Raw genomic sequence first — 67,057 nt, forward strand, 5'->3', positions numbered from 1 at the left:
TCCTGGTGTACAGGTGGGGAAACCGGCCCAGGCCCAAAGGCCTGAGTGAGAAGTGTTGCTGGGGCTGGAGCCAGCTCTAGGGAGCTCCGCAGTTCCCACACCCAGTCTGGGCCTCAGCAGACAGTGGCGCTGTGACCTTCAGGGTGCGGGTGGGCTGACCTGTCTTACTAGCTGTGGTGGCTGAGTAATGCTGCCCAGAAACGGCCACATCCTGTCTCCAGAATCCGTGAATATGGGACCCTATGCAGTCCTACGAGGCATTTTACAGACATGATTACGTTAAGGCTTTCGGGGTGGGGACAAAGTCCTGGGTTACGCGGTTGAGCCCGATGCCCTGAGGAGGAGGAAGCAGGGGGTCAGGGTCTGGGGAGCCGGAGAGACTGAACCAGAGGCCCCAGTGATGCGGGGCTCCCAACAAAGGGATGCAGGACCCCCCAAGAACCTGAAAAGGGCAAGGACGTACACCTGGCCAGAAACCCCGGAAGGAATACAGCCCCACCGAGGCCGGGAACCACAAGGGAATGGGCGCGCTGGGGCGAGCCGCTGTTCGGTTATGTTACCGCCCTCACGGGGAACACCCAGACTTGGGTGCCCTCCGGCTGCTGAAAACGTGCTGCCTCGGGGGGTCCAAGACCCCGAGGAGGTGGCAGAGGTGATCTGACGTAGGGTGCTCAGCCCCGGCTGCAGTGTGGGGGGTGGGAGCTGGGGACCGGAGGGGCGGCCCCTGGCTCCTCCTGCCGGCCACTGGGCAAACTGGGCACAAGATGCAGGGCACCAGCCGAGGGTCAGGCCTCCGGGTGGGGGGTGCAGGGGAGGTACCTGTTCAGGTTGAAAAGGCCTCACCTGCTGAGGGAGACTGGTCAGAGGGGAGCATGGTGCCCTTCAGGTGGGGATTCAGGGGACACAGCACGAGTGTCCGAGGGGCCGTGGAGGGGGTGGGCACAGTGTAGTCAGGAGAAGAGCCCATGTGGCCCTCCTGGCTCCTCTCGGGACACCTCAGTCCGTCCCTGACCTCGGCCCTACCGAACAGGGGTGGGAGGCGGCTTCTCTGCCATCAAGCTAAGCCTCCCCCGTCCCAGCCCCCAGAAGCACCCTGCTTGTCTGGGGTTCTCAGACCCAGACCACTGGGATGAGTCCGGGAGCCCACCTTCCCAGGCTGGAGCAGGCCCTCAGCCTGGGGGAGACAGAAGCAGTTAGAGGCCGGGGGTCAGCAGACCCGAAGCCCACTACCTCCTCACCGTGTAGGGCTAAAGGGGAGGGCAAGGGGTCGCCGATGGGGTCCTACAGGGCCCCCCGCTCCGCTGTGATTCTTGGGCCGGCAGGGCTGGGGCAGGGACAATGCAGAGCTATTTTTGCTCCTGGTGCAGCGCCTGCTGCACAGAGACATCAATCATTGATGCTCTGGGTGTCCCTGCTGCCTGGAGAGGCCCAGGGAGCGGCCTGCCAGGCAGGGGGAGCCCTGCTGAGGAGACACAGCCTGTGGAGGGGGCGGCCACGGCTCCTCATCCTGGGCCCCAGTTCCCAGGCACGTGGCCTTGGGAAGCTGCTGGTGAGCCTGAGACCCCCGCCCGTCAGTGAGGGCCAGGCTGACGTGTGGCCTAGCATGGTGGTCCCGGGGAGGAGACTGAGCCTGTGTGTGCCCACGGGACAGGGTGTGGGGCACTGCAGAACTGCCACATGCTGCCCAGCGCTCCAAGAGTGCGAGCCTTGTAGGGGCCGGGGCGGCTGTGAGTCGGGTTTGTGGGGTAACAGCGACTTCTGAGCCATGTCCAGTGGCTGTCATCTTTCCCGGCAGGGCGTCTGTCCCTGGAGGGGCCACTGGGGCAGGGTTGTAGTGGGGTGTGACGAAGGCAGCTCCTGGCAGCTCAGGGCCCTGCGGCAGGCTCACGGCCAGGATTCGGCTGGGGTGGGAGGTGGTGCGTTGTGGTGAGGATGGGTGGGGAGTGCGGGGGTGGGGACGGGCGGGGAGTGGCAAGGGGGACAAGGATGGGCTTTACAGCTTTCCTGCTGGGGCCGACCCTGTAACCTGGGGCCATCCTGGGGCTTCGAGACCCCTTGCAGGAGGGGGAGGGATTGAGCACAAGGAGGCAGCGCCGAGTCTGGCTGGCCCTGGTGGGGGTGGGGGTTGAGGGCCGACGTAGGGGCCATCACTCCCGCCCCATACACGACAGCATACACTGCTGAGGCGCCAGGCCCTCCGAGAGATGAAATGGGTCCCCCAGGGACCCCCGAGGCTGTAGGGGTGAGCATAACAGGTGACGCCAGCCTTTTGCCTGAGAGCAGGCAGGAGAGGGGATGGGGCAGTCTCTGGGACAGGAGTGTCCTGATCTGGGCCATGAGCCAATGCCGAGACAACTGCCTTGCTGCAGAGGGAGCAAGGCCCCAGCAGGGCAGTGTAAGCCCACCCAGCCTTCAGCAAGGCCAAGTGCAGGAGTGGCCCCAGAGAGGGTCCCTGGCCAACCAGGGGTCCCAGGGACCACCCAGCCGCACAGGGGCTGGCTAAGGGCTGTTCCTGCAGTAACTGTGTAAGACCTCTGCTCAGGAGGGGCAGCTCCCTGGCCTTCCCCCTAGGGCCCCATCATCCCCCTCCCCGCAGAGCTGGGAGGAGCCAGCCTAGCCCCAGGGGCATCATGGTGGACAAACAGAATATGTCGCATGGACTGAGGCCATTTCACTTGGACAGGGAGACAGGGTCCACACAACTTGGCCAAGGTCACTCACCTAGTGGCGCAGAGGGACACAGAACTGGGTCTGTGTCCTAAGGTCCCTGATTATACAAGTGGCGCTTGTTCCCAGGCCCCCGTTCCCAGGCCCCCGCTGCCAGACTCACATACACAGACGGGCAGGCCGAGATCCCAACGGATCTGGACAGATGTGGGACACACCCGGGGACACAAAGAGTGCCCCCTGCCTGCACCCATGAGCGACGGACTCCCAGATGGACAGAGCGGGGCTCAGAATCTCCATCTCCAGGGCAATGCTACCCAGCTAGCAGAAAAACCCCAAGGCAAGAGGGACAGGACTGTTCCCTGTTGTGCCACAGGCGCGGTGGGGGACAGGCTGCCAGAGGATCTTCCGAGCACTGATGTGCGTGTCTGTCTGACCTGCTGCTGGCGCGCTGCCCGGCTGCAGCCCAGCTAACGGGAACTGGCACGCATGAGTCATCCTGCCGGGCAGGCTCACCTGGGCCCGGCTGGCCATGCGCGTCCCTGCGGAAGCCTGGGAGCAGAGGGTGCTGGTGTGTGCGCCTGGGCGTGTCTGTGTCCTCTTGTGCATCTCTGGGCACACGGACACACCTGCGTAGTACGTGTGGGCCTGTGTGTGCACGGAGACATATCCCAGTCGATCTGTGTCTGTGTGCGGCGTGAGTGTGTGCGTCGTCTTGTGTCACGTGTGCATCCGATGCGCTTCCCTGTGTCTAGTCTGTGTGTCTCTGTGGCTCCCTGTTGCAGCCTGTCTCTTTCTGCCCCAGGAACAGGAGCGTGTGGTGTGTGTGTCTGTCTGTCTGTCCCGGCAGCACTGGCACCAGTCCTAGAAAGCCCCCATGAATGGTTCCCCCCAGTAGCTGGGCTTTTCTGGGTCTGTTCTGGCCCAGGCCCCCCCACCCCCAGCCCCAGCAGGACCCACAGCTCCAAGGTCCCCTTCCTCAAATTTGCATCAGGCTGGACTTCAGCTAACTCCCTGCTTCGGTGGAAACAGAGTTCTCCTGGGCCTTGCCACTGCTTGCCCATTCCCTAAGGAGGCCATCTTCTGCATGCTCCCCAGGCCGGAGCCCAGGGGCCCCCCAGCATCCCACTACAGCCCTTACCAAGGCCCTCTGGCAGCTTCTGGAACATCCTGGGTCCTTGGCTCCCTCCTCATACTGCTGCCCTGCCCAGCCCCACACACCCTCTTGCAGGCTGCTGACTTCCAGCAGCAACCCCCAGGCCACGTGCCTGGACCCGGCCCCGACCACCGGGGTGGTCGTTCCTCTGTTCCCACTGCCCATGCTCGCTGCCCTGGCCTCACTGCCCCTAATCCTCAGCCTGGGCTGTCTTACCCTGTGCTGGACACACACGCCACTCTGGCCTCTGCACCCAGCACTTCTCCCGCACCCCTGAAGTCCCAGCTCGCCCTGTCCCTTGGGAGCCTGCCAGGACCCCCGCCCCACGGCAGAGCGCGCCTCTAGCCTGGGAGCCCCCGGGGCAGGGCAGAGCCGGCGGGGTCGGATCACTTGCCCCGCGCCCCCACGGGCTCCCGCTGCCTTGTGACCCCCAGAGGGCCTCGCACCCCATCTTGTCACTAAAATGTCCGTCTCTGGGCTGGGGGGTAAGACCGCGGAGCGCGGGTCCGGCCGGGTGCCCGACCCCTCCCCGGCGGCCGCCCGGAGTCACTCGCGGGAACCCAGAAAGGCCGGCGGAGGGCGCGGGGCGGGCCTGCAGCGGGGGTCGGGCCGGGGTCGGGCCCGGGGGCGGTCCCGGGGGCGTGGCCGGGAGGGCGGCAGCCAATGGGCTGAATGAGGCCGGGCGGGGCGGGGCGGGGCGGGGTCCGGGCGGCGGCGGGGTCCCGGGCGCGCCGGCGGGGTCCGCAGTCCGAGGCGGGCGGCCCGCGGCAGCACGAGCCGGCGGAGGCTCCCCGGCCGCCCGCGCGCCGGAGCCGAGACCCGCGACTGGACGCGACGGGCCGCCGCCGGCCCGCACCGCCCGGCCGCCGCGATGTGCGACTGTTTCCACATGGTGCTGCCCACCTGGCCCGGAGCCCCCGGCAGCGGTGCGCCTCCTCCCGCCTGCAGCCCGCGCCCCTCGGGAGGGTGGGCTCTGCGCGGGGGCGCGCGCCGGGCGGGTGGCGGTGCGCAGTGCGGGCAGGGGTGGGGCGCCTGGGGACCGGCCCGGGGCGTCGCGCGCGGGGTGCGCCTCGGGGCTGCGCGGGGCTGCCTCCCTCCTGCCGCGTCCGGACCTGGCTCTGCTGTCTCGGTGTCTGCCGCTCACTCCGTCGCTCTGGGTCGCTGACTCATCTCTACCGCTCACTCTCGCTCCCCACCTCTGTCCCTCACGCTCCTTGCCTGTCTCTCCCCCTGTCACTGTCCCCCTGCTCTAGCCCTCTGGGACGTTGTCTTGTCCCTAGAGGCGGCCGCGTGGGGAGGGCTGCACGTGCGAGTGGGGCGTGAGGGCTGTGGGTCACCTGGCGTGGGGACCTGCTACCAGGCTCGCCCTCTGCCCTGCCTTGGGGGAGAGCAGCCTGGCCAGAATAGGACTTAGGGCTGTTGGCCTTGGTGCAGAGTCCGAGGAGGGGATGGGTGCACAGTGTGGCCACTGTGTGGCTGGGTCACTGGCTAGGTGGTGGCTACGGCAGGCCTAGACCTGAGGTCTGGGGCTTGGTGAGGGGCCCGAATGGGGTCAGAGCTCAGGCCACAGAGTACCCAGTGCTGGGCGAGGGAGGGGAAGGTGGGGGTTGCCCTCTCTCCATGCCTCTGGCAGCAGAATGGGAGCCAGGTGCTCTGTTATCCGTGTGTCCCTGCACGAGGGCTGGTTCCAGAGCCTGGGTGTCTCTGCATCCCGGGGGGCAGGGTGGCGTGAGGCAGGGGCCACTCTCCCAGCGCTGGGTCAGTGATGCGGCAGCCACACCCAGGGCATCGGGCCAGTTGCCAGCAAGGGGGGCTGGGCCTTGCTGCAGTGGCGCAGACTGGACCCCACTCCTTGGGGAACTGAGAGGGAAGATGGTGGTGCCGAGGGGGAGGGGCGCCCTGTGGCCTGGGCCCGCCCCTGCAGCTGCAGCAGGAGCCCCCATGGTCCCTTCTGCTGCCCATTTGTCTGGTGAACACTGAGGCCTAGCTGGCCTCCTGTTTGGGCCTCCCTTGTCCCGGGAATTTTCCCTGGACAAGCATGTGAGAATGGTGGTTGCAGTGGGCCTCCAGCCCCCTCCCCCTGGCTGTGGCTGGCCCTGGCCCACATCCCTGGGGATCTGCTGCGTCACAGGGAAAGGAGAGGGGGCAGAAGGACACGGGGCTCCCTCCAGCATCCCACACGGGCCCATATGTTTACTCCCAGGTTACCCAGAGACTCCCAAGGTGCAGGGTCCAAGGCTATCTCGTCCACCTTCCTGCCTCGAAGAGGCCTGGTCTGGACACTCCTCCCCAGCTGAGACCCTTATTTTCTGCTTGGACCTGGGACTGGCTTCTGGGGCCAGCCCTCCTCATGCTGTGCCTACGAAATCATCAGCTCTTAGGGAATGTCAGTGGCTGTCACGGGCACTGACAGGAGACCTGCCGGATCAGAGCCGCTGGGGCATGGGTCCACCGAGCAGATTCCCAGGCCCTCCCCCGCCCTGCACCAAGGCTGGGGAAGGTGCGTTTCAGATAAGGCGCTGGGTGGGGCCGCGGGGTTGGGGTTGGTCTGGGTCCTCCCAGCCTGGTTCCCTCCTTCCAGGCCAGGGACAAGTAGGCCTTGCCCCATCCTCATCGTCCTGCCCAGTCCAAACCTGCCCTCCTGGGCCAGCCACACTAGGTCCTTCGAAGACTCCTCCCGGACCCCCCTCAGCCCCCGGGGGGAGAAAGCGGGTGCGGTCCAGCCTGCGCTCGGAGGCTGCCCCCTGGTGGCTTCCCTGGGAGCACACCCGCGGGTGATCCGGCCAGCCTCAGGGCACCTTGGCCATCCCATCCCAGTGGCTTGGCCCCCAGCGCCTTCCAGGCCCCTGCTGGCGTGGGAATGGAGCTCCACCTGGGGGCCCTGCTCCCACTCCACTCTGTGATGGGTAACAGCCATCACACGCCTTCCTTCCCCAGAGGCAGCCAGTTTCTGCGCTAGCAGCACTGGGTCCTGGGCAGCTGGGCTGACGGGGAGCCCCCTACTCCTGCCCTGGGCCTGTGCCCTGCCCCTGAAGCCCCTGGCTTGGCCTCAGCCCCCCTCCCATCCCCACTCTCAGAAGACCCCACTGGGTCCAGGAAGGCCCCACCAGGAGGGAAGGTCTGGGTGGTCTCCCCTTGTGGGGAGCCATGGTAGCTTTGGGGTCCTTCCCAGGAGCGCCGCAGTGTGGGGCATCCCTATGCTGGCCTCCCTCTTTCCAACAGGGCTTGTGGCCTTGTGTGGCCCTGGCCTTGGGGCTGCAAGGGGCTTCGGGCTAGAAGTTGTGTCTGGGAACAGAAGTGGCTGTGGCTGCCCACAGCAGAGGCGGGGCAGAGAGCCGGAGCTGTGTGGTCACGGAGGCCACAGGCCGTGCGGTGGCAGGTGTCTCCGCACCGCCCGCACCGGCAGCTCTCCCCGGGTTGTCCACGTTGGCAGAGGGATGGGTCCATTTTGGAGACAGGGACACTGAATTTTGGAGCCGTGAGTCAGAGCCCTGCACCAGCGTGGGGCCTCTCTGGCCTCCACGGGTGCTGAGTGGCCACACCACACACTTAGGGCCCAGTGGCCAGCAGGTGCTGGCGCAGCCCCCCCCCGCCCCCCACCCCCGGCCCAGGTAGAGCTCTGGGGTGCCCCCTGCAGCCCGAAGTGTCCATGGCAGGAGCGGGCTGCGTGGAGGGGGCAGCAGAGGGCATCCCGCGGGGCGGTGGAAGGACCCAGGCGGACTCTCCAAGCCCCGCTGCTGAGGCTGAAGTCCGTCAGCACCCTCCTTCTTCTCCCTGGGGGGGACTAAAGCCGACTGCCTGCTGCTGCCCCAGTGCCCCCCGCCTCCCCTGCGCACCACAGTGCGTGTGTCCCCACGGCTGGGGCTCCAGCCTGGGTTTGTGCAGGCACGCCCTCATGGCCTTCTCTCCCTCCGTCCTTGACTTGGAGAGGAGCCCCCTCCTCCAGGAAGCCCTGTGGATTGCTGACCCCAGCCCTCTCTGTACCCTTTCTCCCATGGCCGCCCTTGGCTGAAAGCTGTTGTCCTTCAGGCTGAGCCTGGGGCTGGCCTGCCCAGGCTGGGGAGTGGAGGTGTCAGGGGAAGGACCCAAGCATTAGCCATCGGGAGGCCCGGACTCTCACTCCAGTGAAAGCCCGGATGTCCCCAGTGGTGGGGGGCTTGGGTCCTTCACTCATGGCCTTGTCAGGGGCCCTGACCCTTGGGAGGTCACACAGGAGGGAACAGCATACCACTGTTTGTTCCGGTAAGGTGAGGCAGGCACGGCTTCTGCCATTCGTCCAACCGCGGGCATGCAGAGGAGTCAGGGAGGGCTTCCTGGAGGAAGGTGCATGTGGTAGGGATAACAGAGGAGTGCAGGAGGGCTGGGGAGAGCTTTGTCTGGAGAACAAGTAGATTAACAGAATGGCTCTGGGGACACACGTAGGGGTGAAGGGTAGAGAGGCAGGGTCAGCTGTCAGGAGTGAGGTTTGTTCGGGGCAGTCTGCATGGGAAGAGTTGAGGCCAGGCAGAGGAGGAGGAAATGGAGGGGCAGAGGGCTGAGCAGGGAAGTGGGGAGAGCTGGGGTGGGAGCTCTTAACTGGGTGCTGTGTTACCTTGACCTCCCTGGCGTGCCCCCCACACCCCCCTTGAAGGGCGGGGGGCACTTTCTTCTGGGAGTCTGAACCTCCCAGTGAACCCAGCTCTGTTTCTACCTCCAGGCCTCCCTCTGTTTGTCTTTTTTGGGAAGCCGCAGGTGGCCGGGAGCCAAGGGTCCGCCTTGCTGGGATAAATATTTACTAGTTTGAGGCACTTTCTCAAATGGAAAGGCCTGAGGGTCTGGGATAGGGGGCGGCATGTGGTGGCGCGGGGTCTTGTGTTCCCACCCTGCTTCCTGCCCTGCGCTGACCCCAGTGTGTGTATGAGGGGGAGCGGGTGGCATGGACCACCTGTCCACAGAGCTTTTGGGAAGGACCCGGGTGCCTGAGGGAGAGCAGGCAGAGAGCAGAGGCCTGCTGGCAGCCTCCTGGACCCCACTGGGGGCTGCGGCAGGAATCCTGAGAGGGACCCACAAGCGGCAAGCAGCACTCCTGCCTGGACACGGCCCCGGGTGCGGGTGTCCACTGCCAAGAGGACACTTGAGGTTCTGTGGGGAGCAGCCGGGGACAGGACCGCCTGGGGTCCTTGTCTGGGCCTCACCTGCTGGGTACTGGCATCTCGTGGGGTGGAGGGAGTGGCGGTGACTCAGCCCACCTCTGGCCAGGTCATGTCTCCGTTGTTCGGGGCTCAAGCCCCTGGCGGGCGGCTGCCCTAAGTGGGCGTTAGACCACAGGCGGCCTGTACCAAGCTCTGTCCCGCCCCCCAGCCCTGCGCCTCTGTCTCTGGTTGAGGGTCATGTTTCCCAAGAGCTGCCAGCCTTGCTGGACCCCTCCTGGGGTGGGGATGAGGAGGGCCTCCCGCAGGCACTTGGCCACGGGACCGCTGGCTCCAGGGGCAGCTCCCTCTCTGGCAGGCCTTACCCTCAGTGGCTCCGGCCCCCAGGGCTCCTCCGTGACACATCTCCCAGGAATGCCGCGCGGCCTGGCGGCCTCCCCCGCTGATTCACTATCAGCCGGCCCTGGGCCTGCCCACGCTGACTCCGAGCTGGAGCCTGGGGTGCCCGCGGCTTTGAGCTACAACAGCCTGGGTAGTGGGTATCAGCTGGCACTTGCGGACGGCCTGGGTCTCAGCATCCGTGGTGGGGCGGGTCAGCACACACCCGGCAGCCAGCCTGGCACCCGCCTGCCCTCCCCACCAGGCTGTGTGGGGCCCTTGGGGGCTGACCCAAGTGAGCAGAGCCTTGCCCCGGGGCCCCTGCGCGCTGGAGAGCCAGGTCTGACCCCCGTGGAAGGGCAAGGGGTGACAGGCGGCCCCTGACTCTTGCCCCTACAAGCTCCCAGACTGGACCCAGAGCCCTGAGCCCCCGGACTGACTCTGTGCCTTCCCAGGGCTCCCGGCTGGCTTGCCCCTCTGCAGATGCTGCCAGACCCCATCGCCCATTGCCGGGGCGGCCTCGAGCACAGGGCACTTCCCATGGCGGGAGCTGGGGTCTGGGCTGGGAGCGCGCCCCCACTCAGAGTCCAAAAGGGGTCTGTGCAAGCCAGGAGCAGAGCCCCGTCTGGGGGGAGGGTGGGGCCGGGGGACAGGCCCCAGCCTGCAGGCCGTGGAGCAGAGAGTGGGGTGGATCGGCCGCGCCTCCCTCTGGCGGGGCGCGGTGGGGCCCGACCCAGGTCACCTCAGCGCTCCAAGGCCAAAAGGCTGGTGGCAAGGGAGATGGGGGTGGGGTGGGGTCCGCAGAGATGGGGATGACGGGGCTCTGTGGGTTTGGCGCCCCCAGGCTTGGGAGGGAGGTGGGGGGTGGCCCTGCTCTGGACCATCAGAAACCTCCTTCCAGTGGGGCTCAGCCCTGCCCTGGGGGAGGGGACGGGCCGTTGGGTGTCAGGCAGTAAACAGTTCCCAGGCGAGCACCATCTGGGGCTGTGGGAGGGGGTGAGGTCACGGGCCAGCAGGCTTGGCCAGCTTTCCCGTCTCACTGTAAATAGAGTCACTTGTGACCGTTAAATTTTTAGAGAGGGAGAGGCTGGGAGAGGCCTGGGTACCGTCCCTCCTTCCTGGACGGTGAACCCGCGCTGAGCCAAGAGGGTCCGCTGACCCAGGCTGGCCAGAGCCTTCTCCTCACCTGAGAGGCCAGGTGCCCTGCCTCACTGTCCCCCACCTCCAGCTGCTCCCGGCTGCTTGTGTCCCGGTGCGGGGCCTGCTGCCCTCAGCGGTCCCCAAGCTGCCTCGCTGATCCTGGCCGGGGTGCAGCTGTCCACCACCACCTCCCCGGGGCTGGGCCTGACCCCTCACTACCCTGGAGCCCCAGGCTGGGCTCCTTCACCGTGTGGGCCAGCTCCAGCCTGCTTGTGGAGCGCAGGGCGGGGCAGCTCCGGGACCCAGGGAGAGATCTGCTGATGGCACAGCCTGTAGAGTCCTGCCCGGGCCTGCCAGGGCTCCTGGGGCGGGGAGGGGCCTAGGAGCAGGAATCCGCCTCCTCCCACCGGCCACCTTGGCCGCTCGTGTCGGGGCTGAGTCTTGGGGGTCAACAGGGTGGGGGACAAGAGGGAACAGGCCAGGTGGGCAGTGCTCCAAGGAGCGGATGGCTCCTCGGCCCCATGATGGGGGAGGGTTAGAAATGCAGGTTCCAGGGCCTGCCCCACCGGGCTCAGCAGAGGCCCTGGTGCTTTGGGAAGTGGTAGCTGCTGAGTCTGGGCTGGGGGGCTGGAAGGAGGCCCTCGAGGGACATGGGCGGGGTCAGGCTGCCCCCGAGGGACATGGGCGGATAAGCAGGGCTTCCCTGGGGGCACCCAGCAGCCCAGGCCATGAGTGGGCTTGGGCCGGCCCTGCTCTGGCCTTGCGGGTCTGTGCAGCGGAAAGGGATGGCTGTGCCCCGGGCAGGGGACTCCCCAGAGCCCAAGGGGCTGTGTCCCCCTCGCGCCGCAGATGAAGTCATGATCTGTCGCAGGACTGTCTTGGGAGGGCCTATCTACCCCACGGGCCGTGCCTCCCCTTCCCTGCACCCCTCGCCTGGCCAGCCCCAAGCCTCTGTTCCCGCACATACCGGGAAACTGAGGCACAGGGCCCATGAACAGCCCAGCCGGGGCGGGGGGATCCTATCTGACATCTGGGCCTGCCTACCTGTCTACACAGCAGGACTGGACTAGACTGTGCTGGAGGGTGGTAGTGACTCAGACATCCCAAGGCAGGCGGGTGTTTCCTTTCCCAGTCAGCTGCTTGGGCTTGGGGGGGGCGCAATCTAGGGGTGGGGCGGGCTCCCCAGCTCCTTGAAGCTGCTGGGGGCGGGGCCTGGCCCAGATCTGGGCCTGTGAGGGGGCTGCCCATCCCTCTGCTGGCGCGAGGATGGGGGCTTGGCGGGGCTCCAGGCCTGCCTGAGGAGGAGGCCAGGGCGGGCCGTGGAGCGAGGGCTGTGGAGGGGAGGGACCCGGAGGGCGGCGGACAGAGCTCAGCTGGGACCTTCACTTCTGGGCGAGTAGGGAGGACGTCGACCTGGGTAAGCCACTGCAGCTGTCCTCTGTCCCTGCTCCTGCCCGAGGCCCCCTGCCCGCAGGCCCCTGCCCCCTGCCCACAGCCTCCAGACCCCTGCCCTCAGCTCCCAGCCCACAGCCTGCAGCCCCCTGCCCCCTGTACCCAGCTGCCAGCCCCCAGGTGCCAGTCCCCTTCCCGGGTCCAGCCCTTGTGTGCCTGCCCACCTCACCACCCAGGAGGCCTGTGGGGTCCGGGTGGGGGGCTCAAGCTGGGGCTAAACCAGGCTGTCGTCTCCCCGACCCTCCTCCCTGCCTCAGCCCGAGCCCATGCTGGAGGGACAGGCCTTTAGTTCCTGGGGGCCAAGGGCTCCAGCACAGCCCCTGAAGTCCCAGGGTAGGCAGATCCCCGAGGTGGGACCATGTGGCTGGGCAGGGTCCCTCTGGGGATGCCCAATGTCCTTGTTTGGTGCACTGAGGGCCCTAAAGGTCTGGGGAGCCCAGGTTCACGGCAGGTGGCCCGTGACAGGTAGGCAGGACGTCGGGTATGGGTTCTTCAGCTCAGAGAAACAGGCCCAGGCCCAGTGGTGCATCTGGGATGGGCAGGAGGGTGAGGCCTTTCCTTTTGGCTGCTGGGCCCTCTGGCGTGGGTAGGCGGGCAAGTCTGCCTTAGTTTCTCCAGGTGCAGAAGGAGACGCGTAAGCCCACTGCTGCCCTCCTGGTTCCACCGCTCGGTCGCACCCTCGGGCTGGGTAGGGCTTGCTCCTTTCCTGGAGATCTGCCCTGCTCCTTCCCTTCCTTTCCCCGTCTGCTCTCTATACCAGCATTTGTTATGCACCTACTGTGTGCGGGGCTCTGAGTGCTTGGGATCAGAGGGAAAGTGATGGCAAGGTGGCCACGCCGGGTCTGTGAGTTGGCAGGGGAAGCCACAGGTGAGAAGTGCCAGGGCTGGGGGTTGGGGGAAGCCTGGGCCCAGGCAGCTGTGGGTGGGCTGGGCATCCGGGAGCGATGCCGGCTGATGTGGACGTGTCCTGGGTGCAGCCCCGGCAGCCGTGGGAGTGGGTGTGGGGGGAGGCAACCCTCCCCGGCAGGCCTAGGCAGCCAGGCTAGGGCCTTGGGGACAGAGCGGGAGCTGGGCTGGCCTCCCCAAACCACGGAGTTACCTTGAGAAAGCTGGGAAGGGGGGCGGAGAGGGAGGCAGGCCCGCGCTGCTCTGGGAAGTCTGAAGTCTCATGACCCAGCACTTCCCTCGTGAGGTTCCAGGACAGGGTGAGGTCTGGGCGTGCTGTGCGCCTGTGTGGGCACTGGGCCCTAAGCCGAAGGCTAGCGTCCCTGAGCGGGGAGCCTGCCTCGCGGGCTCCCGCCCCCACGGCTCCCTGGGCAGCCTGGGAGAGCAGGGGGGCCCATCTGGGACTGTGCGCAGGAGCTCCAGGGAGGGGCCCGGGCCCACGGGTCCACGCACACGCCCTCATGGACGCGCACACACACGCACACACACGCACACACACACGCACACACGCACACACACGCGCACACACGCGCACACGCACCTCTCAGCCCCCATCTGGGCCCCGTCCGCAGTTGCCCTCCCTGCCCTCTCACAGTGCCCCAGGCCCACCATTGCCCTGCTGACATGCAGACGTGCCCACCCTACGGCCCCCTGGAGGGCAGCCAGGGTCCATGCAAACTCGGGTTTTGTTTGAGGAAGATGGCCCCACCACAGGCGGCCTCCTCTGGCCAGGGGCTGGCAGGAGAGTCCCCGGGCAGGCCTGGAGCCCCCCGGGGGGGGTGAGTGTGGGGAGGGCATCCTGACCAGCGCCCCCCTTTCTGCCTCCTCCTCCACCTGGCCAGTCCGCATACCTCCCCACCTTGGCTCTGCCGTCTCTCCAGACGCACTTCCTTGAGACCCTGCCCCAGAGCGATCCCCTGGTCTGAGGAGTGGAGCTGTGGGGAGCGCAGACCCTCGTCCCTCACTGGGAGGGCTCTGGCGCTCCCCCCCAGGGTGCGTAAGGCCTGAGCCCTCATGCTAGCCCTGGCGGGCGCTGGACACGACAGTAGTGCCTGAGGCCCTGAGGGTCAGGGTGGGGGCCTGCGCCGAGCAGCGGGACGGGGCGTGTGGGAAGCCCCGTCCTCCTCTGCCAGGTGGGGCTTGGGTTTGCCATTAGTCATTATTCGACGTGACCACCCCGGGCTGCCTGCGGAGCCTGTCTGTGGGGCCACAGCGGGCAGGGGGCCGGGTCAGGCTGGCGGGTCACCGGTCACCAGCCCTGCGCTCACGGCGGCGGTGGGGGCAGGGGGGAGGGCCTTGGCTGATGGGGACAGATAGGACGATGCAGTGGGGGATCCTAGGCTGCCTCTTCCCCCTTCCCCGGGGAGAAGGTCTGAGGCTGGCAGGCTCTGGGCAGCTTGGCCCCACAGCAGGCGGGCAGGATTTCCTCCTTCCTGTTTGTGTCCCGGGCCAGGTGCTGGCCAGTGGCCCTCCTGCCTGAGGGGGGCACAGAGGGACCCAGCGCTTGAACCACAGCCTGCGTCCTCCCAGTGCTGTGGCCTCTGGGAACCGAGTGCGGAGCAGGTCCCGCTGCCTCCTGGAGCCTGCTGTTCGCCCTGCGGTGGGCGAGGGACAGGGGCGGGGGTGGTGGCGGTGCGGGGCCACAGCGGGGCTGGTGGCTGGAGCAGCGCTAGCGGGGACCCCCGGCTCAGGTTCCTGGCCCCGGGGAGTAGATCTGGGGGTGCAGGTTCTTGGGGTCAAGGATCCCTGCCCCACCCCGGACGCTTCCACTGTGGTGTGGGGTCTCCCACTTCCCAGTTCCCCGGCACCGGGCGCCTAGCTGGAGGCCCCGCCTGGGGTCCCCTTCCCAGGCCAGCGGGGGCGGGACTGGGTCAGGGGAACACGCCTGCCTGCCTGCCAGCCCGGAGAAGGAGAGGGCGGTCACCCGTCCTTGTTTTGTTGTCTGACTCACAGAAGCTTCGGCTGCTGGCTGCGGAGGATGGTGGAGAGCGGGCGGCCCGGTCTCTGGGCAGGCGGGGGAGCTTGGCAGCCCTCTGAAGCCCCTCTGCTGGTGGGCTGCCTGAGCCCCCACACCTGCCGGCCCAGGCCCCACCCCAGACCAGACCCTCCTCCGTGCAGCCCCCACTGCTGCGGGCGGGGCGCCCCACCTCTTTCCGACTCAGCCCTCCCCTGCACCCCGCCCCCTGGGGGCGAGCCACCTTGGGAAAGAGGCTTCCCCCCCTCCAGGCCTGCTCTCCCCGCTCGCTGCTTACACACAGCACACCCGCCATGGGCAGAATTGGAGGGAAACGGAGGCCTTTAGCCGCCAAGCAGGGGAGCTGGGACAAGAGGCAGGGTCTGGACTCAGAGGGAGGGACTTGCTCCCGACTCTCTGTTCCCCATCTGGGCAGTCTCCCTGGGGCTTCTGGGTGGGCAGAGCAGCCCTCAGATGTCCCTAGGGAAATCAAGGCCTGGAGAGGGACCGGCTTGTTCGGGGTCACACAGCAGCTTGGCCAGAGAGTAGGCACCCAAGTCACACTCCTGTGGGGGCTGGGCCTCCCCTATCTGCTCCGCAGGGACAGGGACCTGCCCCGTCCCCCAGGCTGGGTTCCCACCCCATGGGGCAGGGACTCACTCGTCCCACGTGGCGCCCTGCTGGCTGCGGGGGCTGGGAGCTTGGTCCCCTCATCACCCGCCCTCAGCAGAGAGGGCGTCCCCAAGCCCAGGCCCACGTGCCAGAGCTGGTGTCCCTCCCTGCTGTGTCTTCGTGGAACATGTGGCCCAGTTCCGGGGGTCGGGCTGCAGTTGTGTTTGTGGAAAGGCGGGAGCAGGCGGTGGCTGTCGGTCGGGAGGGAAGCATGCAGGCGGCCGACTTCTCCCCGCGCCCGCCCGCGCTTCTCGACAGTGGGTCTAGTTCGTCGGGCTGTTCGGACCACTGGCATGAAGCTGACCATTTCCTCATTTCAGTGTCATGGAGAATTTCAAAAATTGTTTCTTGAAAAGAGTACAAGTCGTACAAATTTGAATGGGAGGGAGAGCAAGAGCGAGAGCACGTGTGCACACAAGCAGGGGGAGGGGCCGGGGAGGGGCCGGGGAGGGGCCGGGGAGGAGCCGGGGAGGACCGGGGAGGGGCCGGGGAGGGGCCGGGGGAGGGGCCGGGGAGGGGCCGGGGAGGGACTGGGGGAGGGGCCGGGGAGGGGCCGGGGAGGGGCCGGGGAGGAGCCGGGGCGGACCGGGGAGGGGCCGGGGAGGGGCCGGGGAGGGGCCGGGGCGGGGCCGGCTCCCCGTGGAGCGGAACCCTCGGATCACTACCTTCGCGGAAGGCGGCCGCCTCACTGACGGAGCCCCCGGAGCCCACAGGTGGGCACTTCTGTACCCGCCTTTGGGGAATGCATTTTGTCGGTCGTGCCCGCGGGTGCAGAGCTGCTTGGCCACAGCGTGGACCACTCAGCTCCCAGGAGACGGGCCAGGCTCTTTCCCAAAGTGGTCGTGCCAGGTCACCCCACACGCGCCTCCATGGGTGTTCCATGGCCCGCCCCCAGGCTAGACAGCAGCCTGCGGCAGGTCAGCCTCCGTCCTTTCCTCCATTCTTGTGGGAGCGGCGGAGTGGGGGCGGCGGGGGAGGCACCCGGTCTGCGGCGGGGCCTAGGCCGGAGGGCGGAGGCGTCTCTGCCCCGGGGTTCTCCTGGCCTTGTCCCCGCGACCCAACGCGCTGCGCTCCGGTGCTAATTGACCACTAGATGTCTTCTTTGGTGAGTTGCCTTTCCAAGGTTTTCTTGCCCGTTTTCCTATTGCGTTGTTGGTGTTTTCCTTTCGGTTGGCAAATCTTCGTACTTTGCAGGCAGGAGGCTTCGGTTTGGTTAGGCATGTTGCGTGTCCCTGCCCAGCGCATGGCCCGACGGCCGACTACCGTGGCGCTGCCTTTTGATGAGCTGAAGCTCTTTAAGTTACCGGAGGCCAGTTCTCCACGGAACCGTGTGGGCCTGGCCACTTGCACGCGATGCAGAGGGATTGCTGTCCCACCCCCCCAAGGTCGTTTCTGTTTATCTTCTGGAAGCTTTATGGTTAAACCTTCTGCTTTGGTCCTACAATCTGCATGAAATCAGTACTTTCTGTGGCTGGCATAGGGTTGAGATATTTTTCACATGGATAGCCAACAGACCCACACGAGTAACTGAAAAGACCATCCATTTCCCACGGCTTTGCATCTGTGAGTTTGGTTCTGGGATCTTTGATCTGGTCTGTTGGGTTTTGTTTGCATTTCCTGATGGCTGAGGAAGTTGTCCATCTTTTCTAGTGCACATCAGTATATTTTCTTTTGTCAAGTGTGTGGTGTCTGTTCAAATCTTTTGCCCATGTTTAATTGAGGTGGGCTTTTTTTTGGTTTTTATCTATTGATCTGTCAGAGTTTATCTGGAATGCAAGTCCTTTGTCAGATCTATGCACTGCTTTTTCATTTTCTTTTTTTTTTAAGATTTTATTTATTTATTTGACAGACAGATCACTAGTAGGCAGAGAGGCAGGTGGGCGGGGGGGGGAAGCAGGCTCCCTGCTGAGCAGAGAGCCCGATGCGGGGCTCGATCCCAGGACCCTGGGATCATGAGCCGAAGGCAGAGGCTTTAACCCACTGAGCCACCCAGGTGCCCCGCTTTTTCATTTTCTTAAGAATGCCTTTCAAGACCGGAAGTATTTAATTGTGATGACATGTAATTTATCACATATTCTTTTGTGGGTCACACCCTTGGTCTCAGAAAACATCGCCTCCCCAGGGTGGTAAAGAATGTCCCCTGTGTTTTCTTCCAGAGGCTTATAGTTTTACATTTTACATTTATCTCTCTGATTCATTTTGAATTCATTTTTATGTGTGATGTGAGGTGAGAGTCAATGATTTTTTTTGTTTTTTATTTTTCAAACACATACCCCGTTGTCCCAGCACCTTTGTTGAAAAGACGATCATTTTTCTATTGAAATAACTTGGTTACTTAGTCAAAAATCAATCGACTGCACAAAGTGTGGGGTTGCTCTGGACTTTCTGTTCTGTTTCATCAATCTTTTATATTTATATCATGCTGTCTTGATTCCACGGGGGATCAGAGAAAATACCTAGCATGATTTCAACTGTCTTAAACTTACAGAAACATTTTATTTATTTTATTCTTTAAAAAGACCAATTTATTTCTGAGAGAAAGAGAGACAGTGAATGAGAGGGCCAGAGGGAGAGAGAGTTCTTAAGCAGACTCCTTGCTGAGCGTGGAGCTGAGATCATGACCTGAGTTGAAACTAAAAGTTGGATGCTCAACCAACTGTGCCCCAAGGGAACCCCCTTTTTTTCTAAACTTACCGAGACAAATAGTCTATTTTGGTGAATGTCTTGTGCATGTGGGAGGAATGTGTATGCTGCTCTCAGCAGGTGGACAGGTCTCCAGCTGCCAGTTTGGGCTCACTGATTCACAGGTGGCTCACCTTTCTTACCTGTCCTATTGTGTACCCAAGGGAGTGTTGGGCTCTCCTGTTATCACGTGGATTTAGGTGTCCTATCAGTGTGGCCATCTTTTCTGTTTGTAACCTCTGTTATTAGGTGTATACAGACATAAATATATTGTGTTTTTTAATTAATTATTCCCTTTTAAAAAAGGGTTATTTATTTGAGAGAGAGTGCACAGTGGGGAGGGGCACAGGCAGAGGGACAGAGTCTCAGACTCTGTGAACAGTGTGGATCCTGACACAGAGCTCGATCGCCGGACCCTGAGAGCACGGCCTGAGCTGAAACCAAGAGTCTGACGCTTAGCCGACTGAGCCACCCAGGTCCCCCAATCCCTTTTATCATTATAAAATGTTAGGATGGTTAGTGCGTGATGTATACTTTTCTTTCCCTTCACTCGACCTATCTATATCTTTACATTATATTTCCTGTAAAGAACGTAAGAATAGTTTTTACCTCTTTAAATCATTTCTGACAATCTCTCTCTCTTTTGATTGGAATTTTAAGTCCCTATATAGTTAATGTGATTGTCAGCATGATTGGTCGAAATCCCACCATATTGCTGATGGCTTTCTAGTTTATCCTTGTTCCTCTCTCCCTCTTTGCTTACCGTGCTTTAGGATTCATGAAATTTATTTACACATATATAACTATTCAGGAATATACATTTTATATGTGGGAACACACGTACCGTGTGTGCTTACAGATAATGTGTGCTTAGGCTTCATCCCATTCCCACTGTTGGCTTATCAGCTCTGCGTCTTCTTCAGCGGTTCCTTTACGGTTCATACTGGGGACTCTGCACCTGTCACGGTATACTGCCTCGCACGGAACGCAAGAACTTTACAACTTTACGGCAACTTCTATCCCCTCAACCCCATCCTCCAAATTATAGTCTTCATAGCTTTACTTCTACACGTGGTAAATTTTACATTTTGTTACTTTTGTTTTGTGCAATTAATTCCATTTTTCTTTCACAGCATAATAGAGGGATACTTTATTTACCATCAAACCCACCCATCGTGAATGTACAGTGCAGTCATTCTTAGTAACTTCGTGAAGTTGTGGGACCATCAGCACAGTGCACTTCGGGGACATTCCCATCACCCCAGATTCCCCTGGGCCTGTGTAGGGTCCACGCCTGCGCCCAGCTGTAACCCTAGTGACATTTACTTCCTTCTGGTAAAATACAAAAACTCGATCCGACATACGTGCTTTCCTCCCCTCCCTCTCGCCTTCGTCATCGCGTACGGAGCGCGCCTGGATGTGTGGTCATCCCGACGAGAGGGCCCTGGGGTGACGGCCTTCCCCGGGGAGCGGAAGGACCGGCCTGTGCACTGAACCCTGCCCACGGCTCGTTGGGGCAGTGAAGTGTGTTGCAACAGTCACGGGGCTCATTTTTGCCGCCACGGCCACTCCTTGGCCACATGTGGCCTGCAAAGCCTAGGCCGTCTGCTCTCTGGCCGTCTACAGGAAAACTGTGCCAACCCTTGCCTCCTACAACCTTGTGTCTTTTCAAGAAGTGAAGACATGGACGGAGGGAAAACGTATTTATAGTGTCTGATGCTCGCCCCCGTGTGCGGCATTTTGCACATTCTCTGTGTGCTCCCTGCGGACTAGAGTTAGCGTCCGGCAACCTCACCTTTTCCTCAACGCTGCTGGTGTGGAAGACGCCCCAGCAGTGGATTCGCCCCGTCTTTACTCATTTGCGGATCCCTTCGTTTGCCTTTCCTTGTGCGGGATGGTGTGCTAGACCCGGACATCTAGCTTCCCCGTGTTTTCCCTTCAGCACTGTGAGGGTGTCCTCCGGGTCCCGTGGCCCCCGGGGCACCAGGGGCTGATTGGGCCGTCCTGCCCTTACCGTGCGGCTCATGTTTCCCTTGTTGCTTTGAAAAATTTCCCCTCTCTCCTCCGTTCAGACTGTGATGGGTCGGGTGCGGATCCCGCTGCCGTGGCTTCCCGCCGCCTTCCTCCTCTCTCCCTCCCTGCCCCCACCCGTCCCCCTCTCTCTCCCGGAGACCCGGGCCACTGGAGTGCAGATGGGCTGACTGTGTTCCCACACAGCCCTCAGGCATGGCCACTTCCTTGAATCTTTTTTCCTCTTCTCTCAAAATGGGTTAATTTCTATTAATTTACAAGTTTTGCGATGCTTTCTCCAGGCATGTCAGTTCTGCTCCTGAGTCTCTGTAGTACATTTCCACCTCCAGAATTTCCATGTAGCCCTTTTACAATTTCTGTTTTCTATGACAACTGCCCTTCACTGAGCCACAGCACTTTCCATCTCGAGTTGTTGAAGTCGGCGCCCGGTCCCTCCTCCCTGGGTGTTCGGAGACTCGCCTTGGGTGGCCCTGTTCCCTGGAACAGATCGGATGCTCTCATTGCTCCGCATGTCTTGTAAGTTCCGGCTGGATGCTGGACACTGTGGGGGAGATGTCGCAGCGTCTCTGGATTCTGGCCCCTCGGGGCGGGGAGTGTTGTTTCTCCGTGTTTGCTTAGTGACGCTCTTGGACTGGATCTGGGAAGGCTGCCGGCCTGAGCTGCTACCCGGCCTGTGTCGCAACCTGCCCAGCCCCGCATGTGCTCTCAGACCCAACGTCCAGAATGGGGTGATGCGTGCACCAACACGGCGCAGCGACGGACACGCCTGGCCCCGCCCCCGGGTCTGCCATCTGATCCGCCTGCCTGCACGGCCCCCCTGACTCGGCCTCTCTCTTTACAGTGTCCGGCCGGCAGCTGCAGCCTGAGGAGCCGGAGGCCGAAACAGAAGACGACCCCTCGGTAAGTGAGGCCCCTGGAGGACGCCCACCTACCTCACACAGCCCCTGCTCAGACCCCAGGTGGCTGAGGGCTGCCTGCTTTCTCTCTGCTGCCAGGTGACCGAAGGGCCCGTGGACGAGATCATTCGGCCACGGCCACAGGGGTCCTCCCCCGTGTATGAATACGTGGCTGAGGGTACCAGCTTTGGACTCCCGGTAAGCCTGCGGGACAGAGACCCATGGGCCGAGGGGGCGTGCCGGTTGGGGCCACGGATGGCCACGTCTCCTTCATCACCCTGTGTGGACAACTCCCTCCCATTTGTGCAGCCCTGCCCTGCTGCCTGCTGGGCCGCAGTTATGCCCCTTCCACCATCCTCTCTGACTGTCCTGTGCCCGGAACCCCTCCCTTCAGTGGGCCAGGACGTGGCTGAGACTGTGCACATGTGTGCGCACGTGGGAAAGAGAGGCTGTGCTCTGGATGTGTGCGTACGTGGGCTGTCCCTGGAGAGGGCCTGGGGAGGGGTGGGAGCAGGGCTGTTTCCTAAAAGACTTGTTCTTGCTGTGTCTCCTTACCCTGCACACAAAACCCCAGTCCTGTGGGGTCTGCCCTGGAGGTGGGGGCTCGGCCCGGTCAGGCAGCACCAGGACGAAGAGTTACCCACCCCCCCGCCCTGTCCCCAAGGCATGAGATCAGCTCCCCTGGCAGACAGCACTGCTCTGGGGCCCCCTGGTCTCCGGAGACCCTGCCGTGCCCGGGGCATGGACAGGTGCACGACCTCTGGCCTCTGGCTGCAGGAGGACACACCAAGGCGGCGGGCTTCCTCCGGCTCCGGGGGACTGAGGTCCTGGTGGAAGCGAGATTCAGGGGACTCACGGACATTCTCCAGAATGAGTCGACCACAGGTGAGTGTGGCAGGGCCTGAGGGTCAGAAAGGTGGTCTCTCTGCACGGGCCCCAGCTTGGGGGAGGCAGGGCTGGGGTGGAGCCAGGAAAGAGGCAAGAAGGCCAGGGATGGGCCTGGTGGGGAGGCGGGAGCTCCAGAGGATGGACAAGGCTTTGGCCACCCTGCAAGCAGGAGGCCCTTGGCTTTGCTCCCTGCTCGCGCTGGGCCTAGACAGCAGCTCCTGCGAGCTGGCAGCTGGGGATGCAGATAAGAGGGGGCCGCTCCCGCCGGAGGTGGCTTGCAGCTGGCTCCCTCCGAGGCCTGGACACGACAGCCCCGGCCCTGCCTGGGGGCCTTAAGCTTACCCCACGTCACCTAGAGGGTGCACAGGACTCTGGGGTCCCTGTGCTCGGGGAGGGTGGGTCCCCAGCTCTGAGGCCCACGGTGGCACAGGCAGAAGCGCACCGCGGCCCTGATGTGCTTGTGCTCCGGTCTGTGCAGGAGGCGACGGAGGTGACGCTGATGACCGAGGTGGAAGCCGGAGCCAGCGGCTACAGCGTCACAGGGGGCGGGCACCAGGGCATTTTTGTGAAGCAGGTGCTGAAGGATTCGTCAGCGGCCAAGCTCTTCAGCCTGAGAGAAGGTGCCTCGAATGCCCCTCCCTGGGCCCCCCACGGTCTCCCTAGGACGGAGGGACTCAGAGGAAAACGGGCCATCCTGGTGCTTAGGACGGCCCTGCTGAGACGGCTTGGCCACCTCCAGGCCGGGGCCGCCGCCCGTGCGGGGCGGGGTGGCCTCCTGCCCCCGTGGGGCTCTCTGGAGGGGGTGTGGGGCTCCTGCTCTGGGGTCTGCCTCACCTGGCCCGGTGGACGCGTCTCTTGGGGTCGTGGCGAGACTGGGGACCAACCCGAGGCTCTGTCTGTCCAGGGGACCAGCTGCTCAGTGCCACTGTGTTCTTCGACAATATTAAGTATGAAGACGCTCTCAAAATCCTGCAGTACTCAGAGCCCTACAGGGTTCAGTTCCACGTCAGACGGAAACGTCCCGCCCCAGACGACGAGGACGTGGCCGCCGGGAGCACTCAGCCTGGCCTGAAGGACAGGGAGAAGCAGGTGAGGCCCTGCAGCCCGGGAGGCCAGGCCCCACTGAGCTCCCCACCTGCAGGGCCGAGGCCGAGGTGGGGGCCCCACACCACCCTCTTCTCTCCCCTGAGCCCCGGGACTCAGCGGTCTGGTCTGAGCACCCGCAAGTTCCCACTCCTTGTCTTTCAGGACAAAGATGTGGCTGACAGCTCCACAGAGACCCCCCCTCAGACCCTGGAAGGAGGCGGAGACCAGGAGAGACTGCTCGCCAAGCCCAGGGAGGGCAGAGGCAGACGAGCCCAGAAGGAGAGGCTATCCTGGCCCAAGTTCCAACCCATAACAAGCCAGCGCAGGCCGGGACCGCGGAGGTCCCTCAGCTCCTCCGAGGCCAGCGGGCGCAGGGACGCCCCTAATGTATCCCCCACCGGCACAGACACGGAAGCCCCGCTCCCAGCGGAGGAGCGGGAGTCGAAGGCAGGACCGGACAGTCCGCGCAGGAAGAGGTTCCTGACCCTGAGATTCAGGATGGGCTCAGGGAAGGGCCCGACTCTGGAGGGGCGGCCCAGCGGAGGGGGCCCGGGAGGAGCGCTCCAGACCGCGGTCGTAGAGGAGGCCGGGTCCAGGGAGGACAGACAAAAGGCCGCCGAGGCCACTGTGCTCAGCAGGAGAGAGGACTGGATGGCAGAGGGACCGGAGGGGACACCTGCTCTGATGGCAGAGCTGCCCATAGAGCCTGGAGCCCCCGCCCGGGGAACCCTGCCGGGAGGGGCCAGCATGGCGTCCAGGGGCCGAAAAAAAACAAAGGAGGCAAAGGACCAGGAGGATGCTGTGGCCAAGGGGAGGCCTGGGGCAAGCTCAGCTGCACACGAGGTGGACGGCCGGAGACAGGTGGCCCAGGGCACAGAAGTGGGAATTGATGGATCCACTGGGCGAGGCGAAGGAGACACACGGGGCCTCCACACAGATTTCCACATCCAAATCCCCAACTTACAAACACCCATGTTTAAAGTTTCCAAAGAAAAAAAACACGACCCAGAGGGAGGCCTAACGCCGGTGCCGGAGGACAGGCGGAGAAGGACCTCGGAAGACGGAGAACGGGGACCTGAGCCAGAGGCTCCCAGGAAGCCCTCGGGGCACCTGCCACAAGGCGAGATAGAAGGAGCAGAGGGAGCTGAGGCGGGTCCCAGAAGAGGAGCCAGGAAGGACGGGGAGAGAGACCGAGGAAGGACGGAGAACAGGAGGACAGTGCTCAAGTTCAACATCAGCTCCTTCGGGTGGTCGCCCAGAAAGGAAGTGAGAGCAACCTCGGGACAACCAACTGAGGACCTGGACCAGGAGAAAGGAGGCCCCTTAACGGAGGGGACCCTGCAGACAGAGGACAAAGACACACTGAGAGACAGACAAGAAGAAAAAATACGCACAGAGAGGAGACAGCCATCTGCAACAGAGTCACAAACACAGAAGAAAGGAGAGGTGACCCTGGGAGACAAGGAAGTGGACGCCCAGGCGCCCGGCGCCAGGCTGGACGCTGACCTGTCCCTGGGAGACAAGGACATGGCCTCCAGAGACAGCAAGTTCAAGATGCCCAAGTTCAAGATGCCGTCCTTCGGCGCGTCGGCGCCGAGCAAGTCCTTGGAGGCCTCCGTGGACGCGTCCCTTCCCAAGGTGCAGGCTGAGGTGTCCGTGCCCTCCGTACAGGCCGACGACAAGGCCGGTGAGGTGACCGTTGAGCTTCCATCCGCCGACCTAGAGGTCAAGACTGCCTCGTTGGGCCTGAAGCTCCCTGAGGGCCACGTGCCCGAGGAGGAGCTCCAGGAACCCTCGGCCGGAGCCGGACTCAAAGGGCACCTGCCCAAGGTGCAGATGCCCAGCATCAAAATGCCCAAGGTGGACGTCAAGGCCCCCCAGGTGGACATCAAGGCGCCGAAGCTGGACCTGAAGGCCGCCAAAGGGGAGGTGAGCGCCCCCGATGTGGAGGTGTCCCTGCCCAGCGTGGAGGTGGACGCCCAGGCGCCCGGCGCCAGGCTGGACGCTGACCTGTCCCTGGGAGACAAGGAGGTGGCCACCAGAGACAGCAAGTTCAAAATGCCCAAGTTCAAGATGCCGTCCTTCGGCGTGTCGGCGCCGAGCAAGGATTTGGGAACCTCCGTGGACGTGACCGTGCCCAAGGTCGGAGGCGAGGCCACGCTGCCGTCCCTGGGAGGGGAGGCGCGAGCCCCAGAGGGTGCCGTCCAACTGGCCGCTGCTGACATCCAGCTCCCTGGGGGAGAGCTGGAGGTGTCCGTCCCCGAGGCAGAGGTGGCTGTGTCCGGGCTGAAGGGCAAAGCAGAAGGGGTCAAGATCAAGGGCCAGCTGCCCACAGTGCAGATGCCCAGCCTCAAGATTCCCAAGGTGGACATCAAGGGCCCGCATGTTGACATCAAGGCGCCGAAGCTGGACCTGAAGGCCACCAAAGGGGAGGTGAGCGCCCCCGATGTGGAGGTGTCCCTGCCCAGCGTGGAGGTGGACGCCCAGGCGCCCGGCGCCAGGCTGGACGCTGACATGTCCCTGGGAGTAAAGGACATGGCCTCCAGAGACAGCAAGTTCAAGATGCCCAAGTTCAAGATGCCGTCCTTCGGCGCGTCGGCGCCGAGCAAGTCCTTGGAGGCCTCCGTTGACGCGTCCCTGCCCAAGGTCCAGGCTGAGGTGTCCGTGCCCTCCGTACAGGCCGACGTCAAGGCCGGTGAGGTGACCGTTGAGCTGCCAACCGCCGACATAGAGGTCAGGACTGCCTCGTTGGGCCTGAAGCTCCCTGAGGGCCACGTGCCCGAGGGGGAGCTCCAGGAACCCTCGGCCGGAGCCGGACTCAAAGGGCACCTGCCCAAGGTGCAGATGCCCAGCATCAAAATGCCCAAGGTGGACGTCAAGGCCCCCCAGGTGGACATCAAGGCGCCGAGGCTGGACCTGAAGGCCGCCAAAGGGGAGGTGAGCGCCCCCGATGTGGAGGTGTCCCTGCCCAGCGTGGAGGTGGACGCCCAGGCGCCCGGCGCCAGGCTGGACGCTGACCTGTCCCTGGGAGACAAGGAGGTGGCCGCCAGAGACAGCAAGTTCAAGATGCTCAAGTTCAAGATGCCGTCCTTCGGCGTGTCGGCGCCGAGCAAGGATTTGGGAACCTCCGTGGACGTGATCGTGCCCAAGGTCGGAGGTGAGGCCACGCTGCCGTCCCTGGGAGGGGAGGCGCGAGGCCCAGAGTGTGCCGTCCAACTGGCCGCTGCTGACATCCAGCTCCCTGGGGGAGAGCTGGAGGTGTCCGTCCCCGAGGCAGAGGTGGCTGTGTCCGGGCTGAAGGGCAAAGCAGAAGGGGTCAAGATCAAGGGCCAGCTGCCCACAGTGCAGATGCCCAGCCTCAAGATGCCCAAGGTGGACATCAAGGCCCCGCAGGTGGACATCAAGGCCCCGCAGGTGGACATCAAGGCGCCGAATCTGGACCTGAAGGCCGCCAAAGGGGAGGTGAGCGCCCCCGATGTGGAGGTGTTCCTGCCCAGCGTGGAGGTGGACGCCCAGGGGCCTGGCGCCAGGCTGGACGCTGACATGTCCCTGGGAGTAAAGGACATGGCCTCCAGAGACAGCGAGTTCAAGATGCCCAAGTTCAAGATGCCGTCCTTCGGCGCGTCGGCGCCGAGCAAGTCCTTGGAGGCCTCCGTGGACGCGTCCCTGCCCAAGGTGCAGGCTGAGGTGTCCGTGCCCTCCATACAGGACGACGTCAAGGCCGGTGAAGTGACCGTTGAGCTGCCAACCGCCGACATAGAGGTCAGGAGTGCCTCGTTGGGCCTGAAGCTCCCTGAGGGCCATGTGCCCGAGGGGGAGCTCCAGGAACCTTCGGCCGGAGCCGGACTCAAAGGGCACCTGCCCAAGGTGCAGATGCCCAGCATCAAAATGCCCAAGGTGGACTTCAAGGCCCCCCAGGTGGACATCAAGGCGCCGAAGCTGGACCTGAAGGCCGCCAAAGGGGAGGTGAGCACCCCCGATGTGGAGGTGTCCCTGCCCAGCGTGGAGGTGGACGCCCAGGCGCCCGGCGCCAGGCTGGACGCTGACCTGTCCCTGGGAGACAAGGAGGTGGCCGCCAGAGACAGCAAGTTCAAGATGCCCAAGTTCAAGATGCCGTCCTTCGGCGTGTCGGCGCCGAGCAAGGATTTGGGAACCTCCGTGGACGTGACCGTGCCCAAGGTGGGAGGCGAGGCCACGCTGCCGTCCCTGGGAGGGGAGGCGCGAGCCCCAGAGGGTGCCGTCCAACTGGCCGCTGCTGACATCCAGCTCCCTGGGGGAGAGCTGGAGGTGTCCGTCCCCGAGGCAGAGGTGGCTGTGTCCGGGCTGAAGGGCAAAGCAGAAGGGGTCAAGATCAAGGGCCAGCTGCCCACAGTGCAGAAGCCCAGCCTCAAGATGCCCAAGGTGGACATCAAGGCCCCGCAGGTGGACATCAAGGCCCCGCAGGTGGACATCAAGGCGCCGAATCTGGACCTGAAGGCCGCCAAAGGGGAGGTGAGCGCCCCCGATGTGGAGGTGTCCCTGCCCAGCGTGGAGGTGGATGCCCAGGGGCCCGGCGCCAGGCTGGACGCTGACCTGTCCCTGGGAGACAAGGACATGGCCTCCAGAGACAGCAAGTTCAAGATGCCCAAGTTCAAGATGCCGTCCTTTGGCGCGTCGGCGCCGAGCAAGTCCTTGGAGGCCTCCGTGGACGCGTCCCTGCCCAAGGTGCAGGCTGAGGTGTCCGTGCCCTCCGTACAGGCCGACGTCAAGGCCGGTGAGGTGACCGTTGAGCTTCCATCCGCCGACCTAGAGGTCAAGACTGCCTCGTTGGGCCTGAAGCTCCCTGAGGGCCACGTGCCCGAGGGGGAGCTCCAGGAACCCTCGACCGGAGCCGGACTCAAAGGGCACCTGCCCAAGGTGCAGATGCCCAGCATCAAAATGCCCAAGGTGGACTTCAAGGCCCCCCAGGTGGACATCAAGGCGCCGAAGCTGGACCTGAAGGCCGCCAAAGGGGAGGTGAGCGCCCCCGATGTGGAGGTGTCCCTGCCCAGCGTGGAGGTGGACGCCCAGGCGCCCGGCGCCAGGCTGGACGCTGACCTGTCCCTGGGAGACAAGGAGGTGGCCGCCAGAGACAGCAAGTTCAAGATGCCCAAGTTCAAGATGCCGTCCTTCGGCGTGTCGGCGCCGAGCAAGGATTTGGGAACCTCCGTGGACGTGATCGTGCCCAAGGTCGGAGGCGAGGCCACGCTGCCGTCCCTGGGAGGGGAGGCGCGAGGCCCAGAGTGTGCCGTCCAACTGGCCGCTGCTGACATCCAGCTCCCTGGGGGAGAGCTGGAGGTGTCCGTCCCCGAGGCAGAGGTGGCTGTGTCCGGGCTGAAGGGCAAAGCAGAAGGGGTCAAGATCAAGGGCCAGCTGCCCACAGTGCAGATGCCCAGCCTCAAGATGCCCAAGGTGGACATCAAGGCCCCGCAGGTGGACATCAAGGCCCCGCAGGTGGACATCAAGGCGCCGAATCTGGACCTGAAGGCCGCCAAATGGGAGGTGAGTGCCCCCGATGTGGAGGTGTTCCTGCCCAGCGTGGAGGTGGACGCCCAGGGGCCTGGCTCCAGGCTGGACGCTGACATGTCCCTGGGAGTAAAGGACATGGCCTCCAGAGACAGCAAGTTCAAGATGCCCAAGTTCAAGATGCCGTCCTTCGGCGCGTCGGCGCCGAGCAAGTCCTTGGAGGCCTCCGTTGACGCGTCCCTGCCCAAGGTCCAGGCTGAGGTGTCCGTGCCCTCCGTACAGGCCGACGTCAAGGCCGGTGAGGTGACCGTTGAGCTGCCAACCGCCGACATAGAGGTCAGGACTGCCTCGTTGGGCCTGAAGCTCCCTGAGGTCCACGTGCCCGAGGGGGAGCTCCAGGAACCCTCGGCCGGAGCCGGACTCAAAGGGCACCTGCCCAAGGTGCAGATGCCCAGCATCAAAATGCCCAAGGTGGACGTCAAGGCCCCCCAGGTGGACATCAAGGCGCCGAGGCTGGACCTGAAGGCCGCCAAAGGGGAGGTGAGCGCCCCCGATGTGGAGGTGTCCCTGCCCAGCGTGGAGGTGGACGCCCAGGCGCCCGGCGCCAGGCTGGACGCTGACCTGTCCCTGGGAGACAAGGAGGTGGCCGCCAGAGACAGCAAGTTCAAGATGCCCAAGTTCAAGATGCCGTCCTTCGGCGTGTCGGCGCCGAGCAAGGATTTGGGAACCTCCGTGGACGTGACCGTGCCCAAGGTCGGAGGCGAGGCCACGCTGCCGTCCCTGGGAGGGGAGGCGCCAGCCCCAGAGGGTGCCGTCCAACTGGCCGCTGCTGACATCCAGCTCCCTGGGGGAGAGCTGGAGGTGTCCGTCCCCGAGGCAGAAGTGGCTGTGTCCGGGCTGAAGGGCAAAGCAGAAGGGGTCAAGATCAAGGGCCAGCTGCCCACAGTGCAGATGCCCAGCCTCAAGATTCCCAAGGTGGACATCAAGGGCCCGCATGTTGACATCAAGGCGCCGAAGCTGGACCTGAAGGCCACCAAAGGGGAGGTGAGCGCCCCCGATGTGGAGGTGTCCCTGCCCAGCGTGGAGGTGGACGCCCAGGCGCCCGGCGCCAGGCTGGACGCTGACATGTCCCTGGGAGTAAAGGACATGGCCTCCAGAGACAGCAAGTTCAAGATGCCCAAGTTCAAGATGCCGTCCTTCGGCGCGTCGGCGCCGAGCAAGTCCTTGGAGGCCTCCGTTGACGCGTCCCTGCCCAAGGTGCAGGCTGAGGTGTCCGTGCCCTCCGTACAGGCCGACGTCAAGGCCGGTGAGGTGACCGTTGAGCTTCCATCCGCCGACCTAGAGGTCAAGACTGCCTCGTTGGGCCTGAAGCTCCCTGAGGGCCACGTGCCCGAGGGGGAGCTCCAGGAACCCTCGACCGGTGCCGGACTCAAAGGGCACCTGCCCAAGGTGCAGATGCCCAGCATCAAAATGCCCAAGGTGGACTTCAAGGCCCCCCAGGTGGACATCAAGGCGCCGAAGCTGGACCTGAAGGCCGCCAAAGGGGAGGTGAGCGCCCCCGATGTGGAGGTGTCCCTGCCCAGCGTGGAGGTGGACGCCCAGGCGCCCGGCGCCAGGCTGGACGCTGACCTGTCCCTGGGAGACAAGGAGGTGGCCGCCAGAGACAGCAAGTTCAAGATGCCCAAGTTCAAGATGCCGTCCTTCGGCGTGTCGGCGCCGAGCAAGGATTTGGGAACCTCCGTGGACGTGATCGTGCCCAAGGTCGGAGGCGAGGCCACGCTGCCGTCCCTGGGAGGGGAGGCGCGAGGCCCAGAGGGTGCCGTCCAACTGGCCGCTGCTGACATCCAGCTCCCTGGGGGAGAGCTGGAGGTGTCCGTCCCCGAGGCAGAGGTGGCTGTGTCCGGGCTGAAGGGCAAAGCAGAAGGGGTCAAGATCAAGGGCCAGCTGCCCACAGTGCAGATGCCCAGCCTCAAGATGCCCAAGGTGGACATCAAGGCCCCGCAGGTGGACATCAAGGCTCCGCAGGTTGACATCAAGGCGCCGAATCTGGATCTGAAGGCCGCCAAAGGGGAGGTGAGCGCCCCCGATGTGGAGGTATTCCTGCCCAGCGTGGAGGTGGACGCCCAGGGGCCTGGCGCCAGGCTGGACGCTGACATGTCCCTGGGAGTAAAGGACATGGCTTCCAGAGACAGCAAGTTCAAGATGCCCAAGTTCAAGATGCCGTCCTTTGGCGCGTCGGCGCCGAGCAAGTCCTTGGAGGCCTCCGTGGACGCGTCCCTGCCCAAGGTCCAGGCTGAGGTGTCCGTGCCCTCCATACAGGCCGACGTCAAGGCTGGTGAAGTGACCGTTGAGCTGCCAACCGCCGACATAGAGGTCAGGAGTGCCTCGTTGGGCCTGAAGCTCCCTGAGGGCCATGTGCCCGAGGGGGAGCTCCAGGAACCTTCGGCCGGAGCCGGACTCAAAGGGCACCTGCCCAAGGTGCAGATGCCCAGCATCAAAATGCCCAAGGTGGACTTCAAGGCCCCCCAGGTGGACATCAAGGCGCCGAAGCTGGACCTGAAGGCCGCCAAAGGGGAGGTGAGCGCCCCCGATGTGGAGGTGTCCCTGCCCAGCGTGGAGGTGGACGCCCAGGCGCCCGGCGCCAGGCTGGACGCTGACCTGTCCCGGGAGACAAAGAGGTGGCCGCCAGAGACAGCAAGTTCAAGATGCCCAAGTTCAAGATGCCGTCCTTCGGCGTGTCGGCGCCGAGCAAGGATTTGGGAACCTCCGTGGACGTGACCGTGCCCAAGGTGGGAGGCGAGGCCACGCTGCCGTCCCTGGGAGGGGAGGCGCGAGCCCCAGAGGGTGCCGTCCAACTGGCCGCTGCTGACATCCAGCTCCCTGGGGGAGAGCTGGAGGTGTCCGTCCCCGAGGCAGAGGTGGCTGTGTCCGGGCTGAAGGGCAAAGCAGAAGGGGTCAAGATCAAGGGCCAGCTGCCCACAGTGCAGAAGCCCAGCCTCAAGATGCCCAAGGTGGACATCAAGGCCCCGCAGGTGGACATCAAGGCCCCGCAGGTGGACATCAAGGCGCCGAATCTGGACCTGAAGGCCGCCAAAGGGGAGGTGAGCGCCCCCGATGTGGAGGTGTCCCTGCCCAGCGTGGAGGTGGATGCCCAGGGGCCCGGCGCCAGGCTGGACGCTGACCTGTCCCTGGGAGACAAGGACATGGCCTCCAGAGACAGCAAGTTCAAGATGCCCAAGTTCAAGATGCCGTCCTTCGGCGCGTCGGCGCCGAGCAAGTCCTTGGAGGCCTCCGTGGACGCGTCCCTGCCCAAGGTGCAGTCTGAGGTGTCCGTGCCCTCCGTACAGGCCGACGTCAAGGCCGGTGAGGTGACCGTTGAGCTTCCATCCGCCGACCTAGAGGTCAAGACTGCCTCGTTGGGCCTGAAGCTCCCTGAGGGCCACGTGCCCGAGGGGGAGCTCCAGGAACCCTCGACCGGAGCCGGACTCAAAGGGCACCTGCCCAAGGTGCAGATGCCCAGCATCAAAATGCCCAAGGTGGACTTCAAGGCCCCCCAGGTGGACATCAAGGCGCCGAAGCTGGACCTGAAGGCCGCCAAAGGGGAGGTGAGCGCCCCCGATGTGGAGGTGTCCCTGCCCAGCGTGGAGGTGGACGCCCAGGCGCCCGGCGCCAGGCTGGACGCTGACCTGTCCCTGGGAGACAAGGAGGTGGCCGCCAGAGACAGCAAGTTCAAGATGCCCAAGTTCAAGATGACGTCCTTCGGCATGTCGGCGCCGAGCAAGGATTTGGGAACCTCCGTGGACGTGACCGTGCCCAAGGTCGGAGGCGAGGCCACGCTGCCGTCCCTGGGAGGGGAGGCGCCAGCCCCAGAGGGTGCCGTCCAACTGGCCGCTGCTGACATCCAGCTCCCTGGGGGAGAGCTGGAGGTGTCCGTCCCCGAGGCAGAGGTGGCTGTGTCCGGGCTGAAGGGCAAAGCAGAAGGGGTCATGATCAAGGGCCAGCTGCCCACAGTGCAGATGCCCAGCCTCAAGATGCCCAAGGTGGATATCAAGGCCCCGCAGGTGGACATCAAGGCGCCGAAGCTGGACCTGAAGGCCACCAAAGGGGAGGTGAGCGCCCCCGATGTGGAGGTGTCCCTGCCCAGCGTGGAGGTGGACGCCCAGGGGCCCGGTGCCAGGCTGGACGCTGACCTGTCTCGGGGAGACAAGGAGGTGGCCGCCAGAGACAGCAAGTTCAAGATGCCCAAGTTCAAGATGCCGTCCTTCGGCGTGTCGGCGCCAAGCAAGTCCTTGGAGGACTCCGTGGACGCGTCCCTGCCCAAGGTGCAGGCTGAGGTGTCCGTGCCCTCCGTACAGGCCGACGTCAAGCCCTGTGAGGTGACCGTTGAGCTTCCATCCGCCGACCTAGAGGTCAAGACTGCCTCGTTGGGCCTGAAGCTCCCTGAGGGCCACGTGCCCGAGGGGGAGCTCCAGGAACCCTCGGCCGGAGCCGGACTCAAAGGGCACCTGCCCAAGGTGCAGATGCCCAGCATCAAAATGCCCAAGGTGGACTTCAAGGCCCCCCAGGTGGACATCAAGGCGCCGAAGCTGGACCTGAAGGCCGCCAAAGGGGAGGTGAGCGCCCCCGATGTGGAGGTGTCCCTGCCCAGCGTGGAGGTGGACGCCCAGGCGCCCGGCGCCAGGCTGGACGCTGACCTGTCCCTGGGAGACAAGGAGGTGGCCGCCAGAGACAGCAAGTTCAAGATGCCCAAGTTCAAGATGCCGTCCTTCGGCGTGTCGGCGCCGAGCAAGGATTTGGGAACCTCCGTGGACGTGACCGTGCCCAAGGTGGGAGGCGAGGCCACGCTGCCGTCCCTGGGAGGGGAGGCGCGAGCCCCAGAGGGTGCCGTCCAACTGGCCGCTGCTGACATCCAGCTCCCTGGGGGAGAGCTGGAGGTGTCCGTGCCCGAGGCAGAGGTGGCTGTGTCCGGGCTGAAGGGCAAAGCAGAAGGGGTCAAGATCAAGGGCCAGCTGCCCACAGTGCAGATGCCCAGCCTCAAGATGCCCAAGGTGGACATCAAGGCCCCGCAGGTGGACATCAAGGCCCCGCAGGTGGACATCAAGGCGCCTAATCTGGACCTGAAGGCCGCCAAAGGGGAGGTGAGCGCCCCCGATGTGGAGGTGTTCCTGCCCAGCGTGGAGGTGGATGCCCAGGGGCCCGGCGCCAGGCTGGACGCTGACCTGTCTCGGGGAGACAAGGAGGTGGCCGCCAGAGACAGCAAGTTCAAGATGCCCAAGTTCAAGATGCCGTCCTTCGGCGCGTCGGCGCCGAGCAAGTCCTTGGAGGCCTCCGTGGACGCGTCCCTGCCCAAGGTGCAGTCTGAGGTGTCCGTGCCCTCCGTACAGGCCGACGTCAAGGCCGGTGAGGTGACCGTTGAGCTTCCATCCGCCGACCTAGAGGTCAAGACTGCCTCGTTGGGCCTGAAGCTCCCTGAGGGCCACGTGCCCGAGGGGGAGCTCCAGGAACCCTCGGCCGGAGCCGGACTCAAAGGGCACCTGCCCAAGGTGCAGATGCCCAGCATCAAAATGCCCAAGGTGGACTTCAAGGCCCCCCAGGTGGACATCAAGGCGCCGAAGCTGGACCTGAAGGCCGCCAAAGGGGAGGTGAGCGCCCCCGATGTGGAGGTGTCCCTGCCCAGCGTGGAGGTGGACGCCCAGGCGCCCGGCGCCAGGCTGGACGCTGACCTGTCCCTGGGAGACAAGGAGGTGGCCGCCAGAGACAGCAAGTTCAAGATGCCCAAGTTCAAGATGCCGTCCTTCGGCGTGTCGGCGCCGAGCAAGGATTTGGGAACCTCCGTGGACGTGACCGTGCCCAAGGTCGGAGGCGAGGCCACGCTGCCGTCCCTGGGAGGGGAGGCGCGAGCCCCAGAGGGTGCCGTCCAACTGGCCGCTGCTGACATCCAGCTCCCTGGGGGAGAGCTGGAGGTGTCCGTGCCCGAGGCAGAGGTGGCTGTGTCCGGGCTGAAGGGCAAAGCAGAAGGGGCCAAGATCAAGGGCCAGCTGCCCACAGTGCAGATGCCCAGCCTCAAGATGCCTAAGGTGGACATCAAAGCCCCGCATGTTGACATCAAGGCGCCGAAGCTGGACCTGAAGGCCGCCAAAGGGGAGGTGAGCGCCCCCGATGTGGAGGTGTCCCTGCCCAGCGTGGAGGTGGACGCCCAGGGGCCCGGCGCCAGGCTGGACGCTGACCTGTCTCAGGGAGACAAGGAGGTGGCCGCCAGAGACAGCAAGTTCAAGATGCCCAAGTTCAAGATGCCGTCCTTCAGCACGTCGGCGCCGAGCAAGTCCTTGGAGGCCTCCGTGGACGCGTCCCTGCCCAAGGTGCAGGCTGAGGTGTCCGTGCCCTCCGTACAGGCCGACGTCAAGGCCGGTGAGGTGACCGTTGAGCTTCCATCCGCCGACCTAGAGGTCAAGACTGCCTCGTTGGGCCTGAAGCTCCCTGAGGGCCACGTGCCCGAGGGGGAGCTCCAGGAACCCTCGGCCGGAGCCGGACTCAAAGGGCACCTGCCCAAGGTGCAGATGCCCAGCATCAAAATGCCCAAGGTGGACTTCAAGGCCCCCCAGGTGGACATCAAGGCGCCGAAGCTGGACCTGAAGGCCGCCAAAGGGGAGGTGAGCGCCCCCGATGTGGAGGTGTCCCTGCCCAGCGTGGAGGTGGACGCCCAGGCGCCCGGCGCCAGGCTGGACGCTGACCTGTCCCTGGGAGACAAGGAGGTGGCCGCCAGAGACAGCAAGTTCAAGATGCCCAAGTTCAAGATGCCGTCCTTCGGCGTGTCGGCGCCGAGCAAGGATTTGGGAACCTCCGTGGACGTGACCGTGCCCAAGGTGGGAGGCGAGGCCACGCTGCCGTCCCTGGGAGGGGAGGCGCGAGCCCCAGAGGGTGCCGTCCAACTGGCCGCTGCTGACATCCAGCTCCCTGGGGGAGAGCTGGAGGTGTCCGTGCCCGAGGCAGAGGTGGCTGTGTCCGGGCTGAAGGGCAAAGCAGAAGGGGCCAAGATCAAGGGCCAGCTGCCCACAGTGCAGATGCCCAGCCTCAAGATGCCCAAGGTGGACATCAAAGGCCCGCATGTTGACATCAAGGCGCCGAAGCTGGACCTGAAGGCCACCAAAGGGGAGGTGAGCGCCCCCGATGTGGAGGTGTCCCTGCCCAGCGTGGAGGTGGACGCCCAGGGGCCCGGCGCCAGGCTGGACGCTGACCTGTCTCGGGGAGACAAGGAGGTGGCCGCCAGAGACAGCAAGTTCAAGATGCCCAAGTTCAAGATGCCGTCCTTCGGCGCGTCGGTGCGGAGGAAGTCCTCGGAGGCCTCCGTGGATAGTTCCTTGGCTACACTCAGAGCTGAAACGTCGACGCTCTTTCTGCCGGAGGAGCCACGTTTTGTGTCCCACGCTCTCCATGTGCACCCTGTGGGTATTGGCCATCCTGCTGGAGAGCTGGAGCTGTTCCCTCCGGAAGCGGAGTTCGCTGTGTCTGCAACGTCTCAAAAAGCCGAAGCAGTGACCATCATGGGCCCGCCTCTTGAGACGAGAATGCACTCGGTCATGATTCCTGTTGTGGACATCAAGGCCCCGCAGGTGGACATCAAGTCCCCGCAACTGGACCTGAAGGGCTCCAAAAAGGTCGTGAGTGCCCCTGAGAGTGACGTGTCTGTGTCTGGCGTGGAGGTGGACGCCCCGGTCCACGGCTCACAGTTGGCCGAAGGTATGATCTCTGGGGATGGGAAAGATTTTTCCACAGGGAAGACATTCAAGATTTCTAAAATCAGCGTTTCCCCCTCCGTACCCTCCCCCAGCAAGCCTTCCGGGGGAGGTAAGGGTACCGCTCTCTCATCCTCCTCCAGCCTCCGACTTCCAGTGGTCTCTGGCAGCGATCAGCATCTCCATACAGAAGGTGATGTGGTTTTATCAGTTAAAGGTGGAGAAAGAAGCAAAAGCAAAAAATCCTATTTTAAATTGCCCAAAGTCTTCTCTCCTCCAGGGAAAACAGCTAAAGGCTTTGCAGCTTCTGCAGAGGAACACGAAGTCCCTTCACCTGTGAGTGTCTCTGCCTCCTCCTTCGAATTCGGGCATGGGGGGCCCCAGGGGCCGCCTGTGGCTTCCATGGAGGCTTCCCTGCCTATGTCCATGCTGGGTCGACTCAGGGGTCCCCCTGTGGAACTCTCCAGCCTCGGCCCCTGCGAGGACGTCACTCTTACAAAATTCCAGGTGACTGTCCCCAGAGGCCCTGTGCCCCCTGAGCTGCCTTGTGAAGCCCCGTCTGGGTCCCAAATGGATCCTCCGCTTCCGAGCCCTGCAGGGACGGGCGACCCCAGCTCCACTGAGCACGTTCTACTGTCCCAGCCTGACGGGTCCCCGGGGCCCATGGACACTATATTTCCTGACTCTTACGGCCGGGTGTCTTTTCCTAAATTTCACCGACCCAAATTCTGCCTGTCACTCTCAACCTCAGGGGCCAGAGTGGCGGCTCCCGGAGACCTCGCGTGCGCGTCCCCTACGTCTCCCCAGCTCGCTGTGCAGGGACTGGACTCCTCCACGGAGGAAGTCGTGGCCCGCCCAGTGCCAGGCCACCTGGGGCCACCTGTGGGGATCTCTGTGTCTGAGGTGGCAGAGGTACACGCAGGCACGGCAGGGACGGCAGCCCCAGGCAGAGGTGTCGCACGCAAGGGGAAAGGCAGTCCGGGGAGCGCACCGAGGCTCAGGCTTCCCTCGCTCAGCTGGTCCCCGAGGAAGGGGGCAGAGACCAAAGCAGACCCTGGGCACAGCCTGGGGGATGCCGGCGCCCTGGGCGGCTGGCCGGGGGGTCCCGTTCCAGCTGCAGAGGCTGCTGCAGACGTGACCCTCGGGAAGGAGGGAGAGGCGGGAGCGGTCAGCGCGGCTGCCCTTGCCCTGCTGAAGGTTGCGCCTCCCGGAATGAAGGCTTCCCCAGGAGGGCCTGGCCTGCCTCAGGGAGACCCGGGTCTGGCCCGCAGTGAGGGTGGTGTTGGGGGTGTTGGCGCAGCCATGGGTCTGCCTGAAGGGGCCGATGTGAGCCTCCAGTTCTCAGAGACCCCCATTCCCAGCTTGGACTTTGTCCAGCCTGACCTCAGCCCCGAGGCAGCTGCGGCACAGGGGTGCCTGGCCGCAGGCCCCCTCCCTCTTTCCAAACATGGCCTGTCTCCCCGAGACAGCGCCCAAGGCCTTGGGCTTGGGGCCGGCTCAGCAAGCCTGCTGTGTGGGGAGGGGATGGCCGCCTTAGCCGAGGAGCCCCTCCCGCCGTCCCTGGTGGTGGGGCGCTCAGAGCAGGGAGCAGCGCCGGGGGGCCCCAGGGAGAGCTGGTTTAGGATGCCTTCACTTGGCCTGCCCAGCCTCCGACGCGCCCCCAAGGAGTGGGCGGAGTCTGCGGGTGCGCCAGGGGAGAGCGAGGCAGTGGTCCCCGCACCTGCCACAGAGGTGGGCACGGCTAAGTCCCCGCAGCCCCGGGAGCCTGGTGCGGACGGGGCAGCCGTGGGCAGCCCAGCTTCTTCCTACGCAGATGTCCTGCGGAGGAACCTTGACCCTCGCATGCCTGCAGGGCCGTCTGCTCCCGAGGTCAGGGTCCGGCCGGGTGCAGGCTCCCTGCCCCTCCAGCTGCACGGACCACCTCCAGCAGAAGCAGGAGAGGCCCCTCTTCCTGCACCAGGGGGCCAGGGCCTGGTCGGGGGGCCCGAGGGGAACGAGGGGCCGCCTTCCCAGCCCGAGGGCCCTCTCAGACTGCGGGCTTGCAGCACGCACTTGCCGTCCCAGGTTTCCGTGGTCAGTGTGGGTCGGGTCTGGGAAGACTCCGTGCTGCGCGTCCGGATCCCCAAGTTAAAGGTCCCGAGGTTCAGCTTCCCGGCTCCCAGCTCGGAGGCCGTTGTTTTTGTGCCCAGCGTGAGAGAGCTGTCCTGCCCGCAGAGAGCTCCCGACGCGGCCCTGCTCACATCCAGTGCTGGAGGGCGGGGTGCCCGCACCCCGGAGGCCCTCCCGGCCCTTGGCCCCCCCTCAGAAAGTGCCCCCATTTGTAAGGTCAGGGTGCACATCCAGGGCGTGGAGGCGGCCAGCCGCCAGGTGGCCGTGCACAGCACGGTGACCACTGTGTGCACTGAGCTCTCGGGGCCCGAGGTGTCTCCTACCCAGATCGTGCGGGAGTCAGAGGTCCCCATGTCAGAGACCGAAACGCTTTCTTACGGGTTTTCCTTGCTAAAGGGGAGGGTCCCAGAGCCCCCGACGCGGGCACGGGTGCACGTGGCGCCTGCAGACCGTGGGCCAGCGGGACACCGAGAGGCTCAGGAACTGGTGGTCCCAGGACCAGACCCCACTTCTGGAGACCTCCAGCCTGACACCGGGGAGCCTTTCGAAATCATCGGTCCCAGCGTCGACGAGCCGGGGCCGGCAGCGGGCGCGTCCGACCTGCGCTCCGGCCGCGGGCGCACAGACAGCTGCTCCGACGACGAGCCGGCCGAGATCGTCGAGTTCCTGCCAGAAGAGGACCCGGAGACAGAGGGGGCCGGGGCCCGGGCTGCGGACGACCAGGCTCCCAAAGCAAGACCGGAAGGCAAAAGGTCCTCTGGTCTGTTCAGGTTTTGGCTCCCGAGCATCGGCTTTTCCTCCTCGGTCTCCGAGACCAGTGCCGATTCCCCGGCCGGTGCCCAGGGACCCGCTCCTGTGCAGACCCAGCCCGGGGCGCGGCCGCCTCCCTCGCAGGAGAAGGGGGGCTGGTTCCGATTTCCCAAGTTGGGCTTCTCCTCCTCCCCTACCAAGAAAAGCAAAAGTGCAGAAGAGGAGCCAAGCCCAGCCGAGGAAAACCTCCAGGAGGAGGCAGGCACCTTCTACGATGCGCGAGAAAGCCTCTCCCCGGAAGAGCCAGGAGCCGGGCCGCCGGCAGAGGTGGTGGGTGCCGGCGCGGCTCCAGTTCCACGGTGACCTCCGCGGCAAGAACCGAGCGGGTCCTGCTGGAGCGGGACGCAGCCGCCAGCCGGCAGTCCGCGCCCGGGCCCGCCGCGGCATGAGGACTGGGAAGGGGAGACTGTTCCACGCGGGACAGACGCCCACACCGAGCCCCAGAACCCCCTCCCACACGACCGCTCTCCTGGCGCTGAGGCGCACGACTCACAGCCGGCCCCCGCGCGCGGCCGGGCTGCGGAAGCGGGGAGGCAGCCCGACGGCCCCGGCGCCCGTGCGGTCCGGGGGGGGGGGTGCTGCGCCGGGTGCTGGGGTGAGACCTCCCTGAGCCGCGCCTCCAGGGAGCCACAGGCAGTGCCCAGCGGGCCCCAGCCGCGCTCTCGGGGAAGGGGGTGGTTAACCCCCGTGGGTGTAGATGTAGGGTTTGCCGTGGCCCCTGTCTTCTCCTGCTGCTTCGGGCAACGTGGTTTCCCTCGACTCCGGGCAGTCGGGTGCGTTCCAGGAGCCCCCTGCCTGCTTCGCTGTACGGAGCTCGTGTGAGGGACGTCCTCCCCCGGGCAAGCCTGGGTGCTGGGTGTAGGTGCGGCTGGACGTGGCGGCCGAGGGGGAGCCGGGGGAGGTCTGCAGTGTCCCGCCCACACAGCCCCCCACGTGGCCTCGTGCCCCCACTGTACACGCTGCAGCCAGGACGCCATTGGAACCCCCACCCTGCAAAGGTCAATAAAGAACAAGACCCACCCCAGGCACCGGCTGCGAGGTCTTTTGTTCCGGCCATGCTGTGCCCACTCGCCCCAGAGCTGACCTCTCCCGGCCCTAGAGGGGTTGTGGGTCTTCCAGCTGTCCTGGGTCCGTCGGGTCCTTCCCCGGCCCGGCAGCCAGAAGGAGGAGCAGGCCGGGAGCTCAGAGCAAGGCTGGCCGTCAGGGCGACACGGCACCCACAAAGGCAGCACAGGGACAGCTGGGCCGACAGCCCTGGCTGTGATGGGGGCCCCGCTCGGGGGCAGCCCTCCCTCCGCCCAAGCAGCTCCCAGGTACCCCTCCCAGGCCCGGAGCTCACAGCGTCCCCAGAGTAGCCTGCCCTGCCCCCGCCTGGCCCCGGGGGACTCCTGATGACCCGCTCCTTCCCCCTTTCAGACTGTGGGTGAGCCCCCACCTGGTGCTGCCCCAGCAGGCAGAGCAGAGGGCTCCCGTCCTACCGTGTGCACGCCGTGCCCTCCCCGTGGCTGGTGGGAAGGCCACCCACCCTGAGGACGGGCCATCCTCTGGAGAACGGGCAGTCGGTGAACTCGAAAGGGAGACGAGTCAGCGGGGTGTTTGTCCCGAAGTCAGGAGAGACCAGCACCCCCAGGCAGACGCCCCCGGCCTGTGCCGTGTGTCAGGCCGTCCTCCTGGGAACACCGCCGTGGGGGTCAGTTGGGCGCCGTGGGCTTCTGGCCTCATGTGAGGCTGCGGTCAGGGCTGGAGACATGGGGGCCTCGGGGCTGAAGGCGGGAAGGGTGGAGGGTTCTCCCACGCGGCCTCCATGCTGCGGGTGGCCTTGCCACAGGCCAGCAGCTGACGACAACTCGCATTTGTGATCTCCAGTTCCGTGCATCGGGAGTCCGAGCCCCGATTAGCTGGGTCCTCAGCCCAGGGTCCTGTAGGCTGGAGTCGGGGTGAGGGTCGGGGCTGGGGTCCCTCCGTCCAAGTGGGGAAAGAGCCGCTGGCCGCTCACAGCGCTTGCGGGCCGGACGGGTGAGGGCCACTGCGTCTCGCTGCCACGCTCGGTGCCCTGCCTCGGGGGCCTCGCTGAGGACCAGCCACAGCCCAGGAGCTTCCTCTGGCCGGCGAGGAGTGGACCCCCAGCGGGCGCACTCACAGACGCGCGTCACACAGTCACAGAAGTGACAGATTGGCCACTTTGTGTGCTCTATTGCTTACAAGCAAATACGGTTGTGCCTGCCGCCGAGGGGAGGGGTCACACAGGACACGGCTTCCAGGGCAAGGTTGTGAGTCTGTCCACCGAGGCCCAGAAGGAGCCACATCAAGGCACCCCGGGGGGCCTCTCAAGCCTCACAAGCTGGGTCTCCTGAGGGGAAGGTCTGCTTTGCAACAGGCCATAGAGACTGCCCCGACGTGTGGCCACCAGCCCCTTCCGTGGCGATGGCCACTGGGCCATGACTGTGGCTTTTTCCCTGTCATCCAGGCACGACCTGGAGCACGGGGACCTGATGGCTCGTGGCTGACAGGCCCAGGGACACTGCTGCTGGGGGCCAGGACCAGAGTGCAAACCCCCACTCAGCTCTGGAGGGCACCATGGGTCCAGGACAGGGTCTCTTTCTGACGAGGGTCACTGTGCAGTCCACAGGCAGGGCACAGGAGCTGTGGGGAGCCGCCACAGCGGCCGGGGGCTTGGTTTGGTCCAGGGCTGCTCACACACAGACCAGCTCCCAGAGGCTGGGGCTGCCCTGCAGGTCTGGGCAGGGGAGCAGGCTGGGTCAGGGACCTTCCTCACCAACAAGGATGCTGACCCATAGGGGCCCGACTGCAGCCCTCCCGCTCACTGTGGGGCAGAGAGGACGGGGCGGACAGGGGAGCAGCACTCCAGGATGCGGGAGGGCTGGACGCGGGCATCTACTCGCTCAGCTCCCTCAGAGTCCAGGGTCCCCTGGCCACGGAGCTCACCCCACACTGCCGCCCAGGGCGGCCTCCACAGATCGGGTGGGCTCTGTAGCCTTGGTCAGAAACCAGAAGTCGGGAGAGGCCAAGTGGGTGCGCTGGGACGGCCTCCGATCCGGCAGAAGGGACAGAACCCAGGTGTCAAACAGGATTCAGAGCCTCTGCAGGGTGGTGTCCGGGCGCCTCCTGGGGCGGGGTCCCCTGGGCAGGTCTGTGTCCAAGGCCCCACCCCGGCTTGGTGCCAGTACCCCACCCCCCAGCCCTGGCTCCAAACCAGGTTCTCTCAACCCTGCCTGAAGTGCCGGCCCTCACTGCACATGGTCCTAGGGGCCACACAGCAGCTCTGCACCCCCTCCCCTCTCCATCTGTCCCCCTTCCTGGGTCCACCTGACCCAGCACCTGCTCCAGCCCCACCCCCGGTTCCTGTGGGTGAGGCCTAGGCACCGACAGGCAGGGGGGTGCAGAACCCCAGCCTGGGGCCGGGAGGAGTGGAAGCCGCCCATGCCAGACCCACACAGACAGCCAGGGAAGTGCGTGGATTCTAAAGCCTCTTCGTGGGTAGGGACTGTGGCTCTGTGGGTCAGGGAGGACAATCCTGGAAGGCTCCCTGGAGGAGGTGGGGCGTGCAAGGGGCCGGTTCAGGTGCCAAGGGCAAGCCGTCCGTCTGCACCTGCCGGGAGCAGGGAGGTCCTAGACGTGAGCAGGGCTTGTGAGGAGGGCGGCTCGGAGCCCCGACCCGCGGCAGGTGGGGAGGCGCGGTGCGGGAGGCGGGAGCTGCGGGCCGGGGACTGGGCAGAGCAGCCCCTCAGCCTCGCCAGGCGCAATCCTGGCCCTGGGCTTGTGCGTCCAGGCCCACGGCGTAGCGGGAATCCCAGTCTCGCTCGAACAGGCGACGCAGCTGCTCCTGCGCGGTGAGGAGCCCCGGCCGGCCGCTGGGCGCTCTCTGGCTGACCACCAGGCCCACCCCCGAGGTGCTGCTGAAGTAGTCCTCCGACCAGTTGGAGGTGCCTGGGGCGGTGGGCGGGAGAGAGTCCCGTGTGACCGGGAGGGGGCTCTCTCCCTCCGCAGGGCCCAGTCATCAGGCTCGGCCACGACGCTGGGGACGGAGGGGTTCCGCGGCCGCTCGGCTGCCGGAAACTGCCGCCGGACCAGCCCCTCAGATGCAGAAGAGCCAACCAGCTCTCCGCGCGTGCGGTGCGGCTCCTCCCAATTCCCCTGGGGCTGGTGTCCCGACTCAGCGTCCTGAAAACTTGGGGCTTGGGGCTTCCCACCCGCCTGGCATCCTGAGCCTGGACCTGTCCTGGACCTGAGAGTCCCCCCCCCGGCTCGCCTCTGTGCTGAGGGGTCCGTGCGGCCCATGAGAACAGAGTCCCCTTCAGCACCCTGGCCCAGCCACTGCTTGGGGGTCATGTCCCCCTTCTGTGGGTTTTGGTGGCCTCTGTGGTCATGCACACGTGCTCAGTGCCCCTCAAAGACTCGGGGTCCTGGGGCAGCGCCTGCTCACCGATGTAGGCCTCCTTCTCTGTGACCATGAACTTGCTGTGGCTCACCCTGCTGAAGGGGATGTTGGAGTGATTTCCCACCGGCACAATGAAGACTTTCTTTGGGGAACAGAGAAGGAGCACGTGAGGAGGCGGAGGAGGACGGCCCACCCCAGCCCGGCCCCGGTGGGGGGTCCTCACCACATCCACCGAGACCCTGGCCGCGGGGTTGCTGAAGGCCTGCAGGGACCTCAGGTCGGGGAACATGCTGGGGTCCGTGTGGGGCCAGCAGCTGACCAGCAGGCGCACGCGCACACCCCTGTTGAAGGCCGCTGTCCGCAGCGCGGTGTCCAGCACCGGCCAGTACCTGTGGGAGGGCGGCTCAGGGTCCTCGGGCCAACGGGGACCCTGACTGCAAGCCGGGGCTGAGCAGGGGTCCCAGTGGGAGAGGAAATGCGCCGGGTGCTGCCCACCCGCAGAGCGGACCCCCCATCCCGGGCTCCCACTCCCCTACCTGGCCGGGTGGCTGAAGCGCGTGGTGGGAAAGTACTCCATCACCGAGACGTAGATGAACTCCCGGGCACCACGCACCACGGCCAGCACGGCTTCCAGGTCCCGCGTGCGGCCGTGTGGGCAGAGGGCCGGTGGCGAGGCCTGTCCAGGCAGAGAGGTCCCTGAGGGCACTGAGCCGCCTGCTTCTTGGACCCGCGACCCCCAGCCTGCCCTCACCCTCCAGATGTGGGATCTCAGAGGAAGACCAGAGGGGCCCCCTGGAGAGGTGGGGACGGGGGAGGGAGGCTCTGCACCGGGACCTCAGGGCTGCCCTCAGTCTGGTCTGGGTAGGAAGGCCGGGAAGCCTGCCCCGCGCCGCACCCCCGGCCCCCCAGAGGACCCCGCCCCGGCCTGATGCTGGGTCTCCAGAGACCAGCCCCTGCTCCCACTCGCCCAGATGGAGGGTCAGCCCGCCCCCAGCCCCTTCCCTGCCCGCAGAGGGACGGACCCACTTGATGAGCTGGTCCGCCCTGGCCCTCCCAGGCCCCAGGCAAAAGCCCCTCCACCCCACCCAACAGTTATTTGGAGCCCCCCTCCCTGGGCCACGGGAAGCCCCGCCCCCTCCCAGGCTGCCTGTATCCTGTGGCTGTGGACGGCCCGGCCCGCATCCTCTCCTGGAGCTGGGTCTGTGGACAGCCCGCCGCTGGCCGGGGGACCACAGCCGGGTCCTGGGCGCTGGGCAGCACGGCAGCGGGGCAGGTTCCCCGGGGGTCTGGCAGGCGCCTTCGGCCGCTCTTACGGAGAAATAGACCGTGGTGGGCACCCCGTCAAAGTGGCCCCGGAGAGGCTGGAAGCGGTTGATGTGGGATGAGAAGCTCCGAGGCCAGGCTCTGGGGAGGACAGCCCTCGGTGCCCCCAGCACCCAGTAGGTCTGGAAGGTCCTCTCCAGGTCGAGGGCCAGGCGGCTGCAGTTGTAGATGATGGCGCCCAGCTCCTTCACCTGTGGGGACAGGGCGGCGGCTGCGGGGGGCGGGCCTCTGCCCCGGGACGGAGCGTGGCCCCCGCGCTGGCAGCGGCCCCGCGGGAGTCAGGACAGACGGTGAGACAGACCGCGCTCGCAGGAGCTGCGGGGTGACGGGGGCCCTGCTGGTCTTGCACGTTGTACCCAACCGTCAAAGCCGCGGCGCGTGCTGGTTACCGCAGAGACAATGCCTAAGGGAAGTCGCTCGGCGCGTCCGTGTCCGGCGACCTGCCTGGCCGCGTTGGCCAACACCCTTCTCAGGCTGGTTTTTCATGCTTTGCTTTTCCTTCAGGGACGCAGGGTTCCCTGGTGCAGAGACTGCGGCGTCTTCCCGTGGGTGGAACGACATTCCGGGGCGCGAGGGCAGGCGCCGTGTGGGATCCCCGAACCCCCGACCGGCGCCTGTTCCGCGCACCAGGGCGATGCCCCACCCCTGTCCCACCCGGGGCCGCACAGGACATCGCCAGGCCCCGGGAGCGCGGGCAGCGGACGGGTCCCTGATGGGTCTCCCGGCCCTTGGGACTCACCTGCGTCAGGGCCCGCCAGTCCATGTTGGCACTGCCCAGGTAGACGTGCCGTCCGTCCACGACCCAGAATTTGGAGTGCAAAACGCCCCCAGTGAGCTTCCTCAAGGGCACGAACCGCACCTGGGCACCTGGCCAGGGGGCGAAGACCGTGCGGTCACCGGGGTCTCACCAGGTGTCCGCTTCACGGTGAGCCCAATTCCTCGAGGCGGGACAGCTTGTTTGCCCTCAGAGCAGTCCTGCTAAGCTCATGCCATCATCATCCCCACTTTGCAGGGAGGGCGAGGAAAGCATCGACTGACCCCGGATCCCTCGGGGCAGCCCCTCTCCAGAGCCCGGGGCTACACGGATCACTTCCCAGCCTGAGCCCACCCACAGGTCAGAGCAGCTGGGCTCAGGGGGGCCCCGAGGCCACCCTAGGCTCTGCCCACCACGGAGGATGACCGTCTGGCCCCCTGGAACCAGCCCCAGTCCCGTGAGGCTGACTTTAAGCACGCCACCCCGGGCCCCTGCCCTCCTGGTGAACGAGGGAAGCCCAGGGGCCCCCTCCTAGCCCCTGCCACGCAGCTCTGCGCGCCTTCCTCGTCCGTGGTACAGCAGGTCACGAACCATGCCTGCCCCCAGGCTGCGGGCCCGGGCCGGACAGGCACCCACCTCGGGCCGCCAGGACCTGCAGGTCCGTGGAGTTCTTGGCCAGTGACGGGCTGTTGGTCGCCACAGCCAGGGAAACGTTCTTGTCCAGCAGCCGCTCCAGCTTCCGCAGAAGGGCCTCCCCCTGCGAGGCCGGGCCAGCCGTGAGGGGTGAGGCCCCACCAACTAGGAAGGACCCAGACCTCTGCCGGGAGGCCGCCTTGCCCACCCACAGTTCAGAGGGAGAGAGATGCGCCCCGGCACCCAGATGGGGTGGGCAGGGCCGGCCATACCAGCTGGGAAGACGAGTCGTTGACCCCAATGTCGGCCCCTGTGAGGGACCAGTAGAAGGAGGCCACGTGAATGCTGTGCTGGGCGGCGTCCAGCAGCTGCAGCCAGGCCTGGGCCAGGGGCTGGGCCGACGGGCTGCCGGCCGCAGCAGGGAGGTCCCGGGGGGTGCTCTCCACAAGGACAAGCCTGCACAGACAGCCCATGGGGCCTGAGCGGAGCACGGGGGCCACCAACCCGCCTCGCGTCCCCTGCCCCGTCCCCACTGGTCAGGCCAGGGGGTCACCGCCAACATGGGGCCCGAGTCCAGGCCAGGGGAGCCAACTAGACTGGATGGGGCAGGCATGAGCCCCCACGAGCCCGCTGCGGGCAGCGACCCCGGGGGCAGTGGGGGTAGCCAGGGAGGGAGCAGCGCAGACTGGGGCCCCGGGCCCAGCCCAGTTCCAGGCACGGCTGCTGGAGAGCTGTCGCTCTGAGCCGAGGTTGGGTCTGGGCTGCCGACTGGAAGGGAGGCCCCTGGAGGCGGCCCAAGCTGACCCAGAGGAAGGCCCGGGCCAGGCGGTGGTGGGAGTGAATCTTGGACTCCACGGGCTGGGCTCTGAGCAGAGCCCCCCCACAGCAGAAAGCGTGAAAGGCAGGTGGCCGGGCAGCTGGGAACAGCGACGCCGTGACCGGAAGGCTGAGACGCTGCCCAGGTGGCTCCGGGCTTTGCAGCGGAGCCGTGGGCAGCGGCCTGTGTTGCTGCGCAGAACACCCCATGTCCGTCAGCTCTGGCCCATCCCCACCTTGGGGCCGCCCTTCCCGGCCAGCGCTCTCTTCTGAGAAGTGGCAGAGGGCCGTGCGGGCCGACGGGGCCGGTCCAAGGGCGGGAAGCTCACAGAGGGGCAGAGCTGAGCTCGGCCACGGGCCGGCAGACACTCACCGGCAGGCGTCCTTCAGCCGTGGCGCAGCCTCCCCTCTCCGGGGCTCCCAGGGCTGGCGGGAGCCTGGGTCCCGGGACGACATGGGCCCTTCCTCCGGGTGCAGCTGGCCACTGGTGGGCGGGAGGTGCACTTGGCACAGGACGTAGGCGAGAGCCCCAGCACCAAGCCCCAGCACGGCCAGCGCTCCCAGCACCTGCAGCAGGAGAAGGGTGTCACTGTGGGGTCCCCGGGTGGCGTGCGTGTGCTCTACTTCTGGGTGGGCTGAGGTGGCCCTTCCGGTGCTGACAGAGACTGTCCCCGGCTCCCAGGGTGGGCCAGGCCTGCAGGGGGGCTGAGTGGGCGAAGGACAGGGCAGGACGCTGAGCAGGGCCCGAGCTCACTGTGGGGCGGGGGGACCAAGGGGCCTGAGGCTTTCCCTTGGGGCCCCCGAGACAGGGATCGGGGAGCTGAGGGAAGCATGCTGGTCTGGCTCGTTTCATCCTCGCCTGCGGAGCCCCCTCCCTCGAGCCCCCTGTTCTGCTGCGCTAGGCTCTCTGTCCCTGGGCTGTGGGCCTGAGGAGCGGGGGCGCCAGGGCCTCTGATGTGCTCTGCCGAGCTCTCGGCCCCGGACACGGCGACCTGGTGTCACCACAGCCGCAGGCCCGGCACTGGTCTTCTCTCCACTGCCCTCCGCCGGCCCTGCAGATGGGGACTCCGTGTGGAGCCCGAAGCCGGTGTGTGCGTGTGTGTGTGCGTGTGTGTGTGCGCGTGCGTGTGCACATGTGTGTCCGTGCGTGTGTGCGTGTGCGTGCGTGCGTACTGTGCATGCGTGTATGCGCATGTGCGTGTGCATGTGTGTGTGCGCGCGTGCATGTGTGTGTGCGCGTGTGTGTGTGTGCGTGTGTGCGCATGGCTGTGTGTGTGCACACGTGGGTGTTCGTGTCCGTCTGTGCCAGAGGAGCTAGCCCGGCCCTGTGCCCCCCTCGCCGTCTCGCTGTCATTGGGCGCCCGCGTGTCTGAACCTTGGTTCCTTCTTTCAGCCACGTGCGTGGTGAGGCCCGGAGCCATTTCTGCTCCCAGCTGGGCCCTCCTTACCGGCCCGTGAAAAGCTGCCTCCTTTCCCAGGGTGGGTGCCCAGCCTGGGGGGGCCTCAGCAGCCCCCTCCTGGGACTCAGGAGGACTTCCTGGCTGGGAAGGCACGGCGGGGGCTGAGCGGAGACCCTACGCTGCCATCCGGGGGCCTGAGGGCTGGGGAACCTGGGGTGCTGTGTGGGGGCCCCCCCTCTGCCCAGGACTCTACCCCCTCAGGGTGGCTAGTCCCACAGAGAGCTGGAAGCCAGGCGGACAGGGCTTCCCCGTCGTGGCCTCGGTGGGCCAAACACTCCAGGGTTCGGCACCCCCGCCGGGAGTGCAGGGAGGGGCCTCAGAAGCCAGAACGAGGCCTCCGGCAGAACCAGGGAGTCCCCCAGAGGGAAGCCAGGATGCTCCCCCAGAGCTGTGTTCAGAACGTCACTCTTACCCCGACATGGCAGAGCCCAGCTCAGGGGACCACCCACGCCCCGGGGTCCATCGAGCCTTCACCGAGTCTCAGGAGATGCAGCTAGGGGGAAGTCCAGGGCTGGGGGCTGAGCGAAGGGGCCCCAGGGACCTCCTTGGACTGGCCGCTCCCTCCCCCAGCTTTCCACTGTACCACAGGGGAAAGGGGCCTGTTCCCCAAGTGTCCCAGGCAGAGAGGGCAGATCAGAGCCCCGCAGCCCCACTGGGACTCAGAGCTGTCCCAGGCACCTCTCTGACCTCCGCTCCCCGGAGCACATCCTTCCCCTCTTGGGCCCTCGGAACAGCACCGGGGTCTGGGGAGGCCGCCCCCGGGGCAGCTCCAGGCGGCTGCAGAGCTGCTGGCTCGCTGCAGGGACAGAAAGCCTGTGCCCCTGGGCTGGGGCCGGCCGTGGGGAGCGGGTGGCCCAATAGCCACCGTGCTCCTGGGCTGGGGATAGGCTGGGGCCCTCCGGGCATCAGCGGTCACGGCGGGCAGCGTGCGACTTCCTGCCCTGCGGAGCTGGGGTGAGGCTGCCAGGCCCCGCGGGGCGCTCTGTGATCCCCTGGGCCTGGGCTCGCTGGCCACCGGCTTCAGCCTGCCTCTCCCGCCTGGCCCTGGGCTCCCGGACTCACCTCCGGGGGTACCGCCTTGGCCTTCATCTTGCTCCAGCCACAGACTGCAGGATCTAAGCTCCGGCAGCTGCCCCCGCCCCCAGCCCACCTGCCTCCTCCCTGCAGCCCGCTGCTTCCCCTTTCCGCCACTTCCTCTTTGTCCGGAGTACCTCCCTCGCTGGCACCCCCGACAGACATCTGGAGCTGGGTGGGCCCACCAGAGGGTGCGGCTGGGAACTGCCGCCTCCAGAGAAAGTCTCTCCCCCGGCCCCACTCCCCAGGTGGAGGCCCGGGCATCAGTTGGGCTCGACACAAGCTCCAGAGACCCAAGGAGCCTGGCTCGAGCAAGATTGTTCATCTCTCTCTTGCACTAACCAAGGTTAGGGGTTGGTGGCTTAAAGACGGTGTTGGCTCTAAGGCCATGGGGAGCCAGGTCCCTCCAGGCCCCTCCTTGGGAACCCTAGCTCCCGAACCCTGGGGTGGATGTGCAGCCTCGTGGCCCACAGTGGCTGCTGGGGTTTAGCCGTCAGCCCCGTATTCCCAGGAGCGTAGTCCAGGCTTCCCTGAGTCTGCTCAGGCTGCTCTAACCAGCGACACGGACCGGGCAGCTTGGAGATGGCAGACACTTGCTCCTCACCACTCTGAGGGGCAGGAGTAAGGTCACAGCACCCGCAGATTGGGTCCTGCATCTCTCCTCGCTGTGTCTTCCCGAGAGGGAAGGGCCGGGGCTCTCTGGGGGCTCTTTCATAAGGGCACGAACGACTGCATCGTCTGACCTGGCCACGACCCGGAGATCCACCTGCCCTCCCCACGGAGTCTCTGCTCCTCGCCCTGCAACCGGGGACGGCTCGTCCCGGCAGCAATGCCGTCCAGGGCTTCAGGAGCCCCGGGTCCCGCTGGCTTTCAGCTCCCCGGCGTGGGATGCTCTGTCTGACTGTTAGAAAAAAGTGCCTCCTGCCTCGCTCCCGGCAAGGACCCAGGGCTCGTGCCCCACGCGGCGCACATTCCGGCTTCCTGACCAGCCCGGCTGCCGGCGCCCCTCCGTCCGCGGTCACACGGCCCACGGCCTTTGGCAAGAGCTTCCAAGTCAGCCGCGACATCACGTGGGCTGCTTTCTTTTCTTGCTTCTTAATTTTATTACCCCCCACCCCGTTTTATGGCGATGGAGCTGGCGTGTGACACACTGGTTTCCGGGGGACATGGAACCATCGCGGTTGGCTTATGCCGCAGGACAGCGCCGAGTCACCTGGCAGAATCGGGGTTTTTCCCAGTGATGCGGACGCTCAAGGCCTGCGCTCTCGGCCGCGTCCCAGGACGCAGCACCGCGCCCCGAGCGCCCCTGGCCCATCCCCGGCCCGGCCGACCGAGGTGTGTCCATGTGCCCCTCACGTGCTCCGCCGGCCCCGCCCCAGGCACCCGCTGGTCCCGCTCTGCGTCCGGAGGTCGCCGCTCGCATCCCACACCTGGAAACGATCACTCGGCTCCCTTCAAAGTGCGCCTCCGGGTCCACCCACGCGGCAGGCTCTCCTCCCCTTTCGTGGCTGAGGACGGTGGCGCCGTGTGTGCGAGAACACCACACCTTTCTTCAGCCGCTGTCTCCGGGGACGCGAACGCCGCCATCCTGTCTCGGCTGCGGTGGGTCACGCTGCCGTGGACGTGCGGGGACGCGCCTCCCTCGGGGACGACAAGCCGTCCTCCTGCGCGGGTCTGTACTCCTGCGCCTTCTCTTTTACACGCAAACACGCGGCCCCTGACATTCATACAATTACTTGTTAGCTCTGGCTTATAACATGTTTAACACAGTTTCCAAGTAATAATCCTAGCGTCACTACAAACAGTAGTGCTACTAACCGAAATTTAAGACTTCTCTGCAAGGATTTTCTTGCTATTACATGTGTCCGAGGAGGTCAAAATCAAGCACTGTGTTCTAAAGTCAGACTTTCAGAACCAAAGCTGGAGGGCCACCTGGGTCCTCAGTCGTGAGGCGTCTGCCTTTGGCTCTGGTCATGGTCCCAGGGTCCTGGGATCAAGCCCCGCATTGGGGTCCCTGCTTGGCAGGGAGTCTACTTCTCCCTCTCCCACTAGTGTCTCTCTCCCTGTCAAATAAATATATTAAAAAAAAAAAACTATTAAAAAACCCCTGAAGCTGGAGGCCTCATGTTGCCTGACTTCAAGCTCTATTTCAAAGCTGTGATCACCAAGACAGTATGGTACTGGCACAAAAACAGACACATAGACCAGTGGAACAGAATAGAAAGCCCAGAAATGGACCCTCAAGTCTATGGTCAACTAATCTTCGACAAAGCAGGAAAGAATGTCCAATGGAAAAAAGACAGTCTCTTCAATAAATGGTGCTGGGAAAATTGGACAGCCACATGCAGAATCAGACTGGACCGTTCTCTGACTCCACACACAAAGATAAACTCAAAACGGATAAAAGACTTCAACATGAGGCAGGAATCCATCGGAATCCTAAAGGAGAACATAGGCAGTAACCTTTCCGACATCGGCCACAGCAGCTTCTTCCAAGATACGTCTCCAAAGGCAAAGGAAACAAAAAAGAAAGTGAACTTTTGGGACTTCATCAAAATCAAAAGCTTCTGCATAGCAAAGGAAACAGTCAACAAAACAAAGAGGCAACCCACGGAATGGGAGAAGATATTTGCAAATGACAGTACAGACAAAAGGTTGATATCCAGGATCTATAATGAACTCCTCAAACTCAACCCACACGAAACAGGCAAACACATCAAAAAATGGGCAGAAGATATGGACAGACACTTCTCCAAAGAAGACATCCAGATGGCCAACAGACCCATAAAAAAGTGGTCCACATCGCTCAGCATCAGGGAAACACAAATCAAAACCACAATGAGATCCCACCTCACACCAGTCAGAATGGCTAAAATCAACAAGTCAGGAAATGACAGATGCTGGCGAGGATGCGGAGAAAGGGGAACCCTCCTACACTGTTGGTGGGAACGCAAGCTGGTGCAGTCACTCTGGAAAACAGCATGGAGTTTCCTCAAAAAGTTGAAAATAGAGCTACCCTATGACCCCGCAATCGCACTATTGGGTATTTACCCTAAAGATACAAATGTAGTGATCCGAAGGGGCACGTGCACCCGAATGTTCATAGCAGCAATGGCCACGGTCGCCAAACTATGGAAAGAACCAAGATGCCCTTCAACGGACGAATGGATAAGGAAGATGTGGTCCATATACACTATGGAGTATGATGCCTCCATCAGAAAGGACGAATACCCAACTTTTGTAGCAACATGGACGGGACTGGAAGAGATGATGCTGAGTGAAATAAGTCAAGCAGAGAGAGTCAATTATCATATGGTTTCACTTATTTGTGGAGCATAAGAGACAAAACAGAGGACCATAGGGGAAGGGAAGGAAAAATAAAAGAAGATGAAATCAGAGAGGAAGACAAACCCAAAGAGACTCTTAACTCTGGGAAACAAACTGACAGCTGCTGGAGCGGGTGGGTGGGGGGACGGGGTAACCGGGTGACAGGCATGAAGGAGGCACGTGAGGCGATGAGCCCGGGGCTACGCGCAGCTGATGAATCCGTAAATTCTACCTCTGAAACCAGTGATCCACTCTGTGCCAACTAAATTGAATTTAAATAAAATTTTTAAAGTTGAGTTCAAGCAGCATGTTGGGTGTAGAGATTACTTAAAAATTAAGTCTTGGGGCACCTGGCTGGCTCAGTGGGTTAAAGCCTCTGCCTTTGGTTCGTATCATGGTCTCAGGGTCCTGGGATCGAGCCCCGCATCGGGCTCTCTGCTCAGCGGGGAGCCTGCTTCCCCCCCTCTCTCTCTGCCTGTCTCTCTGCCTACTTGTGATCTCTATCAAAAAAAAAAAAAACTAAACTAAAAAAAAAAGCTATGTTGTGTTATTTTTAGCTTAAAATCTGTGTGGTTTTTTAAAAAAATGTCCTCTACCTTAGGTTGATGGGCCTTCTTGCATTTCAGATCTGTGTCTCATGAGTAACAGAGCTGGAATTTAATTTTTTAAAGATTTTATTTATTTATTGGAGAGAGAGAGAGCAGGAGCAGGGGGAGGGGCAGAGGGAGAAGCAGACTCCCCGTGGAGCAGGGAGCCCGACATGGGGCTCGATCCAGGACCCTGAGATGACTCGAGTCCGAGGCAGACGCTCCCCGACGGAGCCTCCAGCGCTGCCAGCTGCGGCGTGTAAAGCGCCGTCTCCGCGGCCGTCCTTATCCGTTCCAGCTGGGTTTCGTCTGTTTACGTTTATTGCGATCACCGCTGCGTTTCCATCGGTCATTCCTTCTCTCGTCTGCTTGGCCCACATCCTGCGGCTCTTGGGCTGCTTCTTGCTCTTCCGGTGGACTAATTTTTCTCCTGTTTTCCTGTCCCGCTGGAGCTGTGACCTCTCGGCGACAGGCCCTCCATGGCCCCCCCACGCCGCTCTTCCCGAGCGCTCTTCTGCACTTCCGAGAGCCGAGAGGGTCATTCTTCCCGCTGGCTGGGGTCCCCGCGATGGCCACGGCGCGGGTTCTGCCCCCCGCGCTGCCCAGGGAGACGTCCGGTGAGGGGGGCTCCATCGCTCCCTCCTGGGATCTGGCCATGCAGCCAGGAGGGGCGCTGGGGCGCCAGCCTCGCGCCGGACGGACAGAGCACGGCGAGTCTGCTCCCGCAGTAAACGCCCTTTCGTTGTGTTGCTGCAGGCGGTCCTGTCCCCATGCTGTCACTGGCTCGTCTTTGGGGGTTTACCCATAAGCTCCACGAGGAGGCATAGACATGAGGAACATCTTTCCCTCTTCCTGAGTAGCGCAAGGACCTTCGTGAACTTTCCCTCTGATGATCTCCAGCACGTGTGTCTCTCACGTTTGTCCTGTGTTGCGGCACTATTACAATTACTACTTTAAGCCCCGCACGTTGCACACCGTATCATCATTTTGTGCAGTCAGGGTGTGCGAGAATGATCTGCTCACCCTTCTTTCTCCTATTTCACACCTGCCCGCTGCTCGCCTCCCGAAATACATCCTTTGCAACCGGCCGGAGTAGGACTGCTCCTGGCTGTGCGGCTCAGTCGCCGGTTATCGTCCTTGCGCGGGCACGTGTTGGCGACACTCAGTCCTTGGGAACGTGAAAATGTCTCTAGTTTTCCTTCACTATTGAAGGATAGTGTTCCAGGCGCAGAATTCTTGACAGACCCTTGTTTTCCCTGGAACCCAAGGTCCTTAGGGGTCTGTACGGTGAGAACCCCATCATTCCTGTGTAAGGGATTTCTTTACTCTGTGGTTCGTTTTATTTTTATTTTTTTTAAGATTTTATTTATTTATTTATTTGACAGAGATCACAAGCAGGCAGAGAGGCAGAGAGAGAGAGGCAGAGAGAGAGGAGGAAGCAGGCTCCCCACTGAGCAGAGAGCGCGATGCGGGACTCGATCCCAGGACCCTGAGATCATGACCTGAGCCGAAGGCAGCGGCTTAACCCACTGAGCCACCCAGCGCCCCTGTGGCTGGTTTTAAAACATTCTCCTTCACTGAGGCGTTCTTCAGTGTTCCTAGGGTGGTTTCCCTTTTTTTTTTTTTTTTTTGAAGTTTATTTACTTCAGGCATCTCTACGTCCAACGCAGGCCTCGAGCTCACGACCCCGAGGTCAGGAGTCGCACGCTGTAGCGACCGACCCGCCGGGTGCCCCGGCGGTCTCCTTTCGGATCCTGGATCCTGTCCGGCACACAGCGCGGGAGCCCAGGTCCGAGCGCTCGGCGCACACAGCAGGTGTCTTCAGACCCGCCCTGGAGGCTGGAGGGGCCGGTCCCGCCCCCCAACCCCAGGCTCTTCATTCCTTCTTTCGAGAACTTAAAAGGATGTGGTGCCAGGCTTCGAGGCAGACTGAGGAAAGAACGAGCTGACGCCAAGTCCTGAGACCCCATAAAGGTCTCCTTTGTGATGAGGTCGCCCCCCTGGTGGGCCCTGCTGCTCCCACACCTTTGGGGGTACAGTCTGATCCCTGCCACCGTGTCCCCACAGGAGAGGTCAGGCAGGACCCCCAGATGGAAAGTTTGACGGTTCACTCTCCTCACGGTCCCTGCAGGCCAGCACAGGGCTTGGCGCAGGCCGAGCGGGCGGGGGCCGTAATCCACCGTGAGGCAGCGCACGAGCTCCCACACCCTCCCTGGCCCGCCTCCCGCATCTGCGGCCTCTAAGGGCCGCTAGGCTTTGCAGCCCCGCTAAGGGCTCGCTCCGCCCCTGAACAGGAGGAATTTGCTTCCCGCGACGGCCTGGGGGTTCCGTGCATTTACCTCTGGGGTGTCAGCCCCCCTTTCCTGGGGGATGCACCCCAGCGACGGTCGTGGGTACTGAGACCACACTCCGTGGGTCCCGAGACTTGCCGCCCACGGACTGGTTTCCTCCCCGCCGGCTCGCGGCCCTGCTCCTCCGAGCTCCGCTGACACCCTTTCCGGACCCCTGCGTCCCCACCCGCAGAGCGAACGCGTCCGGCTTCCCAGCCCGAGACCGCCTCTCTCTCCCTCACTCTGAAAGGACAGTCTAGCTGGGTGACAACTGTCTTCCTGTCCCGGAAGGCCCCGATCCAACCTTGGTGCAGCGCTCGCAGGAGGAACGGGCGTCCGTCCCCCGGCTGTCCCTCTGAGGCCACTTCTCTCACCGGCCGGTTGGCTCTGGAGGTTTTCTCTCTGGCTGGGGTCTTCTGGGTTTCAGCACGGCATGTCGCGGTGAGACTGGTTCTCACCTTGGGGCTTGGAGCTCTCAAACCGCAGGAGTTATGCCTGTGATCATTTCTAGAACATTCTCAGCCATTCTCTCCGAGGCTACGGCCTCTGCCTCTTGCCCATGTCCTCCCCTTGCGAACGCGGGCGGTGAGCCTCTACACCCGCGCCCGCGCCTCCGACCCCCCGCCCCGGCCGTCTTCGCCTCAGCCTTGCCGCCCAGGTGCGACTCGGCTCGGTTAACCCGCTGCTCAGCATCCTCTGAGGTTTCCGTTTCTGCCGCAGGGTTTTCCTCCCACCCAGAGCCTGGGGAAAAGATGAGCTTCCCTGCTCGCTCCCGGGGACCCCGGGTAGGGCTCTCTTGCCCCTTTCCCTGTGCGTCAGCCTTGAGGCCGCTCGGCTCTGAGCACAGTTCTTAACTCCACCCCTGCTCTTGCTGGACACGAGTCCTGTGTCCTGAGTGCGTGTGGACAGAAATCTCAAGAGCTCGGCCACGAGGGACATTTCTGGGCCCGTAGCTGTCCCCAGAGGGACTTGAAGACGGCCCCTTGGCCATTCCAGCTTCCAGGTCCCCACGTGACGCCCGGTGCCTGGGGACTTCCCTTTCTACCTCAAATCTCACCTCCGTGCACGGTTTCAGCACGACTCGGGCTAACAATTCCCGATGCCCCCGCGGGCAGAGAGCAGGCGGAGCGCGAGAGGCCAAGAGGCAGGGCATGTTCTGGGAGCCCCACGGAGCCAGGATGGGAACCCTGCGGCTCCGCCGGAGTCTCCCGGACTCGGGGGCCGCCTTCCCTCGTGAGGCGCTGACAGATGTCCTGCGCTGGGACAAGAGGCTGAGGGCACAGCCCTGAGTTTGAGAAGCCGAACAGAGCTCAATGCTATTATGGTTCTGGGGACTCAAACTGGAGTCCGGGCTCTCGTTCCATGGAGGACAGGGTGCTGGCAGCTGTGACCCACAGGTGGGGCTCCTGCTGAGCCCCGGAGAGCAGAGCCCCCGGAGGACGGGCGGACAGGAGGTAGGAGGTGGAGCACGCCTTGTCACATCTGAAGTTTCGCCCCTGACTGCACGGGGCCAGTCCCTGCTCAGCAGTGACCCTCTCCGAGTGACAGCGTCCTCCAGGGGGTCCCTCTTCGCCCCATTCACAGCGTCTATCACTTCAACTCAAGGGTCGCCTAACATCCAACCACGGAACCAAGCGCAGAGGCCGGGGTCAGAGCTCTTGGACGAGGTCGATGGAGACTTCCACTTAGAGAAATACAATATAGTGTTGTTAAATTGAAGGAGTTCTAGAACTAAAAATAAAATAACCGAAGTAAAGAGTCAACTGGACAGAACTGAAGGACGTCTAGGCTGCTGGAGGGTCAGCAGAGAGTAAAAGGTAGAAAACGCACAGAAAACACGGACCACGGCGCGAGAGACACACAGGGCACACGTGAAGGTGTGACGCACACATGAAGGGAATCCCAGCAAGAGAAAGTTGGGGACGGGGCAGACTGTGTCTGAAGAGAAAATGGATGAGGTGTTCCCCAAACCGGGGAAAGCCGGGCAGACAGACACCTGGGAAGAAGGGCCACAAACGTCAACACAGACGAGCGCGAAGATGCCTGTCGTTGTAGGAAAACCACAGAAAAACTACAAAGAAAGAGAAAGTCTAAAAGGACACCATTTAGAAAGTCTACAGTAATACGTTTGACTTCTCCACGTAAGCAGTGAAATCCAAAAGAGAACGGACAGCACGTTCGCATGCCCAAACACATTACTGGCAACCTAGAATACTCGATCAGTACACCAAGTGAAAGGAAAAGGCAAAACATTTCCAAACGCCCCCTGCTCAAGAAGTTGAGAGATTTTGTCACAGTAAACCGATACGAGAAACACACTCCAAGACGGTCTATTGGCAAATGATCCCACGTGGGAACATGGTGGTGCAGGAGTGAGGGGAGCAGCAGAGACAGACACGGCAATACCTTTAGGCCATGTCGACTGTAGAAATTAAAATAGTTCACTGTAGGGTTTATGGTGTTTGCAGAGTTAAAATGCCTGATCATGGTAGCACAAAGGGGGGAGAAGCAAACAGATTTAAAGTGTTGGAAGGTCTTTACAGGGACCAAGAAGTGGTAAAACTGCAAACTTACATCAGGCCCTAATAAGTGAAAAATAAATTTTATCATTGAATCTTATAATTGTGAACTGTTTTATAATTGCCAGGAAGTAGTAAAAAGAATTTCATTAGACCATAATAAGTGAAGGATGAATTTTATAGTTGTTGGAGTACCCACTAAGAGTACAATGAGGGGCGCCTGGGGGGCTCCGTGGGTTAAAGCCTCTGCCTTCGGCTCAGGTCATGATCTCAGGGTCCTGGGATCGAGCCCCACATCGGGCTCTCTGCTCCGTGGGGAGCCTGCTTCCTCCTCTCTCTGCCTGCCTCTCTGCCTACTTGTGATCTCTGTCTGTCAAATAAAAAATAAAAAATCTTTAAAAAAATGTACAACAAAAGTACATTTACAAACAAGCAAGTGGGAGAAATATGGAATAATAATACTAACACTTCATTAATCCTAAAAAAGAAAAGAATAGAAAAACAGACATAATACAGAAGATTCAAAGTTAAATACATTGATAATTGCAATAAATGTACTAAAAACACTCCAATTAAAAAACATATGTCACACTGAATTTTATAAAACCAAGTCTACAAAAGTTTAAGGATGAAAAGGATGTTATGACAACACTAAACAAACAAACAAAAAAAGCTAGCATAGCTATACTAATATCATACAAAGTAGGCTTTAAGGCAAGAAAAATAACTAGGGATAAAGAAGACTTCATGGGGGCGCCTGGGTGGCTCAGTGGGTTAAGCCGCTGCCTTCGGCTCAGGTCATGATCTCAGGGTCCTGGGATCGAGCCCCGCGTCGGGCTCTCTGCTCAGCAGAGAGCCTGCTTCCCTCTCTCTCTGCCTGCCTCTCCATCTACTTGTGATCTCTCTCTGTCAAATAAATAAAATCTTAAAAAAAAAAAAAAAAAGAAGACTTCATGATAGCGAAAGGCCCATCAGGAATACAGTTCTAAACTTTACGCACCTAATAATACAACTTCAAAATACATAAGGAAAAACTAACGGCACTGAAGGGAGAAACAGACCCATAATCAGTGCGGACTAACGCGGCCTTGCAGCAGCTGTGGAGCAAGCAGTCATAACATTAATGGTTATATTTGAAGATCTGAACACAATAAAGCTGATCAAACTGACAAAAGATAATCTCTCTAAAAAAAATGGAAGTATATATTACTTTCAAGGGCACATGAAGCATTTGTTACAACTGTCCTTATTCTGGGTGAAAAAGCATACTTTATACCTTTCCAAAGATTGAAATAATTGAAGGTATATATTCTGACCACAGTGGGAATAAGCTAGAATAACTAGGAATGTTCAAGAATAACTAGGAAATATTCAAATGTTTGGTAATTTAGCAACACGCATCTAAATAATGCATGGGCCAAGGAAGGAATCCTAATGAACACTTCAACTTTTTTTCACCTGAGTAATAATGAAAATACAATGTATCAAACTTCATGAGATCAGCTGAAGTTACATTTAGGAAAAAATTTGTAGCCTTAAATCCATAGATCAGAAAATAAGGAAAGCTGAAAATTAATCTCACAAAATAAAGAAAGGAAGAAAGAAATATTAAAACAGGGAAGGGGGGGAAACTAACAAAGATGAAGAGGAGAATTAATGAAGCAGAAAACAAATGTATCACAGAGAAAACCAACAAAACCAAACAGCCGGTTCCATACAAAGAGTAATGACATTGTAGACCCCAGCACAGCCGAGCAGACAGAGGAAGGTGTGAATCACCCTATTTAGGCTGAAAACGAGAGCCCAGAAACAGGTCTTACAGACACTTTTAAAAAAGCAAAGGAATATTATGAACAATTTTATGTTAATACATTCATTTTCCATTCCTTGTTACTGTTTTGAATTCTTATTGCAGCATAACGTCCACATGTTGGGGGGTGCAGATTTTCGGGTGTACACAGCGGAGGCGGGGAACAGCTGACGTGGGGAACAGAGCCGAGGGGGGCCCAGAGGAGACAGTAGGGACTCCTGGGTGTGCTCGAGGGACCTGGAGGACAGGTCCTGTGGCGGCCAGCCTCCTGGGCTGACGGCAGGCTGCACACTTTCCTCAGCCCGCTCGTCCAGCTCCTGTGCGTCCTCCTTGCAGCCGGGGTTGGGGGGTGTCTGAAGACCCGGGGACGTCCTCACAGCCCTGGGGTCAGGTCAGAGACGCTCCGGAGCCACAAAAAGTGTGAGGGGATCGGAAGGAGCTGCGGCTGGGCACCCGGAGCCGGGACCGCTGCACGTCCACAGCACGGCCTGAGGGCGGTTCTGGTCACCCTTGAACAGCTCCAAGGAAGCGATTTCTTTCTTGGGGGAGAAACGTGTGACATTTCCCGGCCACGTCCTCGCCTGCGCCGCCCCCTGGCGGCTGGGTCCGGGAATTGCAGCATCCCCCATGGGCGGGGAGCGGGAGTTCCCAGCCAGGGAGGGGAGACCCCACCCCAGACCCCCGCAGCGGCGAACGGAGGCCAAGGCAGCAGACGCCAGGATCTTCGCCATGTGACAGAATGATTTATTAGAACAAACCCCATGACAACTCATATAAAATAACCGTTTCCTGAAAGACATCCATGAGACCACCTAAGGACAGACAGACAGAAGTACCTCCAAGAAGCCAGACAGATAAGTTACCAATCCCAAGTGGAAGGCCAGAAGGGGGAGGGACGGAAGTGGGTGAATAAGAAGCAGCGGCGATGGCGGAGCGTGGGTGCGGACGAGACGGCCACCGCGCTTCCGGGGGACAGGCTGCGGGCAACCGCGGCATGCAGGGGCGGGAGGGGGCCCGGCGCCGCCTCCCCGTGGACACAGCAGGCTCAGGGCCGGGGTCCCGGCAGGGAGCCCACCACTCACACTCGCACACACTCGCACACACGGACACGTGGGGGGAGGGGCCCAGGACCATGCATGCGACTGCACGTCTGCTACACGTAAACACAGAGACACGCGTCGCCCATGGCGGCCGGGCCCCTTCCTGCAGTCGCCACTCACACAGGGGCCGGGCTGGTGCGCAGCCACCCGTGCCCCCACCTGCCACCACCCACGGGCTCTTTGGCTTTAGAGGCTCCAGAAACACCCCCTGCCCCGGGGGCGGCGCACACTCTGCCCACCCGTGTTCCCAGCTGGAAGAATCCTGAGAAGGCAAGACTGTCCCTGGGGGCTCTCCGTGTCCCCCAGCCCCCATGGGACCAGGAGCACAGCAGCCTGCAGGGCCCCGAGCTGGCTGCAGACACCCCAGGAATGCCCACAGCATCAGGGAGGAGGGCATCAGGGGTGAGGGCTGGGGGAGGGGTACAGCCCAGGAAGCTTCCGGAAGCCTGGCTTCCCACAGCCTCGGGCTAGTGCTCCCCTCCCCCCACCCAGCCCCAGCCTCGGACTGCAGGAAGCCAAGTGCAGGAGCCCAGCCTCCGTGGCCGGGAAGGGCGGCCCCGCCACGTGCGCGCGCCTGGGCCAGCCGTGAGAGTGGGCGCGTCCAGCCTGTGTGCCCCTGTGCCCGGCCTGCACCGCCGCGGCCTGCACACTTGTGGGTTTGGCAGTTGCATTGGCACCAAAGGCTCGAAGCAGTGGGGTTCCCGCCCCAGACGACGCCACAGGCCACCCGACCCCGGGGCCGCGGGAGCCACCAGCTCCGTGGCAGAGCAGGCTGCAGGGCCAGCAGGGAGCACCCTGCCCTCGAGTCCCGGGGCTCCAGCAGCCCCTCCCGGCTCCGTGTTTGGCACTGAATGATACCCACCCCTGGTCCAGCCCCTCCTTGGCGTGGCCCCGGCCAGCGCACAGGGACGGGACGGCTGAGCCCACAGAGCCCGTAGCAGAACAGCCGCCCCCAGCGCACCGGCGGGATGATGGCCTCCCAGGCCCGGGGCTGCTGTACTGGCACAGACCACGCTTCCCTTAACAGCTAAAGACAAAAATAACAGGAGTAGAGAGGAGACGGGGTACACACCTGTGACGCCAGCCCTCGGAACGGCCGCAGCAGGAGCTGGGCCAGAGGGTCTGCGGGGGCAGCCGCAGGGGCTGGACCGTCCAGCTGGGGCGCTGGCTGGGAGCTAAGGAGGGGGTCTGGGCACAGAGGCACCTGCCCACAGGGTTATGGCACACGTGGGGGTCTGCGGTGAACCGTCCGCAGCCGGGAAGGGCCGTGGAGGCAGACAAGGGGCGCTGGCGGCACTGGACCCAGGGTACGTGGAGGCCGCCTAGAGCAGGAACCTCTCTGCGTCCGGGAGGAAGTCGGGGAGGAGGGCAGGGTCCGGGAGGCCTGGGGAGCCGCAGTTCACCCGCTGTGGGAAGCTCCTCAGCGACAGGGCCAAGGGGGGCGAGCCTGGGCTCTGGGCGGCCGGCCGGCCTTTCCCGAGCTGGGCGGAGCCCGCGGGGCTCCGGTTCCCGGTCAGCAGGTCCAGGTTGCCACTGGGGTCCACGATGGCGTTGATGACTGTGGGGCAGGCGGGGAGGGTCAGGCCAGCTGGCGGGTCCTGCCCTGCCTCCCGTGCCCACCCCGGGCCTCCCTCTGCCTGCGCCAGGGGCGGCAGCGCTGGGGCTCACCCACCCCCACCCAGGCCCCCCCAGCCAGGCTCCCCCTTGCAGCCCCCACCCCCACCCCGCCGTGGCCCACCCACCCAGGCCCCCCCAGCCAGGCTCCCCCTTGCAGCCCCCCACCCCCACCCCGCCGCCGGCCCCCCCAGCCAGGCTCCCCCTTGCAGCCCCCCACCCCACCCCGCCGCAGCCCCCCCACCTTGCAGCTGCTTCTGCGCGCGCCTCAGTTCCTTCAGGATGGAGCTGATCTCCTGGAAGCAGGCGGGAGGGGCACATGGGGCAGAACCGCCGAGCGGGTGAGTCCCCCGCGCCCTGCACTGCCGGGCTGGGGGGCGGGCTGGCGCTCACCTTGTTGGACGTCTTCAGGAGCGGCACCTCGTTCTCCGAGTTGATCCTGGCCTCCAGCTCCTCCCAGGCCCGCCCCGAGTTCTGAAAGAGGATCCTGCCGCCGGAGGAGTGGACAGAGGACAGCGTTGACGGGGCCCGGACCCGCGTGCCCAGACCTGCTCCCACCACCCCGGCCTGTACCCAAGCGAGAACGCAGGCCCAGAGCAGGAATGGGGCCGCTGGAACCAGAGTCCTGCCCTCCGGGCCTGACGCAGAGAGGGCTGGGGTGGGGGCTGTGGTCGTCCTGGGAGCCCTGGTTCCCGAAGCTGGGGAGGCATGTGGACCCGTGTACCCCCTGGGCAGTGCGCCGCTCTCTGCCCCGCAGGCCCTGGCTGATGGGCACGTGTTCATGCTGGTGTCTGAGGGGGTCTGGGGGGGTCTGGGGGGCAGCTCCCACCGGCCCTCGGAGCCCGTGGGCCCCACGCACTTCATCTTCTCCGCGAGGTGCTCCGTGTTCTCCCGGATCACGTGGGACAGCTGCGACACGGGGTTCAGCATCAGGTTGTCGAAGATCACCTGCGAGGACCAGGGCTCAGCGCGCTGCCCGGGGCCCTCCTGAAGGCCCCACCCTGGGCACACCCCGACGGCCGACCAGCTTGGGGGGGGGCCTGCCTCCTCCCGGCTCCGAGGCCGCGTCTTGCCAGCGTGCGCGTCCCCACAGCGGTCGTTCATGTTCTGGTCCAAGTCTCGGGAGCTCAGGGAGCCCGGCGGCACCTTCTGGAAGTTGAGGCCGGCCTCGGGGATGCGCTGCACCAGCTGTGGACAAGGCAGGAGCCGCCGGTCCTCCCTGGCACCCGCCGGCCTCCACACAGGGGGCTCCCGCCCGCAGGGGCCGACCGCTCCTCTCCTGCTCCCACGACAGGGGGACGGAGCGGATCCCACGTGCAGCCCGCTGGGGGCCCCGGGACCCCCCAGCCCCCAAGGAGGGTGGTCCCAGACTTCGAGCTTCAGGCCAGCCGTGTGGGGAGCTCAGCACCATGGGGAGAGCTCCCGGCTGGGAGCTGTGCATGTGGGGGGGCAGGGCAGGGGGGCAGGGACGGGGGGGGGACGGGTTGTGGGGGCGGGGGGCGTACCTCCTCACGGGCGGAGATGGTTGAAGCAGGGGTGGTGGGCACGCTGCTGAGGGAGGGGCTGCGTGCGGGCCCCGGGGAGCCCAGTGAGTCGCCGTCCCCAGCCACGTCATGGATCTCCCGCGCCAGGATGGCCACGTCCTTCACTAGCGTCTGGCTCAGCCTGCAGCCCGCGGGAGAGAAGGCAGGTCCTGCGGGGTCCTCCTGGCCGGGCAGCAGCGCTGGGGAGGTGGGGAGCGGCAGCCTGACAGAACCTCCCGGGCCGACCTCTCCTCTCCGGCGGAGGCAGGAGTCCCTCTCAAGAGGCAAGTGCTCCGTGAGGGGCAGCGGCCAAGGTGTGCGGCCCCCAGCCTGGCCCAAACTGTGCCTGACCAGCCGCCAGCAATGCCCAATGGACAGGGCCCCATGGGAGGCTCAAGGGTCTGAGGCCCCAAGAGGGGGGCCAGGGCTGGGGCTGGGCAGGAAGGGGGACGGGGGCACTCTCAGGCCCCAGGGCAGGCCACACCTTCCCGTCGCCACCAGGGGATAGGTGGGGCCACCCAGGCCCTACTCGGCAGGCACGGACACTCGAGGCAGGGAAGGGGTCACAGACGAGGGTCGGAATCAGGCAAAGGGTGACACGGGCAGGCAGACTGCCCAGGAAGTCCCCAGACTGAGCCCTGTCCTCGGAGCACATCAGGTCCCTCCACCAGCCTGTCCTGTGCACTGCAGCCCCCGGCCCAGGCTGGGCGTACGGGAGTCACCCGCCAGTGTCCACGCTGCTCCTTTCACTGGCGGGCACACGAGCAACAGCCCCAAGGTTCCCGGCACACCAGTGCCTGCAGGCGCCCAGGCGACGGGGCCTTCAAGACCTACCAAGGCCCAGGCGTCCCCCCTCAGCTGTCCCAGCACTGCCCGGGGCACCTCCTAGCCGGCTCTCGGGGCCTGTCCGCTCCCAATGCCACCTGCCCCCTCGCCTGGCATAACCGCCTGAACTCAGAAATGCTTAGTGCAGCTGGAGAAAACTACCCCGGCCAGCCCCTACCTCCCCAGCAAGGCTGACCTAGACCCTCAAGATGGGGGTCCCCCAACTGGTTCCCACCCTCCCTACACCAAGAAAATACAGAAGGACATCCCTCAGACTCACAGACGCCCAACGGACGTGTGCCCGACTTAGCACTGACCCCCACGTCTCTCTGAAGCCCCCAGCACATCGAGATGCCCCAGCTGCCCCCTCTGGACCGCCCCTCGTCAGCCCCGGGAACCGCCCCCACATCCTGGGAGCCCTGTCCCGGCCTCTTCATGCCCTCCAGGTCCTCTCCACTCAAGCTGCAGCCACCACGGCCGCGGTCATCATCGCTGTGCCGCTGTCCCCGCGACCATTCTCCCAGGACTACCTGCCCCCACTCACCTGTCTGAAGGGCCCACGTTCAGCCTCCTCAGCACCAAACACGGGCCACGCACTCGGCCCTGGACCCCTCCTGCCCCTGCACGAGCCCCAAAGGACCCAGCCACCCAAGCACCACCCGCCCTCGGCAGAAGACCCCTTCCTGGTCCCACCGCCTGTGCATCAGCCTCCCAGCCCCCGGTCCGGAGGCGACCCCGGGAACCACGATGCGGGAGCTCCTCTTTAACGCACACCGTGGAGCCCTTCCTCCTCCCGGACACCCCCCAGCCTCCCGGGCAGATCTGCAGCCCCCCACGCCCCCCTCCGTCCCCCACCCCTCCTCCGAGCGGCACGCGCTGAGCGCCCTCGAGAAAAGAGCCTCCAGCCCAGCGCCCGCCCTGGGGTGCCCCCAGGCCTCCTGCCGAGCCGGAGCCACTCACCTGGCGATCTCCGCGATCTCCGCGGTCTGCACGATGAAGCCGTACGGGTCTGGGTCTTCTTCCTCGTCATCCGTGTCCCGGAGGCCGGGGGCCCGGGGGCGCGTGCGGCTGGAGCCGCCAGCCCGCGGGGTCTGCGTGGCTGTTGAGGCGAGGGAGCGTGCGTGCTTAGGGGAGCCGTGGTGGGAGCCGTACTCCTCCTCGGACGTGGACGTGCAGTCTGAGCCCTGCTGCCGGCGACGCGTGCCTCAGGGGCGCGGATGGTTTCCAGAAGCAAGAACAGAACAGCCGCGCTCAGCACCCTGCCGCAGCCCCGGGGTCCTTCCGGACGGCCCCGCGCCGCAGGGCAAGCCATGCTGATGCTGCCCCTCACCCCCGGCCCAGAGGCCCGGCCGCTGAAGCACCGGCAGTACAGAGCCGTACACTGCACGGCCATCACCGGCCCCGACGCATGGGCGCGGCGGCGGGGAGAGGGACAGGGAGGGATGGGGAGGCCACGGAGGAGAGGGCAGGGACAGAAGAAAGAGGAGGAACAGGGCAAGGACAGGGAGGAACAGGAAGAATGAAGACCAGGAGAGAGAGGGGCAGGGACGGAGCAGGGACAGGTACAGGAGGCACAGGGAGGCGTGGGGGGATAGGAAGGGACGAGGGAGGGAAGGGGGGGAACAGGCAGGGACAACATGGAGAGATGAAAAGAGAAAAGGACAGGAGGGACGGGCAGAGACCGGCAGGGATGGAGAGGGACCAGCGCAGGAGGGACACGGGCAAGACAGGCAGGAAGGGGCAGCCTGACA

The 67,057-nt window shown here is 63.8% G+C and overlaps 3 protein-coding genes across 5 annotated transcripts in view; 1 reads left to right on the forward strand and 2 right to left on the reverse strand.

Annotated features, from left to right (window-relative positions):
* Positions 1–4,632: 4,632 nt before the first annotated feature.
* AHNAK2 (AHNAK nucleoprotein 2) lies at positions 4,633–40,236 on the forward strand. The gene is made up of 10 exons (XM_044231826.1): positions 4,633–4,749; positions 21,048–21,106; positions 21,202–21,300; positions 21,880–21,987; positions 22,469–22,610; positions 22,895–23,079; positions 23,239–26,088; positions 26,593–30,543; positions 31,593–33,662; positions 36,162–40,236. The coding sequence occupies exons 1-10, from the start codon at positions 4,695–4,697 to the stop codon at positions 39,513–39,515; spliced, it is 12,873 nt and encodes a 4,290-aa protein (XP_044087761.1). The 5' UTR covers positions 4,633–4,694; the 3' UTR covers positions 39,516–40,236.
* A 2,721-nt stretch (positions 40,237–42,957) lies between these two features.
* On the reverse strand, positions 42,958–50,738 carry PLD4 (phospholipase D family member 4). Its single transcript, XM_044231410.1, has 12 exons — positions 50,658–50,738; positions 50,112–50,279; positions 49,660–49,842; positions 47,511–47,704; positions 46,594–46,777; positions 46,325–46,445; positions 45,674–45,801; positions 44,925–45,125; positions 44,148–44,287; positions 43,835–44,000; positions 43,657–43,753; positions 42,958–43,160 (listed from the first exon to the last, which is right to left on the reverse strand). Exons 1-12 carry the CDS (start codon positions 50,736–50,738, stop codon positions 42,958–42,960), a joined length of 1,866 nt encoding a protein of 621 aa, XP_044087345.1.
* Positions 50,739–60,967: 10,229 nt separating this feature from the next.
* The window catches only part of CEP170B (centrosomal protein 170B), a 24,724-nt gene continuing 18,634 nt past the window's right edge, over positions 60,968–67,057 (reverse strand). For 2 of the 3 annotated variants that reach the window (XM_044232220.1, XM_044232219.1), the window contains exons 13-19: positions 66,267–66,510; positions 64,464–64,623; positions 64,003–64,146; positions 63,818–63,906; positions 63,352–63,445; positions 63,203–63,254; positions 60,968–62,902 (exon numbers count right to left, since the gene is read on the reverse strand). In XM_044232220.1, the coding sequence (XP_044088155.1) occupies positions 62,667–62,902; positions 63,203–63,254; positions 63,352–63,445; positions 63,818–63,906; positions 64,003–64,146; positions 64,464–64,623; positions 66,267–66,510 (1,019 nt within the window). In that variant the 3' untranslated portion in view covers positions 60,968–62,666. The remainder of the gene's footprint in view (positions 62,903–63,202; positions 63,255–63,351; positions 63,446–63,817; positions 63,907–64,002; positions 64,147–64,463; positions 64,624–66,266; positions 66,511–67,057) is intronic. The other variant, XM_044232221.1, reaches the window with a different exon arrangement.

The sequence above is a fragment of the Neovison vison genome, chromosome 13, assembly GCF_020171115.1.
Source record: "Neovison vison isolate M4711 chromosome 13, ASM_NN_V1, whole genome shotgun sequence".
NCBI classification, from domain to species: domain Eukaryota; kingdom Metazoa; phylum Chordata; class Mammalia; order Carnivora; family Mustelidae; genus Neogale; species Neogale vison.

Coding starts and splice junctions, on each gene's coding strand:
- AHNAK2 (XM_044231826.1), top strand. CDS start 4,695: ATGTGCGACTGTTTCCACATGGTGCTGCCCACCTGGCCCGGAGCCCCC. Junction 21,988..22,468: donor CCAGAATGAGTCGACCACAG/GTGAGTGTGGCA, acceptor CGGTCTGTGCAG/GAGGCGACGGAGGTGACGCT. Junction 33,663..36,161: donor CCCCGCAGGTGGACATCAAG/GCGCCTAATCTG, acceptor GTGGACATCAAG/GCCCCGCAGGTGGACATCAA.
- PLD4 (XM_044231410.1), bottom strand. CDS start 50,738: ATGTCGCGGCTGACTTGGAAGCTCTTGCCAAAGGCCGTGGGCCGTGTG. Junction 45,802..46,324: donor GCAGGTCCTGGCGGCCCGAG/GTGGGTGCCTGT, acceptor CCCCCTGGCCAG/GTGCCCAGGTGCGGTTCGTG. Junction 44,288..44,924: donor CCACCACGGTCTATTTCTCC/GTAAGAGCGGCC, acceptor CTGCCTGGACAG/GCCTCGCCACCGGCCCTCTG.